This window comes from Carica papaya, chromosome 8 (assembly GCF_054855325.1).
Source record: "Carica papaya isolate Zhongbai chromosome 8, ASM5485532v1, whole genome shotgun sequence".
In the NCBI taxonomy this organism is placed as follows: domain Eukaryota; kingdom Viridiplantae; phylum Streptophyta; class Magnoliopsida; order Brassicales; family Caricaceae; genus Carica; species Carica papaya.
In genome coordinates, this window is record NC_142316.1 from 12,092,374 (window position 1) to 12,164,462 (window position 72,089).

Genomic DNA, 72,089 nt, shown 5'->3' on the forward strand with positions numbered 1-72,089 from the left:
GCTAGAATAAAAAAAAGGCAAACTCTGGAACAGTTGCTCAAGGCTTGTGTCAGGCCCATAAGACATGATTGTGTGCCTAGGAGACATAGCTGTGTGATATGCCTAGTACATACGACACAGTTGTGTGTTATTTGACATCCTAAATATTAATTAAGGTATAAGGGTGCCAGATATAGAAACATATTACGAGTGCATGATAAATAATTATATGCAGCGGAGCAAATTATTGCAAATCCCTTGCCAAAATATATATGAATTTTAATTACACATATATAACTGAGACCAAAAGTGGTAACAAAATACAAAATATTAAAATATAAAAAGGGCCACTTCTTTCACTATGTGAATGGACTCATCACAATGTGGGACAGTTCATGCACTCAAGGTTTGTGGATCCACAGGATCCTCATAGACTTCAAGGGTTAAGTCAGCGATCGATTCCTCACTATCTTCCTTATCTTGTGGGGGGGGGGGGAGGGGACATGGAAAGGGGTGAGTTCTATATATTTAGTATTCAAATAACATCATAAAATTTTAAAAATGAATAATTATGTCATCAACTTACCATCGGGGTCACATTAGGGTCTTTTCTTACTTACGATGGGACGCTGCGCAGACCAACCTCGTGCCCCGCACAGACAGGATGTCCACAAAGTGCGCACATCCCGTGTTGGCCGTGCATAGCGTGCGATGCCCACGCAGGTGAGCCTTTCCCACGGAATTCTACTCATTTTTTCTTTATCTTTTCTCTTGAAAGTTATTTTAATAAAAATAAAATAAACTAAAATAAAATAAAAATCACGAATTTAAATCACGAAATACGATATAAAACTGCGAAATAAATTTAAATAAGTTCAAATGGCCTTAAGACCTGAATAAATAGGGGATTTCCATATACAAATTTAGTGCGATGGTGAATGGGGTGTTATATTCCCCCCACATTAAAATTTTGGTTCTCTAAATTTGTTTCAAATAGGTTTGGGAACTTTTCTCTCATCTCGCTCTCCAACTCCCACATCGCCTCTTCTAGAATGTGGTGCTGCCATTGTACCTTCACCATGGAGATCTTCTTGTTACGTAAAATTATTTCAGTCCAACTAAGAATTTTTGCAAGGAGTTCTTTGTATGTCATATCGACTTGTACGTGCATCTCATCGTGAGGAATAATATGAAAAGAGTCAGGGTGGTACTTTTTGAGCATAGAGACGTGGAAAAGATCATGTAGACCCGCAAACTCTTGAGACAGAGTATGGAGATATGTCACAGGTCCAATACGCTCCACAATCCAAAAAGATAACAGGGACTCAACTTTCTTTTTTTCTCGAACCACATTTTTTCCTTGTAGGAGAAAATCTTGAGGAAGACTTGATCTCCAACGGTGAATTCTAGAGGTCTTCTACTATTATCAGCGTAACTCTTCTAACAACTCTAGGCGGTAGCCAAGTTCCTACGAATGATCGTAACCTTCTCAATAGTCTCCTGGATGAAGTCTGGTCCTAAACGATGCTGATTTTTTATCTCGCTCCAACAAGTGGGAGAACAATAGGGCCTACCATACAGGGCTTCATACGAAGTCATGCCAATATTGGGATGATAATTGTTATTATAAACAAATTAACACAAAAGAAGATACTCATACCAGTTATCGCCAAAGTCGAGGACGAAAGCACGCAACATGTCTTCCAACATCTGGATAGTGTGTTTAGATTGACCATCAGTTTGGGGATGATAAGCAATGTTGAAATACAATCCAGACCCAATTGCTTCTTGAAAGTTGTTCTAAATGTGGGAGATGAATCGAGGATCTTGATTGGATACAACGGATGAGGGAACGCCATGAAGTCGAATAATTTTATTGACATACAGGTGGGCTAATCTGCTGGTGGAGTCAGTGGTCCTGATGAACAAGAAATGGGCGGTCTTGCTTAGTTTGTCAATGACGATCTAAATAGCATTATGACCAGAACAGGTCCTGGGTAGACTAGTGATAAAATCTATAGTTACATGCTCCTACTTCCATTCTGGAATTGGGAGACCCCATAACAAACCATCGGGTCTCTAGTGTTTTGTCTTAACTCGTTGGCAAGTAAGGCATCAGGAGATGAACTCAATAATTTTTTTTTTTTATTTTTGGCCATCAATATTGGTGCTTTAGGTCCCGGTACATCTTAATATTCTTGAGGTGGATGGACAGTTTAGAGGCATGGGCAGTCTTGAGAACATCTATTCTGACAGCAACAAGAACCTAAACTCGGTCCTAAAATCTACATAACCCATCATCTAAAAGTTTGAAATCAGGAAACTTGTCAAAAATGAACTTAACTTTTTTTTGTAATTTCTTAGTCTGTAGACTAAGCTTCTCAAATCTTCATAAAAAAATCAGGCAAAGTTCAGATCTGAGCGAGATAGGCACTATTGCCATAGTGGTTGAGGCAGAGTGTCTGCATAGCATCTACTAACTTCTAACTAGAGGCCATGGTTTAGGCCAACACAGCAGACATCTTTTGGCTCAGCGCATCAGTGACTACATTCTCTCTATCGGGAAGGTAGATGATCTTATGGTTGTAATCCTTTGGGAAGTCCATCCAACATCTCCGTCTCATATTCAATTTCCTCTGAGAGAAGATGTACTTTAAACTTTTGTGGTCAGTATAAATTTTAAAGCTCTTACCAAACAGGTAATGATGCCATATCTTCAAAGTAAAGATAATAGTCATCAACTTGACTAGGGTAATTCCGTTCATGGGGTTTCAACTGTCTGGATCCATAAGTGATCACTCTACAATGCTGCATCAAAATGTGCCCCAAACTAATATGAGATGCATCGTAGTAGACCTTAAATCTTTAAGTATTATCGGAGAGGTTAACATTAGATTAGAGGTAAGACAATGCTTTAATTCTATAAAATGTTTACCACATTCGTAATCCCAGACAAAAGATATTCCCTTTCGAGTGAGTCGAGTCAACAGAATAGCAATCTTAAAAAATCCATCGATGAATCATCAGTAGTAACCTGACAAGCCAAGGAAACTACGCACCTCGGCTACATTTGTGGGCGGGTTCCAGTTGATCACCATTTCAACCTTGGCTGGACTAATGAAAACTCATTCACTTGAAATCACGTGACTAAGAAAGGAGACTCGATCTAACTAGAAGGAGCATTTGCTAAGTTTAGCAAATAGTTGGCTCTGACAAAATGTCCCCATTACTTCATATAGTTGGATTGCATGTTCCTCCAGGCTCTTGGAGCATACTAGGATGTCATTAATGAATACAATGACGTACTAATCTAATGCATACTGGAAAACCTTGTTCACGAGACCTATGAGGGCAGCAGGGGCATTAGTTAACTTGAACGACATCACCTTGAACTCGTACAGGCTGTATCTACACAGAAAAGTGGTCTTCAGAATATCTTTTTCCTTAACTCTCAGCTGGTAGTATCCCGATCTGAGGTCGATCTTGGAGAAGACCTTGCCTCCTTGTAACTGGTCAAAAAGATCGTCGATACGAGGTAGAGGATACTTATTCTTTATTATTACTTGGTTGGGTTCTCGATAGTTTATGTATAGTCTGAGGGAGTCGTCCTTCTTTTTCATAAATAACACAGGAGCACCCCAAGGGGAATGATTAGGGTAGATAAACTTCTAGCCAAGAAGCTCGGAAAACTATTTTTCCAGTTCTACGAATTTAGCATGGCTCATGCAATAGGCAGGTTTCGAAATCGGTTGAGTTCTATGAAGGAAGTTGATAGAAAACTCTATCTTCTACGGGGAGGTAGATTAGGTAATTTGACTAGAAAAACTCTCAAAAAGTTGCAAACAATGGAATGGAATACACAGTAGAATCAACATCCATATTCCTATTTATTCAATTGTTAGAGAGTAAAAATATATTTTATGTCTTTTTCGGAGTTCGCAAGGTTATAACTTTACTTTCACAATTAATAATTGCCCTATATTTTTCTAACCAATCCATTCCTAAAATAACGTCAAATTCTAATAAATCTAATAGCACTAAGTCTATATATAATTCTATTTTTAAAAGTTTTATCGTACAATTTTTATACACACAGCGAGCTTCTAATAATCCCCTAGAGGGAGTCTTTACAGCTAACATTTCTTTTAAAGGTTCAGGCCTAATATCTAGTTTACAAGTAAATGTACAAAAAATAAAAGAGTTGGTATCACCTATATCGGTCAAAGCTCTAGCATAAATATCATGAATAGAAAACATACCCTGAATAAGGATACAAGTGGGAAGGGCACCGGGTTCATCTAGGTGGTACAAACGACCCTGGACTATAAGTTTGGCCACATCCTTCAGCTGCTGAGGGCACTCCTTTATAAGATATTGGGTGCTTCCGCACCGACAACATGTGTGATTGATACGTCGATAGGGTAATTCACCATATGAACGACAACAATATTGACATGGTTGAGAAGACCGAATAGGTTATACAGTAGGTAGAGGTAGAGTAGGGGAGGGGCAAGTCGGGTTCGTTTATTAGGGTGGCTACTTACTGGGTCGGGCAATCTTCTTCTAGGTTATTGGGGTTATTGTTGTTGGTAAAAACTCGGACAATACATTGGTGTCTGGCTGAGATAAAGTTTTCGGTCAACTAGGTATGTTCTAGCACCTCGGTATATGAGTTGGGTCTTAAATCGCAATCCAACTATAAGTATCGACACGAAGGCCTTTCAGAAACTTTCTAGCTTATGACTTTCAAATGTGACCATTAAAGGAGCAAACCTAGACAGTTGGACAAATCAAACTGCATATTGGGCAACCGTCATATTTCTCTGGCGGAGGTCCTAAAATTCTTCTTTATTCTCTCAGACATAAGCGAGGAAAAAGTTATCAAATAATGCGTCCGTAAAAACTTTCCAGGTGATAAGGGTAATCAAGACTTCCTTCTTAAGTTGCTACCAGTTTTTTGCTTCACCAGTCAGCACAAAGGCGGACTTTATGTTCCTCGGTTAGGTTTATGACAAAGAAAAGTTTCTCTATCTGCAGGATCCAGGTTTTGGCTACTAAGGGGTCAGGCCACCTTCAAAGTGTGGTGGGCTAAGCTTTCTAAACTCTGCTATGTTGTGAGAGATAGACCTTTCAGCTATTCGGTATTCTGAGGTAAGGTACTAACAAAGGTTGGCTTGGTTTTGTCCTACAACTATGGTCAATCTTTGGATAACTCGAAAGAGTTCAGTAAACTCGATCCTGGTTAGATGATCTTAGACCTCGGGTCTTTTGATACATTCTATAGGAGGTATCCCTCGCGTCATTCCTCCAAAAGAAAATGAAGACACAAGTTGGTGGTCTAGTTTTTTTGGAAAAAATGACTTATCTTTTTAAGTATCCTAAGGTTTTTCTACCTATAGCCTCAGTTGTATTGGATTTAGTCTGTGTAAACGCTCGGATACCATCTGTGACATCCCAAATGCTAATTAAGGCATAAGGGTACCAGATACAGAAACATATTACGAATGCATGATAAATAATTATATGCAGTGAAGGAAATTATTATAAATCCCTTATTAAAATATATATGAGTTCCAATTATACATATATAACTTAGGCAAGAAGTTGCAGCAAAATACAAAATATCAAAATATAAAAAAAATCACTTCTTTCATTATGTGAATGGACTCATCAGAGTCCGGGACAGTTCATGCACTCAAAATTCTTGGATCCACAAGATCCTCATGGACATTAAGGGATAAGTTAGCGATCGGTTCCTCACTATCTTTCTCATTTGGGGAGGGGGGGGGGGGGGAGGGAGGTATGGAAAGGGGTAAGTTTCATATACTCAGTAAGGAAAACAGTATTTAAATAAAATTTTAAAAATGAATAATTATGTCATTAACACTTACCATCGGGGTCACGTCAGGGTGTTTTTTTACTTTATGAAAATAATTTATTTATTAAAAAAATATCAAATTCATCATATCATAGTCACAACAATCAAATCAATCATGTTGATAATAGAGAAAATTAAATAAATCATGAAATACTCAGATTTTTATGTCATGCTTCATGAAATCGTTCTAACTTCTATCTACCGATAGACGGTACAGATTTTTGACTACCCATGTGGAATGATCATATTAGATATATAATGGCAATTTGCTCACAGCATATTTTTAGATTGTCAAACCATGATACGATCTATGATCATGGTCGTACCAATCACAGTGGTCCTATCAAATATTATATAGTCACGATAGTACTTAGCCAAAGGTGATCCCTAACAGATATTCGCATCACTGCTCTCGCTAGAGGATACGCCATCATCCATAGGGAATGGTCCTCATACATCTTTTCAGACCAAATTGGAGAGGGAGAAATAGAAACTCCTTAGAGATAAAAAGTCTAACGAGGCAGTTGATGCATTAAGTATGTCAATATAGATACATATCTTTTTTCAAACTATTTCAGACTCATTTTCCTTTTTATATTTCATAAAATTATCACCAAAATCATGTTATTTAAATCACATGCAATCATGAAGTGTCTATAAAGTTTCATAACATGATTAATTAAGAACAATTTACTTTATTAAAATAATTAAACATATATCATGCAAAAACATGAATCTCAAATTTCATAATTTTGATTTCTAGAAATGCTCCTTAAGATGTTTTAGAAAATACTAAATTTCTTACCGAAATCTTGAAGTTTTCATACACTTTTTTTTCTTTTCTCCTCTCCTTCTCTCTCTAAATCACTCCCTCTCTCTTTAAACTCTTGGAGGATAGAAGAATGAAATAGAAGTGATGAGGAAAATGGAAGAAATAAATCCTTATTTATAAAAAATAGGGATGGTTGAATTTGTGCCAAGTGATGAAATCTGGTGAAGAGATAGAAAGTTGAGTGAAAAAAGAGTGATGTAACGCGATGCGACGGTGGTACAAAAAATGAAGGAAGAATCCTCCATCCGATGACAGTTCTCCACCCAAGGCAGTAACGATACACTACCAAAGGCAGCGCACGGTGCCCAAAGGACGCCGACACACTGCCCGAGGCAGCAGTGCACCTCCCCAAGCTGGTTGCACTGTAGGCCTAGCCTGTAGGAGCCAACCTATCTTGCCGCGCGTAGGCCTATCCATCCAGGGTTATTGCGCAGACGGCCCGCGTATTGCGTGCACGGTGCCTAACCCTATTTACGCGCAATGGGATGCGCGCGTGGACTAACCTCGCACCCTGTGCAGATAGGACATATGCACAGTGCGTACGTCCTATGATGGCCGCACTCGCACGCGCACGCACGCACACGGCGTGCGATGCCCGTGCAGGCAGGTCTTTTCTGCAGACATTTTCCCGCGGGATTTCGCCTTTTTTTTCCTGTCTTTTCTCTTAAATTTATTTTAATAAAAATATAAAAAAAATATAATAAACTAAAATAAAATAAAATAAGAAAATCATAATAAAAGAAAAATCACAAATTTAAATCACAAAATACGATATAAACTACGGGATAAATTTAAATAAGTTTAAGTGGCCTTAAGGCCCAAATAAATAGGGGTTTTCATATACAAATTTAGTGCGATGGTGAGCGAGGTGTTACAGTTGCCATAAAATATTTCTATGAGGGAAACACGACCGTGTGTTTTCCAAACATGGTCGTGTGTTAATCTACATATAAGCTTTGCCTAAGGCTTGTGTCAGACCCTTAAGACACGGCCATGTGTTACAACAAAAGCATTTATATGAGAGAAACACAGCCGTGTGCATGCCCAACATAATTGTTTCGTGTATACAACAAGGAAATCAACATATTCCAAAGAAAAACACGATCATATGCATGCTAGGCACGATCGTGTGTCATTCCTCATATAAGCCTTGCTCAAGGCTTATATCACCTCGCAACACATTTAATGGTTCTCGAAATGTGATGTTTCCTAATGCATCCCACCTTTAAGTCAAGTAACTACGGGAGTTAATCTATAATTTCATTTTTATTTTTCATTATTTACATCACATTAGGGACAATGTGTAGTTTAAGTGTAGGGGAGAGGCACTCTGCATTCTGTATTATGCATCTTAGATAACTAGTTTTTTTTTTAGCATATCATTTTAGGTACTTAAATCTTCCATAAATTTTGCCACACAACACATACACCTCTAACAATTTTTTTCTTTAATCTTCATAACTATCTCTATTGTTTTTAAATAACTCAAATGGGGCATTTCAAAAATTGATTTGCACTTATAACGATCTCATAGGAACTATAGCTTGTTTTTCATTTTTTCACATTATTAATGGTTGTCTTTGATTATATATTGAACATGACTTGTTTGAGGGTTGCCTATTAAAAAAATTAAATTTTCTTATTTATGGGTGAATATCAATACTTAGAAAGAACTCTTTTATAACTTGTTCAGAATTATGTGCTTTGAATGAATAAATCAAATTAACTATCATGTGATGAATGAGATGGAGCATAAACATTATCACTTTCAAAAATAGTTGGAGTAAAAGTGCGAGATGGAACGTAAAACACACTCGCAATAAAAAAAAGAGCATGAATAATCTACTCCTCTAGGTAAATGACCATAAGTAGTGCTAGTAGCCACTTGAAACTGTGACCAATTGAGTAACCAAGTACATTCATCACAAATGTTTGCCATTGCGTCAAAAGGTTGGTGACATTTTAAGCAAGTAAAGGTGCTCAAGCTTTTCTATTTTTGACATGAACCAATTGCATGAATCTTTATATATGGACAAGTTTGGTGGCTATTCTACTAGGTATTAGTTATTCCCCTTAATGAAATTTTTACTTGCTAAATTTATAAAACTCTCTCATACCGTGTTTAGATGTTATCAAAGTGGTTATTCATTAGTGAGGTTTCATGAAACTCAAGCCTACAAATTACTAGTTGATGGTTATTCTTACAACTTGAGGGCTAAAATATAACATGTGCATTATCATGAAATGATTGGGAGTAAGTGAATTGAATGTGAAGATATGTGGATTGATGGAGTGTATTATGTAGTGCTTGAGGGCAAACACAAGATAAGTGTGGGGGAGTCTGATAGTGCCGAAAAATGATATCATTATCACCCACTTTTGAGTTGTTAACCTTGATGGTATGTTATCTAATCCGAGCTATTTTTTATGTTTTGTTGTAGGACATGATATAAGGATGTAAAGAGAAAAACAACATGAAAAGAAGAAGAGTTTGTGAAAAGAGTCATCAGCCCAGAAACAAGACTTAGGTAAGGCTTGAGTCCTGCTCCAAACAACTTAGCCTTGGAAAAGGCTAAGAGTCGCATACATCAGCATATTTAAATTGAAATGTGCACTTTTTAAATTTGGAAAAAGAAAATCAAGGGAAAAATATTCTAGAAGGCTCAGGATGATCCAGAAATTAAGGACAATGATCCTAATTAACAAAATAAGAAAACTTCAGCTCTTTTTCTATAAAGAAGGCGGCTATCAAGCAGATCCATGACCTCTCTTCTGCCCGACGTTGTTCAAGTTCAAATTTCCCTACTGCTACACTTCTTTTTCTTCATACCTCTTCTCTCTTTTAATTCCCAAAAACTCTTTTGTATTAAAATGCCCATCATGAGTGGCTAATTCGCTTCTTTTTCCTAGTTGATAGATCTAGCAAACTCTAGCAATGTATTTGTAAGATTTAATCAAATTAATTTGAGTTTTATTTCAGAGCTAATATTTATTTATTTCCTGCACCTATATATATTTGTTATTTTGAATCTGTTTGAACAGGGCCCATCGAATGTTGGAAAAATAGCAAACAGCTAGCCGAACCCCTCAAATCCGTAATTATTTGAGTGGTTCCACCACCTAGTGGTAATTAGAGTTGCACTGAGCAAATAAGTAATCTGGTTGACTGGTTCATACGGATGAATATGGCAAATTAAATAAGGTCTTTCTAACTCTCAAGGTCATTGACAAGTTAAATCCTATGACCTATGACTGTTTAACAATGAATATCATCTACTCTTGTTTGCGAATTTAGAAAATGTGCATAATTAATTACGGATTGCTAATGGAGCCAGAACCATAAACTATCTACTGTTGTTTGTTGATTGTTTTACAATTTATATGAATGATGGTATCTTATTAATTTATTTTATGGCTTTGAATGCATTTATGGTTTATTCTATATGTTTATGGCTTTGAATGCATTTATGGTTTATTCTATATGTTTATGGCTGAATTAGAAAAAAAGAAGGTTTAACGGTAAAAATTGTGTGATCAAGTGGATGGATGAAAAGATAGCCTTACTGAATATTCTGGAAGATGGTGGACAGACCGGGTACATAAGGTAACCTACCATGAACGTTGTCTCATGTCGAACGGGGTATCGAGACTTGATAATTTGACACTCATATCGGACGGGGTATGGGGTCGACCCATTTCACCAACATACCGGACGGAGTATTGAGATTTTATAATTTGGTGCTCATACCGGAGGGGGTATTGGGACAGCCTGTAATGGAGAATGTTAAAGGAAAGAATTCACATGTAGCGAAAACATCCTTATGAACTCCTATGGATACCAGTAGGCTGGTAAAAAGAGTGACAGTTATTGTTTGATTTATTGATGATGGATATAGAATTGTAATATGTGCTATATTGCTGATTATACATGAAATCATGATCTGTATAATATTATCGTCTGTATAGGTTGTTTTTATAAATTCTACTACGGTAAGTGGACGGTAAATGGTTTTATGATTGATAAATAAATTCACTAAATTTAATGCTCCATTGGTGGTTTTTGATTTTCTACCAACCTTTATTTTTTTATCGGTAATATAGTGTAATCTCCTTACTAGACTAGTGTAGCTCATCCCTTAATTAACCATTTCAAATCAAGAGGATCAAGTTCCAAAGCCTGAACCGCAAGAGGATTACGAGTAGATGCTAGTTTTCTTTATTTTCCGTTTAATTCCTTATTTCTTGTTTTTTTTTGACTGAATTCCATAGACTTGTTTGTTTCTTTAAATTATTGTGTAGGAAATGTAAACCTTGAACATTTATTACGCTTCCGCACTTAATCTATAACTTATTTCCTTTGGATATTTGCGGGGTTGTTACAAATTAGTTGCTAGAATGTTTTCAACAACTATAACTTATTTTTCATATTTTAGATAAAATGAATCCTTGTATCTATGATCAATTGCATCACTGAAGCTACCTATTTCATCAAATAGGAATTCTTCTTATAATTGCTTTACTTTCTAACTTACAACCAAGAGTTTGTTTAATATTATTTTACTTATTGTTTATTTTATATTTCGCATATTAGATTCAATAAAACCCCCCCTTTTGTTTGCTTTTTATTCATTAGTCAATGAAGAAAATTATTTTTTAATTTTCTGTGGATTCGACCTTTTTTACCACTATAAAATATTATTTTATTAGTTAATTAGGATTTTATTTTTGGTGGATTCGACAGCCATCATTTATGCGTTTTTTCCAGTAGGCATACATAACATAACTTAGAGTCTTTGCTTGCTCACATATCAAAATCAAAACTAGTGTTGAATTAAGGGTGCCTAAGTCTATAATGCCATACATCAAAGTCTCTCTCCTATTTACTAGAACTTTGTAGTGTCATTCCTGCAAAGATTTATTAACTTGTGTTTTCTAAATTCTTGGGTTGTCTAAGTTGGTATAATCCATCCTTAATCTATATGTGATCTGAGGCACCAGTATCAATTATCCAAGTTGTATGTGTGTTTTTATTTCTATATATTGTGCAAACATTAAAACAAGAAAACATGCTAGAGAATGTAATGAGTTTCTAATCCTAAGGTTGCTCTCAAGTTGGTTGTACCATATTGACATTAGCTTGACTTTGTTGAATGAAAGCCATAAGTTGATGGAGTTGATCATTTGTCAACAAATTGTGCTCTTCTCCTTTAAGTTTAGTTTGTGCATCAATAAAAGACACTTGATTGATGGTGGGTTGTCTGATCTTGTTTTAGGTCTTTTGTCCCTTTGATTGGTTCTTATCTCTATAGTATATCTTAGTCATACATCATGACAAATTACAATTGGTGCATACAAGTTTATTTGGATTGGCCTTAAAGCATCTTTCCAAAGAGTGTCCAGCCTTTATCCAATAAGTACAATAATACTTCTCCTTGTTCCCGCTGACTTTTTTTTGTGGTTTGTTGGCCTCTTTTATATTGAAAGCCATGGGCTGGTTAGTAACAGATTTCAAAGAATTTTATCTCCTTTTCTCCTTTTGTTGGATGATAGAAAATATCTCATTCAAACTAAGAAAAGGCCTCATTTCCAAGATTTGGGATGTCAAGTTGCTATATGACTCATTAAGTCCCATAAAGAACCTCATTGTGTGATCCCTCTCCTAGTACCCAATAATGGGTACATAATTTATGAGTTCATCAATTAGAAATTTGACCTTTGAAAAGCAAGCCCTTACTAGCTCTTGATTTTGCATGAGTGCATATATAAACTACTTAATTTGATAGACCCTAGTTGCATTTTGTTCAACATGTCTTTGTTCTAGTTCATGCCATAGTTGATTTGTCATTTGAATATAAAATGTGCCGGTCTTAATGTCAGGTGAAAGTGCATTTTATATGCAAATAATCGTCATATCATTACACCATTTCCAGTTTGTTCTTAATGAATTCGCTGGATTCGTAGATTGCGTTTGGATTCTATTTATAAACTCTATTTTGTTCTATATACTCAATGTCCGTTTCATGAAAATTGCTCATATATAATAGTTGTTGTCATTAAGCAATTCTGAAACAAGAACTGTGATATAATTAAGTGATTTATCAAGATAATATAGATTGTTAACATTTATAAGATCCAAATTTGTTATGGCAAAATCCTTAAGGTTTGGATTCAGGATTACAGTAGTTTGGTTAGAATTTGACTCTTCATTCTTAATATATTCTGATGCCATTTAAGTGCATGCATTCACAATCTCCACTTAAAATCCAAAAGATAGATAAGGGGTATGGTTAAGCATCATTACGATGACCAATTAGATTGCAATTAAACGACAACAATAAATTAATCCACTATGCTATTACATTAAAATTTATATTTTTTTAAAAAATGATGAACATGATAATTAATCAAGCCTATCTTTATAACAAATTCTCACAGTTATTAAGAATTTATTTTCAAAGTCATTTTTAATTATGAGAAATATACATTCTATTACGAAAAATAATTAAATTTTTATTAAAATTAAATATGAGATTAGAATAATTTGATCTAAATTGTATCAAGACAGATAGATAGAGTTTAGAATGTATTATTCTAATTTTATGTAGAGTTTTACATAAATTTAATTTATTTTATATTTAAAAATATTTATTTATAAATAAATTATATACAAATTCTAAATTTATTTCAAGCATAATACTAATTTTGTAAATATTTTTTCTATAACTTGAGTTCCACTGCTATCAATATTAATTATCAGTATAAATTAATTAAGAAAGAATATTGCTATACTAAGATTTTCAAGAGCTAGGCCTTCAAATGCATATATTAACTTTAAAAGAATATATATATATATATATTAAAGAAACATAATGGAATTAGAAAGACGATGCTTTTGTCACATTCCAATATACAAGTTGGAATAAGTTGCATGTTACATGTATAGTTGAAATTGATTTACAACCATCAACAATATTGACTTTGTAAGTACAAAAATCCATTCCAACTACTTTTCTACATTTTCTTTTTGTCTTCTTTATTCTTTCTAATTAACTTCCAACTATGATATTCATAATTAAGGTAGGGTCAAACACTCCTCAAACACCAAACACACTTACAATGAAATTTCATTAACACTCTATATATATATATATCGATTTAAATATTCATCCACGGAATGATGTATATTTTTATTTTTAAATGTATAAATTTTAATAATTGATTGTATATATTTCATTATTTTCGTTCGTATGTTTTTTTATATTATCGTTAATAAATTATATTATTATTAAGGTATATATACTATATAATTAATAAGATACATAAATTTTTAATTAAAAATATTAAATAATCAATAAGCAACTAAAAATTCAATTAGCTAAACTTGTTTTATCAATTATAGTAAATACTTAGTACTATAACTTTTTTGAAAACTAAATTATTGTGTATCATTATTTAGATGTACTTGAAATATCATATTACCAAATTCTTAAAAGAAAGGTCAATTTTTGTAATAGTTTATATACTTTACCCTCTAGTATTTATGTTTATAGAAAAATATGTTTAAAATATTATTATTATCTAACTAGTGCATAAAATAATAAACAAAAGAATTATTTTTTTCTATGAACATTTCAGTAAGTATTTTTAAATTTTCTAATAGAACTTAAGCTTTTTAGTTTCAATTAAATATTTAATTATCTCTCAATAACATGCTTAATTCTATATAAAGTTAGTATACCTATTGTATATGTACAATGTCAATTTAACTACAATCCTTCACATGCTTACTACATTATTATAACCAACATAATTATATTTTTTAAAAATATTCTTGATATACTAAGACTGATTAAAGAAAATTCACCATAATTGTAACTTTCATACCCATCTCATCAAATCTTTCTATGTTAAAACAAATTTCAAACATATTTTTTTTATAATACCTATAAGATATGTATTTGGTCAAAAATTGACAAATCATTCATAAAAAAAATGAATTTTCAAAAGACTTATACTTGTTTTTTTATCGTACTTTTTAAAATTATTTTAAATTATAGTGAATTTGTAATTATGATGAAGAGCTTGTTTTAAGTCTCATAAGGATGTAATGAGATTGCACACTTCAATTTCTTGACAAAGCTCTATAAATCCCTGGAGTTGCTTTACATATATTTTTTCATCTTAATTCCCATTTGAAAAAATTGTTTTGACATTCATTTTTAAACAATTATGTTATTAATTTAATGGATATAACATTAAATTTCAAAAACATTTCAAAAAAGTATGAATGTTTTGTTTACAATTTTTTGCTACCGATTTAGGTTTAAACTTACTAAAATTTACATTAGGTTTAAATTTTTTCTTAAATATTCATTTATACCTAATTATTTTTTAACATAGAACTTTTACGGTTAATTTAAAATTAGTCATTTGATCACAATTTTAGAACCAGAAAGCTTTAAAGAAGCATCAAAGCAAGAAGTTTAGGTAGAAGCAATGGAAAAAGAGACAGGAATACCAATCTCTTTTTCAAGACAAAACTGGAATACCAGTCAAAGTACTTATTATCTAAAAAAGAATCTTTCTAGTAATATTAGTTATCTATCCTATTTTTTTCTATATTTTATCAAGTAATCATGCTAAAAATATAAACAGTCATAAATAATTATGAGATATGATCTTTTTAAATGGAATAATAAAATTCCAACTATTAGTTAGTTTATTAATCTACTACTCTCTTTTCTTCTCTTTTATCATTTACAACGTGTTTCTATATTAAGTAAAAATATAACTTTTTTAAAAATAAAGTGGAACCAGAATCGTTTCCAAAACTAACTCCTTTACTTAATAGCATTAGTTCTCTTTATTTTATTGTACAAATTTTTAAAAAATTTATAACAAAATAATAATAATAATAATAATAATGCAAACCAATTCATTTATAATATCGTTCCATAATAATAATAATAATAATTTTTACATTATCATACCCAAAAAAACTAAAAATAACCCATCAATATATTAGGAAATTTAAAAATGTTATTTTATTTATTTATTTATTTTCGGTTCCTTCTGCTTAATTGGCTCAATAATTAAATAATCATCAATTCCAAACGGTGAATAAGTACAAAGTTAATTTCTTTACTGTTGACTTTTAATTTTTTTGATCGAATTTAAATAATTTATTTTCCTTTAGAAGTTATCCAAGCATTTAATTAAAGATAAACATAATCATTAGCAGCCTTTAGCTTTTATTTTATTAATAGAAAACATTTTAATGATGTTTTATATTTGTTTAAATAAGATTAAAACTGGTATTTTTCTGTCTCTGGATATTATAGTTCAATAAGTAATATTTTAAACTAAAGTTTTAAATACATATATTTATATCTTAACCACCTTTATAAAGGAATATTATCTTTTAAATTGTTGAGAAAAAAATTAATTTATAACATATATATCCTAACCACCTTCATTAGTTGAATGGGTTTATATCATTATTAAAAGATTATAGCATGATTACTTGTATAAAAATATTATTTGATTATTAAATAAATTAATTAATGAATTATAATTTTAAAAAATAAAAATAAAAAGCATTGTAAATCTCAGAAGAAAAATAATAACAGAAAAATACCAGTAACACAACACTTATATCATATTTGACATGTAAATTAAAAAAAAAAATTAAATTGAAATTTTTTTTAAAATAAAAAAATTAATTAAACAAAATGGAAACAATGATTAATTTAACCAAAATTAATAATACAAAATTAAATTATTTCATTAAAAATTAATAATAATTTTTGTAAAATTTGTATTTCCTTAAAGTTTTAAAATTTTAATAAAAATTGAATAAATTATTTCTAAATAAATTAGCTTAAAATAATTCACCAAACCCTTCCTTCCTTCTTTATTTGTTTTCCTCAAAAGTCAACACGTATAGAAGAACAGCAGAACAGAGGTGAACTGAACCTCTCTCTCTCTCTCTCTCTCTCTCTCTCTCTCTCCCCCTCCTCGTTGTTATTGTATGAGCTGGCGCCTTCTTCGTTCTTGTTCATCTGCTTTTCCTCTTCTGGTTTCCTGTTCTGTACCAACCACGTCCGAGCTTCTTCAATACAAGGTTCACTGTGGTTTTGCTTATCAAATTGTTGAATTCTGGGTCTGAAAGAATTCAACTGATGAAATATGGGAAATGAAGAAGACGACGTTGTTAAGGAATGCTCTCTCGACCATGATGATCATCCACTTCAACGGGTACTTGTTTTTTTCCTCTTGATTTTCCCTTTTTCTGCTGCTTCTTTTCTTTTCAGGGTTCAATGATTACTTGAATCTTTGCATTTCTTTATCATGATTATACTGGGTTTGGTTATGATAGATAAATTTTGAAAATTTCACTTGTTATTGCTTGATATTCTTAATGAGTATTGATTTTTCATTGAGGTTTTCCTTCCCATTTTACCTTTTTAAGTTCTGCTTTGTTTTTTTTTTTTGTTTTACTTACTCTTTTGATTGTCGTACCTTCCATTAGGGAATCGGAAATGCTTGTTGGTCACTTTGTCTTTGTTTCTTAGCAAACTGGTTTTCTGAAATTAGTTCAAAAAATCACATTACCATGTCTACCTAAATAGAAAACGAAGTCTACATTTAGCGACTTCACAGATTTCTCTCCAGACCCTTGAGGAATATTAAATTTGACATGAAATAAGACCAGAGGATGGCCTTTGATTGAATGAATATATTAAATAAATAATCTTTTATATACTTCATGGTCGTGTCCTGAATTTTTGTTTGATTTGGGCAGGCCTGCCTAAGTATAGCGTAGTGCATTATGAAACCTAAATTTGAAATATCTGAAGACAAGACCAGTTTCTTGAGAACCATTGATGTTGAGGCCTATTATGCTGCCTGAAAATCTATGGTTTCAGGCAAAACTGCAAGTAGCCATTTGTTATGCATATAACCCATCTCCCTCAGTGAATTCGAGATTAAATTTTAAGAGTTTTATGACAATATGATACTACCTGAGCTACCTTTAGGACTGACCTATCTGGTCTTCTCCTTGTTTTGCAAAACCTAATACCAACTCATGATTCAATGGAATCCAGTATTTGATAAACTGATGCTTCTTTGTTTGCTTTTCATCGTTTAAAACTACTAAGGATTTCAAGTATGTCTGATAATTGATAGTTGTTCTTTCTTACTATTTCCATTTTGTAGGGTGGAGATCAGACTGAAATAACTGAAGAAATCCCATCCCGTCAAGACCATATGCGGGAAGACCTAGTCTTAGAAATATCACCAAAATCTCTTGACGATACAACTGAAGATTTTGTGAGAATAAACATGCCTGTGACACCAAGTCATACCCCGAAAAAAGTTAACTTTTCTCCCATCCCAAGCCCTAGCTTTGCCAAAACCAATGAATCTCCTGGTCCGTCAACGACAAAAAATAGAACAAATTTTAGAAATCTCCTCCCAAAGCTAAGTTTTAAGCATCGGAATACTACTTCAGAGATTGAGAAGGCTGCCATCTTAGCATTAGGCTGTTCATCTGCAGAGATCCAGGCAAAGCCTCGAATTCCAAGGACTGCATCACTTACAAAGCTTTTTACACCAAGATCGAAGAAAACATCATCCTTGCCTGCAACTCCAATTACTCACTCAAATCCTGAGTCAATGCATGGCGGGGGTTCTTCTGTGAGTTTTAGCTACTATTGTGCTAATCATAGTTATATCATATTATTTATGTTGGCCAAATTATAAAAGCTTGGTGTTCGTTTTGATATCTTAACGTATGGAAATTGATTCTAAGCTGCAAACAACAAATAGTAAGGTCAAGAAAATCAAGATATACTTTCTTTTTATCCGGAGAAGTGAAAAAGTGTAATACGCTTTCTACCTTATGTTTGTTTGATTGTTATAAACATCCATATCCACTATCATTCAAATTGAACTGTTATGCCACTATTCTTATTCCTAGTAAACTCTCATTCTATTCAGGTGATACCAGAATTATTATTTATTTTTAAATCAATTAAATTTTCTTTTTTGAATTTGTCAGACAGATTTAGAGTACCAATTTGATAGTTTTCTAACCCTTCCCTTAGTTCCATTTCTTGTATTAGATACTTTTGAGTATCTATCAGTAAAATAATCTCCAAGAGACTTCTTGTATTTTCTAGGCACTACCCTTATGATTTCAGTTCTGCTTCATCAACTTGAGCTTCGTTATTATCTCATGTGAATTGATTAGTGAAAAATTAGAATGAATATGATTTCTTCCTCTTAACTTTTTTGTGGCTATTTATTTATACTACAACTTGGCATTTGCAGATTATCCCCCACAGTGTGAATATCCACTTCTTTTCTTAATTCTTACAGATTTCTCACTTTACAGAAAGAAGGGGCTCAACTACCTATTCATCGTTCACGCTCAGTTCCTGTGCTAATCAAAAATGGAATTGTGAGACAGTGGGATTCTTCAGGTGGTGTTTACCATGTACTTCCCACTACCCCACGTGTGTCCAAGGGAACTCCTGTAACCACGTCAAATGTTTCTCCTATAGATGACTCAGGTAAGTTCCACACATAATTGCATTTAGTTGCTCTTGTTGCTCCCCCACCTGAAAGGAAACTGGAAGAGGCAGAGAAATAACTTGAGAGTCAGACATACAAATTTGAGAGCCAACATGTTGTGTAATCTTAAGAAAATTATCTAGGAATTGCTAAAAATATCTTTTAGGTTTATCCAACCAACTTAATCAAGGTTTATTTTGTTTGCCATTACGCATTTGATTTGTATTCTGTTGGAAAAAAAAAAGTAAAAAAAAAAAGTTATGCTTATTAATTTGTGACTTGCAATAACCAACCTACACCTTATATTAGTTCTTTGTTTCAGATGGCAATAATGATGAACATATTCCTGAAGAAGAAGCTGTTTGTAGGATCTGCTTGGTCGAATTGGGCGAAGGTGGTGGTACCCTTAAGATGGAATGTAGCTGCAAAGGTGAACTTGCACTCGCCCACAAAGAATGTGCTATAAAATGGTTTAACATAAAAGGCAATAAAACATGTGATGTATGTAACGAAGATGTTAAAAATCTTCCCGTTACCCTTTTACGAGTCCCAAATGCTCAGACCATTAACCGGCTAGGAAGAGGCCAACAAAGTGAGATTGTTCAATACAGGCAAGTAAATAATTTCAACTGCTGACCTTCAAAATTAATTTCATTCTTTATTTGAACTTCTTTGAGATGGGGAAGATATCAGAAAGTTAAGCAGAATGCTTCTTTTTGTTTTTTTTTTTTCTTTTTTCAGGGTATGGCAGGATGTTCCTGTACTTGTCATTGTCAGCATGCTAGCTTACTTCTGTTTTCTTGAACAGCTTCTGGTAAAGTTAAAAACAATTTCCATGGTGCTGCATTCTTTCAGCTTGCTATGGTTGGTAATACTTTTGGTAGCAGGTGTCAAGAATGAAATCTGGTGCAGTTGCCATCTCTCTTCCATTTTCCTGTATATTGGGTCTTGTTGCATCCATGACCTCGACGACAATGGGTAGGTTTTGGTTTTTAACCCCGAATAAATTCTTTCTTCTGTGAATTGAGTAAAAAATTTTTGGTGCAGTCAGGAAAAAATACATTTGGGTTTATGCAACCATTCAGTTTGGGCTGGTGGTTCTGTCTGCTCATCTTTTCTACACGCTGGTAAGAGTTGAATTGGTAGAAATTAACCAAACCAGTAATTGAAACTTTAGTAGAATACTTAGTAATTTGAGATGGTTGGTTCTGTTTCTTTCGGATCATACAGATTCACATACAGGCTGTTCTAGCTGTACTGCTTGCCACACTGGTGGGTTTTGGAGTGACAATGTGTGGAGCTTCTGTTCTCGTTGAAATTTTGAAATTGAGGAGAATCTGGCACAGTCAATCAAATGAACAAGTAACAAGACAACCTGATCAACCCCCTATAACTGCAGATGGAACCCAGATAGATCCACAATCAACTGCAACAGAAAATAGAGATCCAGAACCCAGGCAGGGCAGCTGACATGCCACCAAGAAATTATTAGCAGTACAGAGACCACTCCAAGCGTACAGATATAAGATACTATAACAATGTAATGTATGTATAGATTCCATGTTATATAGGTATATATTATAAGACCGTTGGTATAATTCATGGGGTCAATGTCTTAGGGAAATCATTTCCTTGGTATTTTTAGCAGAGTACATGCGCATGGTCATTTCAGCTGACTGAATTTATTTGTTGGTGATTGTTATTTGGAAGTTTTAATTTAGAGATGATGTAAATAATGATATTAATAAAGTAAATTAATAGTTTATTCGGTATACATAATTCATGCGCATGAAGTAAATTACAGTTTCTGAAAAACAAAAGACATCCATTTCTTGGAATCAGCAAATTACAATCACCTTCAGGAATGGGCAAACGAGCTTTGATAAAATCTATTAACAAAGATGTAACATACAGAATCAGAAGCATTTACAAGACCTAATTTTAAAGAAAGGCTGAAAAGCAATCCATGGCGTGAGTTTCAAATGTACTGAACTTCACTTGACAAAATTCATTCAAATATATATTAAATATATCAATATTAACTAATTTTTCCCATTAAATAACTAAAATCTAAAAATTAAACAAGAATATAACATCTTCCTGGGACATGAAAAACATATCAGTCACATAAAATATAATACCAATGAAACTTGAATCCAAAGGGTTCATTATTGATCATTCTTACCCTTTGGATCTCCGAAAAAGCTGTTCACATTTCTTGTGACAGAAAAATTTGCATCCTAACAAAACGTAGATCTCTATGTTCAAACCAATTAACACATCAAAAATCCACCGCAAAACTTGTCCATCTCCCCAGAAAACAAAATATTCATCTTCCCACCTGCATGAATCTGTAAATTTTTAACATGATCCAACAAAAATGATATGCTAATATTCTAACAATGCATAACAAACAGCCAAACCTCCAAGAAACATCATCTTAAAGGATCAACTTCATGTTATTCTGGTCACTATCATTTCATATATTCCAGTAACAGAGCCGTTTTCTAATTACAAAAGAGATTCTCCCCTCCTTCTGTGCCTCTTTACTGCCGTCAACACTATGCTCTCATCCCTCCATTTACAATGCATCCACTTGGTTAAAACCCAATGAACTCCGATCATTCTCACGCTTTGTTTCCGAGGAAACCAACAGAATAGTAATGAGATAGAATTGCCACACTGGTAAATAGAAATCCAATTCCAGGACAAGCAGAGCTTTGTTTCACCAAGCACCTGATGTGATGACAATTTTTTCATTGCTTGTAACTTGAACTCCCAACCTTGCTTGACAGCAATGATTTATCCTTTGAACTTGTACTCAAGACTGACTCAGAGCTGCCTGATTGACTGTCTGCAACCCCAGGTCTCATCCAGATTTTTATATGCCCCTCCCGACAAACAGTAAGAACAGATTCCTGCGTAAATATCAAGCCAGAGAGGGGTTCAGTGTGAACTCGGTGAGCAACAACCGGAGATAACTTTGGAACATCTCGCATGCTTGGGGCAGGCTGCAGAGTACCCACAGGGATTATGTTATCCCAGTGAGATGACTGACTTCCTGCACTGTACGTAGGAGATCCACCCAGGGGGTATCGACGCAATGGCACTACAATCTCATCCATCTCGAGGTCCCATAGTAGTAACTGAGTATCCTGCTCATATGCATTTAAGTAGCAATAAAGATGTTAGCAAGCACATTGAAGCACGCAAGGGGTTAACAGAAAAGAACTTCATAAAGATACAGAAATTGATAGTTTGGCTTTGTAATGAGAATCATACAACTTAAATATCACAATGAAATTTGATCAAGCTTTGTTTTCTAATCAAAGAAGTGTTTGTCAATTCAAGTTTACTGATGTCAAAGACAACCACCCTGACCAACCTTTTTTCTGTCAATTTCTTTTGACGATTAAATTACTATTTTCAAACCTTAAGAGAAAGAACTTTACTTTTCTTGTTCTGATTTTCTTCAAGTTTTGTTGGACAAAACTTCAATTTTCATACCTGTAGTATCCAAAATCTCTGCTGGGAATTGCCCTAAATTTAGTAAAATCTATTATTTTCCAATAAATTCTTAACAATTGACACCATTGCTTTTCACTCCAAACCCCTATCATTTTTCCTTAATCATAAGCCTTTCTGCATTCTTTTTCTTTTTCTTATAGGAGGACTAGAAAAAATCTGTAATAAGTATTAATTCCTATTTCACACCTTAAAAAAGTAATAATTGCTGAAAGAAAAAATAAGTAGTTATGTTATTTTTTACAATTAACGCAATAGACACAAATGTCATATTTACAGTGCAACTGCATAAGAATATAGAATAGCATTAGTAATATTAAGTATGCAAATGTTATAACAATCATGAGATCCTCTAGTACAGAACAAAAATATATACATCATTACACATTAGAAGACAGTGAAAATGCATCAATAGAACTGTTCTTTTTTTTCAGTAGTTTCAGCCAATTGTCCATGGGAACTTGGATATTGGAGAGGTCTACCAAAATCTAGTAGCACAAACCATGAACAGAGGGAGCTGCTGGTTTCATGAAAATTAAAGAAAATTCGAAAAAAATCAAACAACAAATAAGTTTTTCAGGAAAAAACACTTGCCAACCTAAATAGTTCAGGTATCTTTATACTTAAGACTTCTTTAAATATAAAGCAGTGCTCCTGCATTCTCCCCATTACAAAATCTCATCGACATATTGAGCTTTAGTAACTTAATGTGGTTCTGTAGTTTCGATCCAGTTAGATCCAAATTATTCATCACAAAGTATACTAATTTCCCTATATTACTTTGACCAGAAGCCAGCATATGGCATGCAAACATATATAAACAATAATACCCTAAACACTAAAAGGATAGATCTTTGCATGACAAAGATCCAAAAAGACGTGCCTTGCAAGGGATCTAAATTTAGATTAGAGTTGAAACTATATTTGCACAATCGATAATAATTGGCATTCACAAGAAGTGAAGCATCATGTAATAAGTACATCTTAAACTGATAAATTTACAATACAGAGCAATCAAATCTCAAAGGAAATTTATCTGCATAAACCAAGTCAAATTTTCTGAAAGGATAAAATAAAATCCTGAGTGCGTTGAGATAGATCTAAATACCTGACCAACGGAACCAAACCGGTACATGACAGTCTCTTCTGTGCCATCTGAATTTGGTGAAGACCAATATGAATCGAAAGCCACCCCACTAACCTGCCAGCCGAACTCCACATGAACTAAGTAACAAGGTTATAATCATGTGCCATGGACTAAAGTAGAGCCTTCCATCAGTTAACAAGAATCTTACCCATGAATTGTGGCCCTCACCCCACGCTACAACTTTTCGATCTTCCATACTCCAAACTTGAACCAAGTCATCTTCACCTCCAGTAAGAATGTATTTTCCATCAGAACTGTCAAGCAGATCTTGTTGTCAATTGCTGTAATATCTTATGAGCAACAAAAGAAGATGCAGAAGACAAAATTGAGGCAATTGGATGCGAGTATTCAACATAAACAACCAGGTAAGATCTGAGAAACAAAAATCTCACCTCCATGCACAACACAGTAGAGCACCATAATAGCTTTTGCCACCACAAGTAAGTTGTTCTTTTGAATAGTCAAATACTCTTAGATAACCTGTGTAGTAAGAGACTTTAGTTTATTTCTTATAAAAAAGTCAAAGAGCAGATATAAAATGTAAGTTTCAAATTTGACTTATACCATCTCTTCCAACGGTGGCCAAGTACGCCCCATCAGTTGAGAAAGCAATGCTATTAATTGAACCTTGGCAAATGTGCCATCTGGAAATTGGATTACTCTGCATGTAAATTGTGGGGAGTGAAAAATAAATGATACACGGAGCAAAAGTCAAAATTAGTCAATGCTTTGGACCTCAACAACACAAAAGACAGTCAGTTTAATCGGCTTGTGCACCACATTATGGCAATAATAGTCATTATAATATAGTAAATATATTCCCCCATGCATGACGGCCAAAGCCCTCGTACAATGAATGGTGCATGTATAAATATACCCGTATGCATATATATCTAAACGCAACTGAACATGCATGTTTGTCTGCTGGTGATGATTTTGACTTAGGAGCAGTCCATAAAATTATGAATATGGACCAGAAATTACCTAATAACTGAAGCATGTTACGGTATCTAAAGAAGTATAAAGATGAGATGAAAAAAGTTGTCTACAAAACAAATATAGCATCCTAACAAGTGCAGCAATAAGAATGCCCAAATTCTTCAACATTAATTTCTCCATAACTATATAAACTAGGTTACCTAAAGCTTCTCTAAGAATCTCTATTGAAAAAAAAAAAGCTTCAATTTGTTATCTCTAAACTATTTTGAAATTTAGTCATGTTGACTTTGGAATAAAGAAGTGACAGTTATTTTCTTCTAAATTCGAATTCAAAATTTTCATTCCAAGGGCTAAGGGGCCCAATGATGATACCTGCTGCCTATCAAAGAATATTACACACTTTCCAGTTCAGGAAAAGTAGACAAAGGAAAGCACGGATCATAAAAAGACAAGCTCCAAATAGTTCTAAAAGTAAATAGACAATGCCTCAAGTACCTTACTGTAACGTGCATGAGCAACAGAAAACTGAGTTGGATCCTTTATTACAGGGAAGGAAGAATCACCAGCACCATCCTTGTTCTAGATATAAGCATGAAATTAATCAGCATGCATACAAAAACCATAACTTATTGAAAAAAAGGCGTTTCTTTAAATACTAAAACTTGCCTTCTCATAAACATACAAATTTCCATCGGCATGAGCAACAACAAAAGCACCATCCCCTCCAGGTACCCATGCAACACCAGTACAACGACTGTCAGAAACAAAAGCTTCAGCTAAACTGGATTCTGAGGACATAAAACTCAAACTTATCCGATGACTACCATGCATATTTGGAAATAACCAACATAATTTAAGTTATTCTAAGAAATAATACATGTGTCTATACTTGCACATGATAATAATTATATTTACCACTACTATAAACAGAAAAGTGAAATAAAAATTTCTCAGTGAAGAGCTATAAATGAAAAGAAAATATATAACTCCTAGGTACTTTCTCCCTGTGCCTAAAATTATAGAAACTACTAACCTAACAGTTTTCGCAGGCCGCTTTTTCAATTTTCCTACAAACATCATTAGCCCTATAGACAAGATAGTGAGTGTATCAGTAGCACCGCAACAGACCCAGAACAAAATTTTTTTGTACTTTAACATGATATAATTTTTGCTGTCCTCTTCCAAATATTAAAATCTTTATTGTGATAACAAACCCAAAATAAGGGTGCAATTCACTTATAACTCCAGATTACCCCAAATTGTGTTAATGTATTGATAATTTATTTCTAACTTCAACCTTATGCAAATAGTGTTCTTTCCTGAAATGAATGCACATGGGATATAGAAAGTATCTTTGTGATTATAATTTTTCTTACCGAGAGCTCATAAGCTTGCCACTTAATGGTATTTTATATGCATTACAACATATTGAAAAATAATTAATTCAGCTAACTCTTGCCTGTTACTAACAGAACCATCTTTGTTATAATGTTGTGCCCCAACGAGCTTCTTTCCAACGTCCTGTAATTGCTGTCTCAATGACACGGAGTAGACTACAATAATACAGAAAACAGATAAATTTGCACAAAATTCCCACGAAATATAAGGTTGAAATCCAAGATAGATACATTACCATCACCAGAGTTCAGTCCAATAAGCAAATCATGCCCATCCTTCGCATCCTGATCAAATGCATGGCACACTGGGTTTGCATTACTGAAATGGATAGACTTTATTGGATCCTACATCCAACAAAAGACCTCTTATTGTCTATAGTCAAAAAACTCCATAACTCAGGAAACCATAACCAAGAAGTTCAGAATTTACCTTATCTTGTGATTTCAAATCGCTTATAAAGATAGCATCACCCACATTAAAGATTATGTAAGTCCCTTTCCCATCAAAATTTGTGTTAGTAATTGAATTACTTGAGCTGGAAGCACCCAATGAACCAATCCTACTAGCACTACTACTGATACTTTTACTTCCACCATTTCCTCCAACAAAGCTAAGTGCACGACTCCCATTACCAGCACCCAACAACCTCGCTGTGGCGGATCGTAATCCACTGCTTGTACTGAAGCTTGAAGGTGGGGCTGGCGGGGTTGGTGGTGCTGGCTTGTCCTTGAGATGAGCTAGAGTAACCTAATTAACAAATATGTTATAAAAAAACAACCATCCAAGCATGTATATACTAGAAAATTTAAGTGACAAGACGGACCAAGTAGATTGACTTTATGTGAATAAACCACAAAATCAAATTTAATGGAATAATATTGATACCACAAAATGGGCGCTAAAGAAAAACTCTACCAGATAAGAATCAACTTAAAATGCACAAGATATAGATTCTCTAGAGCGGGTGTTAGGGAAAACTATATAGCAGAAACAAATTCCAAAGCTTTCCCTATGATTCTCTTTAACCGAGTTAAGGAAAACCATCTGGACTGGCAAAAATTTTAAGGCACAGAAAACTGAGCAAAGCAAAGCAATAGAACAACCAAAACTATGGTGCCAACAAATTCGTGTAGATCAAAACCCAACACAATTTGAAAATTAACCACAGCAATCGACCATGCAAAAATAAAATTTTCAAAATAAGAACTTAAATGGAGCCCGAAAAAGGTCCATGTACCTGTGTAACGGTTTTTCCATGGGCATAGTGAAGGAGACCAGAAGGATGGGTCTTCTCGTAGTGAAGCTTGTATCTCCCTTCTGGAGTCTTGAAATAGGTCTTAAGACCCGGTGATTGCGCGTTCGCCGATGACGATGATGCCGAAATCATACCGTTGGCTGTGTTGATCATTGTATCTCCTACCATAGACGCGAGAACATGTGATCATGACACTAGGGTTTTTCAATTTCGTTTTCCTGTTCTTTTTTGGTTTTCGCTTTCTTCCCTTTCCAAGTGAGAAAGAAAGAAGCAGTGGGTATTGGTCCTCGTAACCTTCTGTTTTTTGTTTCGCTCTGTCTGCTAGGTCATCAATGGCTACCGGATCAAAGAGGTTCCGATCCTCTGGTTCATGGTTTAACAATTAGTCCGCGATTCGTGAGAGCATTGACTTTGAGGTTGCTAAAGTCAACGAAGTGGACGGCGAAGATTTGAAGGAGATGATGGGTCTCAATCTCTTATGTGAGCTTTGAAGCTATAAACCAGCAAATGATGGAAGGAGATGGAGTCTCACCGTTGAGATTTGCTTCAACAGGGAAAGTTTGTTTCTTTTCTTTACTTTACGGGTCTGTTTGGGAGATGATACTATGCATTCGACGACACCGTGTACCGCAACGAGATGATCATCATGATTTCCCATCCTCGACTATATACACCGTGATTTGCCAGGTATCCTGTCTCCTGGACCCTAACGTATGATCTGGGCCAATGGAAAATCAAATAATTATGATGGGCCTGATCAAATACGCTTATTTGGGCCTTCCAAATCTTAAAAGTGTTTGTCCAAATATACAATTACGACCAAATATTTTGGTTTAGTTACGATTTTCTGTTTACTGGTTATTAAATATTACTAACTCACTTTTTACGTGACATGTTATTTATCGTACAATTTAAGTTAGATTCATCTTTTAAGAGATTGAAATAAAAATAATAATTTTTTATAATTTACACATGAAAAATTAAAGTCTTTCAAAGATATAAAAAGAAAAAAAATATATATCTTTCTTTCTCATTCTAACCGTCTTCAATGTCCTCCATCTTCTTCAAGTCCTTTAGCTTGTAAAAATCTCGTTCTTCAATATCCTTAGTGCAAGACTTTCTCATTGTTTAGAGCACTGATTTAAGAAACTTAGATCCCCTAATTTCTTCAAGCTTTAAGAAACTTCAAGTTATTATTTAAACCACATTTCAACTATTTTTTCATGAACTCAAGTTATTAGTATTGAATATTCTACTTAATGACTTTATATATATATATATATGTATATATTTTTTTTTCTTCTTAAAATACGTATGTAGATATATTTAAATTCACATTAATGATCGATCTATTTTAGTTGAAATTTCATATAAAAATATTTAGAATGTGATTTAAATTACAAGATTTATGTTTAAAAATTAAAGATGAGAGTAGATACAATTTTGACAAGTCATTGCCTTAATAATGAGAAAAGTTTTCGCCCCATGAAAGTTAGAGATGGAAAAATATCTTTTTTAGCATGGAGAACATTGAAGCTTGAAGAAGATAATGCTGAATCACATGAAAGATAAGGTTTTAAGGTAGCTGAGCTTGAGAGAAGAACATGATATGATAACTCTTTTACATTTCAAAATGTTTTTATAATAGCCATGCCCAAGAAAAACAAAACTCAGTTCAAAACTGGGTATCAGAAATATAAAATGTAAAAAAAAAACGTTGTTTTCGGAAACCTCAAAATGATGTTGTTTTAATATAAAAAAAAAAACAGAAGCGTGTTTGCCTCTGGTAGAGGAAAAAGAAGAGGCGCATACGACTCTAAGATTGCTAGAGAAGAAGGAGGATAGGCATGTGGCATTCTTTGCATGTCTACCTACAAAAAGAAGATTCATGAGGAAGAAAAAGAGAGAGAGATCCCCAACATGAAAAGAGATAGATCCCGAGTGCGAAGAGAGAAAGAGAGAGATGAGAAAGGGAGGGAGAGAGAGAGAGAGAGGAGATCAGACTGGTAACATATGGTGAATGATGACCAGATTTGTGTTGACAGTGTGCGGTTGGTCACGATAGGCAAGCAAATTTGTCCAGCAAATAGGGTTCCGATGACCAGACCCTATGAAAGAAGGGATGCTTGTGGCAGTGTGTTTTCAGAGAAGAAGACTCGCAGTGGTGGCCAATGCATGATTTCATAAATTTAAGAATTTCTCGGCGCAATCTCACCAAATCAATGTTGAATTTGAGCACGTGACTCATCTTCTGGTGGTTTTCAGTTAGTTTTGGCGACAAACGATAGTTCTAATAGCGCTATGTGGAGGCGTGTATGGAGATGCGCAGTCTTCCGATAATTGTGCACAGTGAGTCCAAAAACCCGGTTCGAGTAGGTTGATCTTATACATTAGGGATAGTTTCGTGAAAGAGATCTAGACAAAAATTAGGTTAGTGCATTCATACTTTCGAGTGTGGATTGATTCTATTTAAGGGATTAAATAACGATGTCCAATATATATATATATATATATGTTTTATCTTAATTAACAATTTGGCGCAGGAAGGACCTTCCACTTGGTTTTATGAATTCTCTTAATATTTCGTTAAAATTATTCTATGTTTTTAATGTTTTATTATGTACTCTTTTAATGTCTTATTACATTTAGATTTTAATTTAGGAAGGAATGGTAAGAGGAGATGTGTTTTAGAAGAAAACAGATTGAAGATTTATTTAAAGTTATATGTAAATAATCATAATTAAAATTAAGTACGAAGTATGGGATTAAATAGGGTAGTGAACATAGTTAGAAATATTTGAATAAAATAATGGATTTAAATTAATTTAGAGATACCAAAAATAAAGAAGATCAAATTTGGGTAAAGCAAGATAATAAATTTAGTAGTGAACCTTAGGAGTAATTTAATCATAAAGTAGAAAGTTTAATAGGAGTGGAAAGAATTTAAAAAAACTGAAAAAAAAAATTTTTACTGGTTTCAAAGAGTGCATGCATAGCCAATTTGCCAAGTAAAGTGCAGTGAACCCTACCCGTGGATAACCTCAGTCATATTTGGTTGGAAAGTCCTATATATAATCGTTCTGTGTTTAGGTGTATGTAGAAAATAATAAGTGATGCCCGATGTATTTCATGTTCAGGTGCACTGGGAAAGTGAAAGTGATAAGTGATGTGATATATCCACATGATAGAGGAGATCTTTAGTGTCTTTATTGATATTGATAGAAATGGCATCGTGTGATAACAATAATAATTAGTAAAATGCAAAAATAAATAAAAGGGAATATAGAATCATGCATAAAGAATGTGGTATCGAAATTAATTAATATATAATGTTTAGTGAGGTGTTTATGCTCTTGAAGGGTGAATGATAGAAATAATTATAATTTTATATTTAGTGAAGTGTTGTATCGTAATGAATGAATGATTGAAAGTGATATGTGAATAACGCAAATAATGTAGTGAAAAGTTGATGTGGAAAAGTCGATGTAAATTGTAATTATTTTCATTATGGGAAAAGTTTTAGAATGGATTTTAAATGATTTTATAAATAAGATGACGAAATGGGTTTAACAAATAAATTAGATCTTAGGCATCACGTGTTTTAAAAGAAAAGAGAAAATATATTTTTAAATCTTTTCTATTGGTAGATTTATATTTTCTACAAACTTAGATGGATTGCTCTGTCATTTGCTAGTACTTATTCACTTACTGAGTATGTTAGCTCACTTTATTTATTATTTATCTTTTTCATATCAGAATACTCAGGATCGTGCTCCTGAGTAGTGAGAGAATTATTAAGAAATATTATTTATTTCTTTTATTGCAAGTTTGTTTTTAGACATCAGGTAAACCTCATGAAGGTGAAATAATTAGATCAAACACTGTAAGGGATGTAATTTTTGTTTTAGACTACCGCGTAAGATTCTATTTTCTAGATTATTTTACTATTTCATAGCATACATATGGTAAGGACTCTGGATGAGAGTTTTGGTCCTTATAGTTTTAACAACAATGTGGCTTTGTTATTAATGTTTAAAGTTTAATAAGCTAAAAAAGAATATTATATAACAATGCTCAATTATGTAAGAATATATTATTAACATATTCATCCTTCAATTTCAATGGAAGATGTAAAAAAATGATTCCCCAACTCCTTAATGTAATAACCTTGGCTTAAGCTTTTAAAATCATGCTCTTAATCCCTTAACATAGAGAAAAAGAGTGAAGAAAATACTTGTATTTTTATTAATAGATGCTAAATTTTCCAATCGTACTTGACTCTATATATATGGGCCAAGTAAACCAAAGTTATTGTAGAAAAAACAACAAGTCTGTTGCAAGAATAAAGGAAAGGATCTTTAAAAATAAATTCCAAGAAATTAGTATAATAACCTTCCATGATTTAGTCAACTGAATAATCATTTTTTATTACAATAATCTTCCATGATTTAGTTAACTGAATAATTTTTTTTATTAGAGTACCATCTTGTGCTTAAGTTGTTACACTTTGACATCTGTTATCTCCTAATATATCTCTACTAAAAAGTTGTTGTTATGAGTAAATTCATCCTTATAACTCCATAATTTATGGGACACCTTATCACTCTATTTACTCACATTTTGGTTGCTAGTACATGTCAATACTGTGTTAATATCCCCCCTGTAAACTGAGTCGGGGTTGGAGGCAAAGTTTGTTGTAAAAGGAATGAAGGACAACCTTTGACAGAGGTTTAGTAAAGATGTCAGCAACTTTTTTATCAGTGGAAACATGTCGGGTGACTAGAAGTCCAAGTGCAATGTGTTCACACATAAAACGATAGTCTAACTCGACATGTTTACTCCGAGCATGAAACATAGGGTTAACTAGCATGTACAGAGTACTAAGATTGTCCTAGTAGAGTGTAGGTGGAGAAGGGAGTGCAATACGAAGATCCTTAAGAATGTAAGTCAACTAAGGAACCTCTGCAACGGTGTTAGTCATGGCACGATACTCGGCTTCGGTGCTTGAGCGTGAGATCGTATACTGGTTGTTGATGCACCATGAAATCATATTAGTTCCAAGAAAAGTGCAGTAGCCAGTGGTGGAATGCCTCGTGGTGGGACACCCAGCCCAATCAACATCTGAAAAGGTAGAATATTAAGAGTAGTATGTGAAGAAATATATAAATAAATATCAATTGTACCTTTCATATATCGAAGCATATGTCGGACCATCTTTAAATGAGCAAGTGTAGGGGCATGCATGAATTATAAAGCATAATTAACACTATAAGAGAGGTCTGGTCAAGTGAGTGTAAGATATTGAAGTGCACCAACAATGCCTCGATAATGGCAGGGATCATCAACAAGAATGTCATTTGATGGTTGTTTAAATTTTATTTCTAGTGGTGTACTCATAGGCTTACAATCAACCATGTTTGATCGTTTAAGGATAGTGAGAGCATAATGAGATTGAGATAAATGAAGTCTAGTTGATGTTTGTGCAATTTTAATGCCAAAAAAAATGATGAATTACTCCTAAATCTTTCATAGAAAACTTATTGCTTAAGAGTTAAATAAGCGTGGTAACAAGCTCAGGGGTTGATCTTGTAAGAAATATGTCATTTACATAAAGAAGCAAAATAAGTGAGCTATGATCAGAATGAAAAATAAATAAAAGATGGATCAGCTAGGCTACAGAAAAAACCATACTTAAGGAGAAAAATATTGAATATATCGAGCTAAACATGAGGTAATCTACGCCATCAATATGATGATACTCTTTGGCCATGAGTCGGACCTTTAGAAGGTCTAAAGTGCCATTTGATTTAAGTTTGGACTTAAAGACCCATTTGGAACCAATAATATGCATTGCACTTGTGTGCGAGGAACTAATCTCCATGTCTGATTTTGATGTAAGGCGGCTAGTTCTTCTTCTATTTCTATTTTTCAACCTAGATGTGATAAGGCTGATTTAATGGTTTACGGTTCACGAGGAACGATGGTTGAAAAAGTGACAGCTAATGCATATTTAGAATTTGGTTTAACAATCCCAAGTTTGAGGCCAGTAACCCTAGGATATGATATTGATTCTTGTTGGGGTTGTGATGATTGACATGTTTGGGACGACTCAGGTACAGGCATGGATTGAGTGGGTAGTAACAATTCTGATTGCAACATGGGAAGTGACTCTGATGTAAGAGTTGGTGTGGATGACACATATTGAACATGAGAATTTGTGGTTGTGCTAGTAGGTAGGATTGGAGAAGTAGCATTTATTGGACACATAACTGGTATTGAGGATGAAGTATACATAGTAACCAACAGTAGAGGAATTAAGTACAGTGGTTTATTTAGTTGTGATGAAGGACCTATATTAAGAGTGGTTCAGTATGTGGTAACCATGAGTTAAAAATACTAACAACATGTGAAGTAGTCGGAGAAACATAAGCTGGTTTAAATGGAAAAGAATTCTCATCGAAAACAACATGACGAGAAATAAGAAATTTTTTATTAGGAGGATGAAAACATTTGTATCCTTTATATTTTTCACTATAACCTATAAAAACACATAAGGCTAATTTAGGAGTAAATTTGTGACTTTGTGTCCCCCATGTGTAAGGAAAGCATTTAGAGCCAAAAGTACAAAGTGATGAATAATCAGGGTGACTACCATATAGAATAAAATATGGAGTGTCAAATTTAAGAGACGACGATGGCAACTGGTTGATGAGAAAAACTACTGTAGTAAAGGCTTCTACCCATAAAAAAAGTGGAGCATAGCTATGAAACAATAGTCATACCCAGTTCATGAATAATTCGATGATGTCTTTCAACCATACCTATTTGTTTTAGAGTATATAGACAAGAGATCTTATGAATAATACCTTTTGAGAGAAAGTGAGATAATAGTTTTGAGTTAATAAACTCACCTCCACCATCTAAGTGAAAAAATTTGATCTTTTTAGTAGACTGCCTAGCGACATACTGTTCAAACATTAAGTAAGCTGCAAAAAAATATGATCTATGTTTCAATGGAATGATCAAAGTATATTTCGAAAAATCATCTACCAAACAAGCATAAAATCTGAACTTTTTAATAGATAAAATAAGAGTTGGTCCCCATAAATCACAATGAATTTTTTCAAAAATGCTAAAACTAGAATGTTTAAAACAAGAAAAAGGTAATTTACTAACCTTCCCTAATTGACAACTATCACACAAATGTTCAGTTCTTGTAGGGCCTAAAACTTCAATCAATCCTTTATTTTTCTAATAATTATAGGGCTAAATATTGAGGATGTCCTAAGCGTTGATGTAAAGTGTCTGTTGTGCCAAATTTGAATCGATTAGAAAAGTGAACTTCTGGTGTGTTAGATAGAACATACAAGTCACCTTTCTGTTTCCCTATTATGACTGATTTTCCTGTGTTCTGATCCATAACACAAAAGCCAACATTAGAAAATTCACAAAAAATAGGAAATTCAGTGGTTAGTTGACTTACAGAGAGCATATATTTTTTTTAAATCAAGAACTAAAAGAACATTCTTGAGAGGTAAAGTTGTATTTTTTTGCTTGACAAATGAATCACCAATACCAGTTATAAGTAAAGAAGAGCCATCTCCAATTATAATAGAGTCAGGTCCAAAATAATTACGAATATTAGTTAACATACCTTATTTACATGTCATATGATTGGAGGCTCCAGTGTTTGAAGTCCACTCAGTTTCAACAATAGAACTATCCAAAGTGAGAGCTATAAGGACTTGTGCAATATCATCATTCTGAGTTGTTCGTTTTGGCACCCACCAACAAATTTTTGCAATATGACTTGCTTTCCCACAGTATTGACATGTTTCATCTCGATATAAGTTTCATTCAGCTGAGATCATATGCCTCTCACCTGGTGGTGGAGGACGTCACTGCTGTGCAGCAGATGTACACTTGTTTGAGTGTCCTTGGTTTTGGTCTTTAGATTGTTGTGCTTGAAACCCACAGCCTAAAGATGTGAAAGTGTTGCTATGATTTCTTAAAGATGTAGTATGAGATTGTTTTTATTGCTGACCATAGAACAATAGATGAGAAGTGAGTTGAGAAATCACCACGTCTGATCGATTAGAAAACCAATTGCATCGTTGATCAAAATTTTGAAGTTGTGAGACTAGTTTACAGTATGAAGATCTTGGGAATTTTAGCATTGTAGTTGTAAAAGTTTCATACTGTGATCCAAGACTGATGAGAAGATAAAATACCTTTTCTTTATCATAAATAGATTTTCCAGTGGCTGCTAGATTATCACATAAACCTTTAAAAATACAAAGGTGGTCTCCAATAGTTTTGTCATCTTCTTTGTGGAGATACGTTAGCTGTTAACGTAGTGTGAACTCACGTTCTTATAACTCTTGTGAGAAAGCATTTTTTAACATCTCTCAAACAGCATGAGCTATTTCTAGACCAATAACAATCCTAAGAGCCTCTTTAGAGAGTGTTCTAATGATCCACCCTCAAAGAAGACAATCAGATTTTTGCTAGGCAATGTATTCTTCTGTCAGTTTTGATGTGGTGTTTTTAGTATCTGTAACATTTGAATTTGGTGTAATATATTTGGTTGGAATTGGATCTTCATTGGTAAGATGGCCTACAAGTTCTTGACTCTCTGCTAGGCCTAAAGCATGTTCTCTCCATGGTGGGTAATTTGATTGCGTGAGTTTAAGTGTAATGAAATTTCCAACATTTAGGGATAGTGAGGTCATGATTACCGGAGCTGTTGTGCATGGTGAACACAACCCACTCTAATACCAAGAGAAAAAGAGTGAAGGAAATACTTGTATTTTTATTAACGAATGCTGCATTTTATAATGGTACTTAATTCTGTATATATGGGCCAAGTAAACCAAAGTTATTGTAGAAAAAACAACAACAAGACTGTTATAGGAATAAAGGAAAGGATCTTCAAAAAATAAATTCCAAAAAATCAACAAAATAACCTTCCATGATTTAGTCAATTGAATAATCATTTTTTATTAGAATAATCTTCCATGATTTAGTCAACTGAATAATCTTTTTTGATTAGATTATCATCTTGGGCTGAAGTTGTTACACTTTGACATCTGTCATCTCCTAATATATCTCTACTAATAAAGTTGTTGTTGTGAGTAAATTTATGCTTATCACTCCACAATTTATGGGACATCTTATCACTCAATTTACTCACATTTTGGTTGCTGGTACTTGTCTTTACTGTGTTAATAAAGATTATTGTTAAATCCTCTACAAAGTATAACATATGTTGCTCATTAGGACTCCATGTTATTCTTATAATGATTTAAGTGTTTTATAGAGTTCTCCATCTTATAATATGATCTAACTATGGAACTTAATAGAAATAATATTTTTCATCATATTTTGGTAGATGGAGACTCATAGTTATATTTGATATCGTAAAGATTAACCTTGAAAAGTTTGGTAGCTATAAAACTTAATAAAAATAATATTTTTCATCATGTTTTGGTAGAATGGAGACTCATAGCTATATTGGAGATCATAGAGATTACTACTTAAAAAAGGAAGTTTGTGAAGATATTAGAAAAGTCTTTCCAAGGTGTGGAAAAAGTGAAGGAAGTGAAACTTCAATCACTAAGGGACGAATATGAAGCTTTGATGATGAAAAATTTCAAATCAATCTCGGATTATTGTTCAAGTTCAAAGGCAATTATCAATCAATTAAAAAATATGGAGGCAAGATAGAGATGTACATGTGGTGAAGAAGATTATTCGTTCTTTAATTTCCAAGTTTGATGATGTGTTATAAGTCACTGAAGAGTCAAAAGATCTAGACTCAATCATCATTGAAAAACTAAAAAGTTTCTACAAGCTCATAAAGAAAAGATTAAAATTAGACAAAAATATTCATTAGAGCAACTTCTTAAATAAAAAGCTACTTTAAAGAATGATAGATGAGAAAAGAGTTAATTTAGAGAATGTAAACAAGGAAGAGGAAGTGGTTGTGGCCATAGTAGAAGAGCTAAAGTCAACGGAGATTATTCAACAATGAGAAATAAAACCAACCATCACTAGGAGGACGTGGAAAAGCAAGAGGAAAAGGATGAGGCTGAAAAATTATAATGTGTTCACAACACAGGAAATGAAAAATATAAAACAATTTAATTTGATTTATTTGTGTTTCAAAATTATATTATAAATTAAAAATCAAATATAAAACAGATCTGATAGTGAATTCTTAAATTAAAATTATTCAAGAATACGAAGACTCTATGCATATCAATACTGAAATTAACATTTGCTAATAAACTTTTTGGTCAATGGAATACGCTAACAAATTGAATAATATTTATACTAAAGCTTTCTCACAAAATTTTAACAAATTGAAAGAACAAAATTCCCTCAATTTTTTCTTATTTTTTAGTGTGCGGCTCACTTTCTAATTTTTTCCAGCATCCCAATTATATATATATCTCATATATATATCCATATATGTCGGCAGCACAATTAGATTTATAACCTTATTGTCCGACTATCTTTCTATTTATTATTTTTAGCCCCCAATTTGATATATATATATATCTCATATATATATATATATATATTGTGAGGTTGCCTTTTTTATTTTTTTCAGTCCCCAATTTGATATATATATATATATATGCCTTGTTAAGTCATTTTTTCCAATAAAATATTTTATAAATCTATCAAATTTCAAATTTAATTTTACAATAATCTCCATTATTATAATAGTCACATATATTATATTATTACACTAATAATACAATAACTAAGAAAAATAAATATTAATTTTTTATTTTTAAAATAGAAAAATTCAATTTATTTTCAATATTAATTATATTATCTTTGTTAGCAAAGAATATGACAATATTCTATCTAGATAAAAAAAAATTATTTATTTGACTAAATTAAATTCTAATTAATTATCAAATAATTAAAATAATTAATTTATTTAGCAAAAGTCAGAACATTCGTTAGTATACAACCCCATAGGTTCAATACTAAATCAGAAGCAAATTGACCGAACTAATCTATTAATCAAAGTTGGTGTCTAGCAACACTCTTTAACGATTGGATATCATTAGGTGTACAATTACTCTTAAGAACTTATTAAAGAATAATGCAATACTTTTTTCCATCATTATTACTATAGGTTAATCTTAAGATATAGTTTAATTGTCAAATTCTAATAGATAATTAATTATATTTAATGTTAATCATAATTGATTAATGAATGACATAAGAAACTCTTTTATTCTTTTATTCAATTGTCATGATTAAGTTCTTAATATAATTGTTATAATAAATAGTAATATAGAGTTTAAATTTATTATTAAAGTTGACAGATTTTATCTTCATCAATCACTAATTCTACAAGTATTTAATAACACATAATATATTTTTAACTATGCTTCTATGATTATAAGTATCCAGAATCAAAGTATGATAAATGATTTGTTAATTAATATGATGATATATATATTAATTATATATATCTATCATTACAAGTATTAATTAATTATTTTTTTCAGCCCCCAATTTGATAAAAATATATATACATATGCCTTGTTAAGTCATTTTTTTCAATAAAAGATTTTATAAATCAATCCAATTTTAAATTTAATTTTACAATAATCTCTATTATTATAATAGTTACACATATTATATTATTACACTAATAATACAATAACTAAGAAATATAAATATTAATAATAACAAAGAAATATAAATATTAATTTCTATTTCTAAAATAGAAAAAATCAATTTATCTCCAATATTAATTATATCATCTTTGCTAGCAAAAAATATAACAGTATTCCATTTAGATAAAAAAATTTATTTATTTGACTAAATTAAATTCTCATTAATTATTAAATAATTAAAATAATTAATTTATTTAGCAAAAGTCAGAACACTTGTTAGTGTGCAATCTCATAGGTTCAATACTAAATCAGTAGTAAATTGATCAAACCAATCTATTAACTAAGGTTGGTATCTAGCAACACTTCTTAATGATCGGATATCATGAGGTGTACAATTACTCTTAAGAACTTGCTAAAGAATAATGCAATATTTTTTTTCGTCATTATTGCTTTGGATTAACCCTAAAATATGGTTTAATTATCAAATTCTAATAGATAATCAACTATGTTTAATGTTAATCATAAATGATTAATGAATGACATAAGAAACTCATTTATTCTTTCATCCAATTATCATGACCAAGGTCTTAACATAGTCGTTTTAATAAATGACAACATAGAGTTTAAACTTATTATTAAAGTTAACAGATTCCATCTTAATCAATCACTAATTCTACAAATATTTAATCACACTCAATATCTTTTCAATTATGGTTCTATGATTATAAGTGTTCAGAATTAAAGTATAATAAATAATTTGTTAATTAATATAATGATCTCATATTAAAAAAAATTCTTACATCTCATCCTTTTAAGATAATACTCTATTAACAATTTAAGGTAATATTAACCATTAGGAATTCTCAATTTGGTCGATTCAATGATCATATATCTATATGCATAATCTATAGAGAGACTGCATAGAGTCCATCAATTTCTAACTGGAGGCCATGGTTTGAGCCAACACAACAGACTCCTTTCGGCTCAGTGCATCAACGACCATATTTTCTCTCTCGGGGTGATAGATGATCTTACAATCTTAGTCATTCAAAAGATCCATCCAATGTCCCTGTCTCATGTTTAACTCCTTCTGTGAAAAATGTACTTTAAACTCTTATGGTCAGTATAAATCTTAAAGGTTTGACCATACAGGTAATGACGTCATATCTTCAGGGCAAAGATAATGGCTGCAAGCTCCAAGTCATGGGTAAAGTAGTTCTACTCATGAGTTTTCAATTGTCGGGACCCATAGGTGACTACTCTACCATGCTACATCAAGATACACCCCCAAGCCAATATGAGATGCATCGCAGTAGACCTGAAATCTTCTCATATTGTCGGGGAGGATCAACACAGGAGTAGAGGTGAGACGATGCTTCAATTCCATGAAGCTTTCACTACACTTATAATTTCATATAAATGGTACCCCTTTTTGGGTAAGTCGAGTAAGGAGAATCCATTAATGAACTGTCAGTAATAACCTGCCAAGCCAAGAAAACTACGTACCTTGACCACGTTGGTAGTCGAATTCCAGTTGACTACCGTTTCCACCTTAGACGGGTCAACGAAAACTCCTTTACTCAAAATTAAATGTCCGAGAAAAAAAACTCGATCCAACTAGAAAGAGTATTTGCTCAATTTAGCATATAGTTTGTTCTGACGAAGTGTCAATTTAGCATTTAGTCAAGTGCAGTGTATGTTCTTCAAAGCTCTTAGAATACACTAGGATGTCATCAATAAAAATGATAATGTATTGATTTAGTGCATGCTGAAAAACTCTATTCATTAGGTTCATAAAGGCTGCAGGGGCATTGGTTAATCTCAATGGCATTACTCTGAACTTGTATAAATTATACCTACACCGGAAGGTGGTCTTTGGAATATCTTCTTATTTGACTCTTAACTGGTTGTATCCGCTCTTGAGATCAATCTTAGAGAAGAGCGTGGCTCCTTGCAGTTGATCGAATAGGTCATCAATTTGAGGTAAGGGGTACTTACTTTTAACGGTCACTCGGTTGAGTTCTCGGTAGTCCACGTAGAGTATGAGGAAACCATCTTTTTTCTTCACGAATAACACCAAAGCGCCCCAAAGAAAATGGCTAGGACAAATAAACTTCCAGGTAATAAGGTAAAAAAGTTAATGTTTCAACTCTGTTAGCTTAGCATGACTCATACGATAGGTAGGCTTCGAGAATAGCTAGGTTTCGGGCAGTAATTCAATTAAGAACTCTACTTCTCATGGAGGAGGTAGACTAGGAAATTTGATAGGAAAGACATTCGAAAAATTACAAATAATTGGTATAGTACACATAACAAGATCAACAATCATATTCTTGTTCATTCATTAGTTAAGAAAATAACAATAAAATTTTATTCCTTTTTCAAAGACCATAAAGTTATAATTTTACTTTCACAATCGATTATAGCTCTATAACTTTTCAACTAGTCCATTCTTAATATCACATCAAATCCTATAAAATCTAACAGTATCGTATTTATAAATACCTCTATTCCTGAAGCTTTTATCCTACAGTCTTTATATACACAAAGAGCCTCTAGCAGTCTCCTTGAGGGAGTTTCTACAATTAATGTTTTTGTCAAAGATTCTGGTCTAAAATAAAGATTATAAGCAAATGTATGGAAAATAAAAGAGTGAGTAGCACCTGTATTGATTAGAGCCTTGAGAAGTGTCATGAATAGAAAGCATAACTTGGATAAGAACAGGAATAGGAAGAGCACCAAGTTCATCCAAGTGGTACATGCGACCTTATGCTATAGGTCAGGCAATGTCCTTTGGTTGCTGGGGGCAGTCCTTTATAAGGTGTTGGGTGCTTCTGCACCGATAACAGACATTATTGATACGTCGACAGGGTAGGCCACCATGCGAGTGACCATAATGCTGACAGCGTTGGTTAGGTTTGGTAGGTTGAATTGTAGTTGGAGGCAAAGTAGGGGGAAGGGCAACTCTAGTTCATTTGTAGGGTGGTTACTTACTGAGTCAGGTAATCTCCTCCTAAGTTGCTAAGGTTGTTGTTGGGCACGAACTCGGGCAATGCATTGGTGCTTGGCCGAGATGAGATCTTCTGTAACACTCCGCCCATCACTGTACTAAAATGATTTGAAAACTCTATTTTTTCGAGCCTTTAGTGCCTTAAACTTAATTAATTTACGCTGTTTAACATTTTTCATGATTCGTTATTTTGAATTATTTTTATTTATTTTATTTTTAAATTAAAAGAAAAATTTAGAAAAAAATCAGACAACGATGAAATGGGAAAAAACTACTTGCGGAAAAAATCCCCTAAGAGGGAAGTTTGCCCACACGAGTGCTTGACATTGTGCCCGACCAGACGCGCGCACAGTAGCTACGGGGCATGCACAGTGCTCATGTCCCATCCATACGTCAGCACGCACGAGACGTGCAAATAGCGCGTACGTCCCCTCCACACACACGCGCACACATCCCATCCACAAGGAAAATATAAAGTCACGACCTGCGCGAACGTCCTGTGATGTGCAAATGGCCCGTCTGCGCGTCACCTCGTGCACGGACTGGCACCGCACATTGTGCGAGCGCCCTCCATGCAGCATGCTAGCCCGGATAAGCCCTGTGCACCTGCGTACGCGAAGGCTAGCCCCTATGCGCATGGCAGTAGGGTTGTGTGCTTGTAGACTAGCCTTTAGTGTGTTGGCCAGTGCACTACCACCGCAGGCTGTGCGCTGCCGCTGCCTTAGGCGGCACGCCACCCTCGCCGGTGGAGGAGGCCCTCCTCCCCCGTTTTTTCATGCCAATAATCGTTTTCTCCTCTCTTTTAACCGGATTTCACCACTTCGCATGAATCCAATGGTTCTAAAATTTTTTAAATTCCCTTCCCCTTCATTTCCTCTCCACACTTCCATTTCTTCTATTTTTTAAAGGTTTAGAGAGAGAGAGAGATAGTAATTTTGTGAGAGAAGAAGATTTATTACTTTCGACGTCTTAAGAAGTATTTTTAGATAAACAACTTTAATATGATTGTTATTTTGCCTATTTTGTATGCCTCTGTTCAAATAAGTTAAATTGTTCTTATTTTCAAGCATGCTATGTGAAATGTAGACACTTAATGAAATTGCGTGTAATAAATATAATATGTGATCCGTGCTAGTAAAAGTAAAAAGAAAAGAAAAATAAAAAAGTGAAATAAAACCTGTATGATCTGAAGTGTATCTGTATTGACATGCAATTGTATCAAGTGTTTTGTTAGACTTTTTATCTCTGAGGGGTATTTGTTCCCCTCGCCCTTCGGGGTATCTGTTTCTCCCTCACCTATCTTGTCTAGAAAGATGTAAGAAGACCACTCCCAGTGGATGAAGGCGTGTCCTCTAACGAGAGTGGTATTGCACTATCTGTAGGAGTCACCCATGGCTAAGTAATATCATGACTTTAGATATTTATTAGGGCCACTATGGTTGGTACAGCCGTGGTCATAGATCGTACCATGGTTTGGCCAGCTGGAAGTGGGCCTGAGCAAATTATCATATCTATATCTGATCTGGTTATTCCATTTAGGTAGTTGGAAATCTGTATTTACCCTTAGAGATAGAAGTTTGTAATGACTTCATAAAGCATGACATGAAAAATCTGTGCATTTCATGATTTATATTTGATCTTCTGTGCTAATGTACAATTTTCGTATTCAAATAAATGATTTTTATAATGGTGAGATAGGTAAACGAGGAAGCTAAACGGTAAGATAAAATAATAAACTTTTGAAATCTTACGATGTTAATTTAATACTGCTTTCCTTACTGAGCATATGGAACTCACTCTTTCCATGCTTCCCCCTAGATGAGAAGAAAATGAGGAATAGTAGGCAGACCTACCATTGGCTATGAAGATCCCGTGGATCTATAAGTCTGAGTGCATGATTGTTCCCGCACTCTAATGAATCCAGTAGCATAGTGAAAGAAATGACCCTTATGTTTTGTATTTTATAGCCACTTCTGACCTTAGTTTATGTATTTGAGACATTATATATATTTGTAGGGAATTTATTATAGTTTGATTCTGTTGCATAAATTTTATCATGCACTCGTTATTTTGAATCAGTGTCTAATACTCATTTGCCTTAATTAGCACTTGGAATGTCACCGATGGTATTGGAGCAAAATTTCGCAGAAGAAATCCTTTGCACTAAGGCATAGAGTAGATAAACCTTTTAGAGTACCTAGGGAAGAAATGTGTCCTCTTTTCAAAGATTAAACCTCCAACTCGTGTTTTTTTATGTAGGAATGATGCGGGGAAGACAATCCGTAGAGCATACTGAACAACCTGAAGGCTCGAATCACCCGACCAGGGTTGAATTTACAGAAATTTTCCAAGCCATTCAAGGATTAACTGCAACCGTAGGATATAATCAAGCTAAACCTTACCCACCCCTGCCCCTAAATTCTGAAACACAGATCAGTCTATCTCCCAAAATATAGTTGAGTTTAGGAAACTTAACCCCCCACACTTTGAAGGTAGTTCTGATCCTTTAGTAGCCGAAGCCTATATCCTACAAATGAAAAAGCTCTTCTCTATACTAAACCTGACCAAAGAACAAAAAGTCCCTATTAAAGCTTTCATGTTAAACGGTGAAGCCGAACACTGGTGGTGACTTAAGAAGGAAGTCCTACCTAACCCTACTGCTTGGGAAATTTTAATGGACGCTTTCTTTGATAACTTCTTCCCTACTTATGTTCAGAAAAAAAAGGAGAAATTTTAGGACCTCCACTAAGGAAGCTTGTCTGTAGCCTAATATATAGCTCGATTTGTTCAATTGTCTAGTTTTACCCCTTTGATGGTCACCCCCGAAAGTCAAAAAGTTAAAAAGCTTCTCAAAGGCCTTCATGCCAACATTTATGATCAGGTCGTGATGCTGAGACCAACTCATATGCAGAGGTGCTTGAACATGCCCAGTTGGTTGAAGATCTTATCTTGGCTAAGCAACAATATTTTGCCCGAGTTCGTGCCCAACAGCAACCCTAACAGCTTAAAAAAAGACTGTCTGACCCAGTAAGTAACCATCCATATCAACGAACCAGAAATGCCCTTTCCTACCCTACCCCCACCTATAGCTCCACCTACTCGAGTTAACCAGCCTTGTCAACATTGTGGTCACTCGCATGGTGACCCGCCTTGTCGGCGTATCAATAACGCCTACTATCGGTGCAGTAGCTCTTAGTACCTTATAAAAGACTGCCCTCAGTGACAAAGGATGTAACCCAACCTATAACATAGGGTCAAGTGTGCCATTTAGATGAATCTAATGTCTTTCCTGCTCCTGTTCGCATCCTATGCTTTCTTTTCTCGATCATGTAATCTCAAGTGAAGGAGTTTCTGTAGACTCGTTCAAGGTGGAATCAGTAATCAGTTAGAGCCTGCCCACCAATGTTGCCGAGGTATGTAGTTTTCTTAGCTTAGAAAGCTACTATCGATGATTCATTGACGGATTCACCAAGATTGCTGCCTTTATGACTTGACTCACTAAGAAAAGGGTACCCTTCATTTGGAATTATGGGTGCAATGAAAGCTTCATAGAACTAAAGTATCGTCTCACCTCTGCCCCTGTATTAATCCTCCCTGAAAAGAAGGGGAGATTCCAAGTCTATTGTGATGCATCTCATATTAGTTTGGGGTGTGTCTTGATGCAGCATGGCAGATTGGTCCCCTTTGGATCCCGACAGCTTAAAGTTCATGAGCAGAATTACCCTACCCACAACCTAAAGCTGACAGCCATTTTCTTTTCCTGAAGATATGGCGGCATTACCTGTATGGTCAGACTTTTGAAATCTACATTGATCATAAGATTCTCATATACATCTTTTCTCAACGGGAGTTAAACATAAGACAAAGACGCTGGATGGATCGTCTGAAGGATTATGATTACTAGATCATTTATTACCCCAAGATAGGAAATGTAATCGTCGATGCTCTAAGTTGAAGGGAGCCTGTTGTGCTGGCCCAAACCATGGCCTCTTGTTGCAAGATGATGGACACTATACAATCACTCCACCTTAGCTATTATGGCAAAGGTACCTATCTCGCCCAGATCCGAGCCCTACTAAATCTCTTTATGAAGATTTGATAAGCACATGCCACAGACCCAGAACTCATCAAGAATTTGGGTAAGTTCACTTCTGACAAATCTCCTAATTTTAGGATCTCTAATGATGGATTGTTCAGATTCTAGAACCAAAATTGGGTCCCTGTTGCTATACGTACAAATGTACTCAAGATCACTCATGCTTCTAAGTTATCCATTCATTCTGAAAGTACCAAAATGTACTGAGACTTGAAACGAAAATATCAGAGACCTAGTGGCTTGCTACAGGGTCTTTCAATTCTCGAATAGAAATGGGAGCACGTGTTTATGGACTTTGTCACTGGATTGCCTAGGACCTGTTCTGGTCGAAGTGCCATTTGGGTCATTATGGATAGGCTCACCAAGACTGCCCATTTCTTGCCTATTAGAACCATGGACTCCACTAGTAAGTTATCCCACCTATATGTTGATGAGATTATTCAACTTCATGAAGTTCCTTGATCCATTGTATCTGACCGCAACCCCCGGTTCACTTCTCACTTTTGGAACAGCTTCTAAGAAGCTCTGGGGTCTAGGTTGTACTTCAGCACCGGTTATCATCCCTAGACGGATGGTCAATTAGAGCGTACGAACTAGACATTGAAAGACATGCTACATGCTTGCATTCTTGACTTTGGTGATAACTGGTATGAGTATCTTCCTCTTTATGAATTCACTTATAATAACAGTTACTATTCCAGCATCGATATGCCCCATATGAAGCTTTGTATGAAAGACCTTGTCATTCCCCTACTTACTGGAGGGAAGTTAAGAACCAACGCCACTTAGGACTAGACTTCATTGAGGAGACCATAGATAAGCTCGCAATAACCTGTAAGAATTTGGCAACTGCCCAAAACCACTAAAAGAGCTATGCCGATTATCATAGGTGACCCTTAGAGCTTTCCATGGGAGATCAAATTTTCCTAAAAGTCTACCGCTACAAAGGCAAGATGCGGTTTAGAAAGAGAGGGATGTTGAGCCCTCTTTATGTGGGACCTTTTCTGATCATCGAGCACATTGGACCTACGGCATACTGCCTCACTCTATCATGAGAGTTTGTGATCTGCATGATGTCTTTCATGTCTCGATGCTCAAGAGGTACCTCTCTAATCCTTCTCATGTTATTCCTCGTGATGAGGTACATGTATAGGCCGATATGACCTATGAGGAGGTTCTTGTGGAATTTTTTGGGTGGACTAATAAGGTCTTACGTAACAAGATGATTCCTATGGTCAAGGTACGTTAGCAACATCACATCCTGGAAGAAGTGATGTGGGAATTGGAGGATCTAGACTTATTCGAGACAAATTTTGGGACAAAAATTTTTTAGGTGAGAGGGATCTAACACTCCGCCCATCACTGTGCTAAACTGATATGGAAACTCTATTTATTTGGGCCTTTGGCCACCCTAAACTTAATTAATTTACGTTGTTTAATATTTTTCATTATTCGTAATTTTGATTTATTTTTATTTTTAATTAATTTTTATTTTATTTTATTATTTTACGTATTTTAAATTATTTTATTTTATTTTTTAATAAAAAGAAAAATTTAGAAAAAAAATCAAAAAATGGCACGAGGTCAAGACTTGTGTGTGCGTCCTGTCGCAGATAGGCTGTGCATTTGGGCCCTACGAGCAGGCTAACCCCTTCGCACGCAGCAGTAGGCTTGTGTGTTTGTAGGTTAGCCCTCAGTGCGCTAGCTGGAGCACTACCACCTCGGGCAGTGCACTACTGCTGCCTTGGGCGGCGCACCACCGCTGTCAATAGAGGAGGCCCTCCTCCCTTATTTTTTGTGCCAAGAATCTTTTTCTCTTCTCTCTTCACTGGATTTTGCCACTTGGCACAAATCCAATGGTTCTGAAATTCTATAAATTGCCCTTCCCCTTCCCTTCCTCTCTACACTTCCATTTTTTTCTATTTTTCAAAGGTTTAGAGAGAGATAGATAGTAAAATAGTGATAGAAGAAGAGAGAGAAAGAAAAACGGTGAAGAAGAAAACATCAAGGTTTTGGTAAGAAATCTAGTATTACTTTTGACGTTTTAAGGAGTATTTTTAGATAAGTAAATTTAATATAATTATTATTTTAGACATAAGAGGATCGCTCTCTCTTATTTAAGTGAGTCGAATTATTTTGGTTTTCAAGCATGCTATGTGAATTATAGATATGTGATGAATTTGCATGTAATAAATATAATATTTAATTCGTGATAGTAAAAGTAAAAAAGAAAAGAAAAAGAGAAAATTTGAATGAAGCCTGTATGGTCCAAAGTGTATCTGTATTGACATGCATATTGCATCAAGTGTCTCATTAGACCTTTTATCTCTGAGGGATATCTGTTCCCCTTAAACCTTCGAGGTATCTATTTTTTCCTCCTCTATTTGGTCTGGAAAGATGTAAGAGGACCGCTCCCAGTGGATGACTGCGTGCCCTTTGACGAGAGAGGTATCGCACTATCTGCAGTTATCACTCGTAGCTAAGTAATGTCGTGACTATAGATATATGTTGGGGCCATTATGGTTAGTATGACCGTGGTCATAGATCATACCATAGTTTGGCCAGTCGAAAATAGACTTAAACAAATTTTCGTATCTGTATCTGATCTGATCATTCCATTTGGGTAGTTAAAAATTTGTATATGCTCTCAGAGATGGAAGTTTGTAACGACTTCACGAACATGACACAAAAAATCTGTACATTTCATGATTTATTTGATTTTCTCTATTATCTGGCATGATGTATATTTGATCTTCTGGGCTAAAGTACAATTTTCATATTCAAATAAATGGTTTTCATAATGGTGAGATAGGTAAACGAGGAAGCTATACGGTAAGATAAAATAATAAACTTTTAAAATCTTACGATGTTAATTTAATACTGAGTATATAGAACTCACTCTTTCCATTCCCCTCCCCTGATGAGGAAAAAAATGAGGAACCATAGGCATACTTACCCTTGAAAGTCTATAAGGATCCCGTGGATCCACAAGTCTGAAGGCATGACTGTTCCCGCACTTTAATGAATCCAGTAGCATAATGAAAGAAGTGGCCCTTATGTTTTGTATTTTGTAGCCACTTTTGGCCTCAGTTTATGTATTTAGAACATTATATATATTTGTAAGGGATTTGTTATCGTTTGATTCCGCTGCATAAATTTTATTATGTACTCGTTATTCTGAATCTGTATCTGACACTCATTTGTCTTAATTAGCACTTGGGATGTCACATTTCAGCCAACTGGGCATGTTCGAGCATCTCTGCATACGAGCTGGGTCTTAGCATCACGACTCGGTCATAGATGTTGGCACGAAGGCCCTTAAGAAACTTTTTAGCTTTTTGGCTCTCAGGGGTGACCATTAGAGGGACAAACCTAGATAGTTAAACAAAACGAGCTACATACTGGGTAACTGTAAGACTCTTTTGGTAGAGGTCCTGAAATTCCTCCTCATTTTCCTGGACATAGCTAGGGAAGAAGTTATCAAATAATGCATCCACAAAACCTTTTTAGGTGGTAAGGGTAGGCAGGACTTCCTTTTTAAGTCACTGACAGTGTTCTACTTCACTATTTAGCATAAAGGCTCCAATGAGAACTTTCCATTCCTCAGTCAGTTCTAGGACAGAAAAAAGCTTCTCTATCTGCAGGATGCAGGCTTCGACTACTAAGGGATCAGGGTCATCTTCAAAGTGTGGGGGGTCAAGTTTCCTAAACTCTGCTATGTTGTAGGAAATGGGTCTTTCAGTGTTTCAGAATTCGGAGGCAGGAGGTGGACAAGGGTTAGCTTGATTTTGTTATATGGCTATAGTTAATCCTTTATAGCACGAAAGAGTTCGACAAATTCAACCCTGGTCGGGTGATCCGGGGCTTCAGGTCACTCAGTACGCTCTACGGATGGTCTTCCTCACATCATTCCTACAAAAGAAAGGAAGACACGAGTTGGTGGTCTAGTTTGAAAAGAGGACTTATTTTTCTTAGGTCCTCTAAAGGGCTTTTTCTACCTAAGGCCTCAGTGTAATAGATTTAATCTGCAATTATTCTGCTCTGATACCATATGTGACAAATGGATGTCAAATACAGATTCAGAATAAGGAGTGCATAATAAAATTTTATGCAGTGGAACAATTAATACAAATCCCTTATAAATATATATACGAGTTCCAATTACATACATATAACTCAGGCCTGAAGTGGCAACAAAATATAAAAAACAAAACACAAATGAATGCCACTTCTTTCACTATACTATTGGACTCATCAGAGTGCGGGAATAATCATGAATTCTGTGCATCCACGGGATCCTCGTAGACTTCTAAAGGTAGGTCAGCCTGTGGTTCCTCATTTTATTCCTTATCTGAGGGGGGGATGGAAAGAGTGAGTTCCATATGCTTAATAAGGAAAACCGTATTAAATTAACATCGTAAGGTTTTAAAGGTGAATTATTTTACTTAAAAGCTTACCATTTGGCCATCTCGTAGATCGATCTAATAACCCGCCCATCATTGTGCTTAAATGATTTGGAAACTCTATTTATTCGGCTTTTGGCCACGTTAAACTTAATTAATTTACTCTACTTATTATTTATTGTATTTTGTAATTTTGGTTTATTTTTATTTATTTTGCTTTTATTTAATTTTAATTAATTTTATTTAATTTATTTTATTATTATTTAATTTTAAGCCTAACTCATTCAATTAATTATAGAAAAATTGAAAGAAATAGGAAAAATGGTGAATCAGGAAGAAAATCTCGCGGGGAGACAGGTTTCCGGTGGATTGACAAGATGACCTACTCCCTTGTTTCTTGTGCCGAGCATCTTTTTCTCCTCTCTCTTCACCGAATTTTGCCACTTTGCAGGAATCCGACGGTTCTAAAACTCTATAAATTGCCCTTCCCCTTCCCTTCCTCTCCACACTTCTATTTTTTCATTTTTCAAGATTTAGAGAGAGAGAGATAATAATCTAGTGAGAGAAGAAGAGAAAGAAATGAGAACGGTGAAGGTGAAGACATCAAGGTTTCAATAACAAATCTAGTATTTCTTTCGACATCTTAATGAGTATTTTTAGATAAACTAATTTAATATGATTGTGATTTTGCCTGTTTTGTATGCCTCTATGTTATGTGAGTTGCAGACATTTGATGAATTTGTATGTAATAAATATAATATGTAATCGATAGAAGTAAAAAAGTATAAAAGAAAAGAAAAAGAGAAATTTGGAATAAAGATTGTATGGTCCGAAGTGTATCTGTATTGATATTTATATTGCATCAAGTGTCTTGTTAGCCTTTTTATCTCTAAGGGGTATTTGTTTCCCCCTTTCCTATCTGGTCTGGAAAGATATAAGAGGACCATTCCTACTGGATGACGATGTACTATCTGATGAGAGTGGTATCGCACTATCTATAGAGGTCACTCATGGTTAAGTAATGTTGTGACTATAGATATCTATTAGGACCACTATGGTTGGTACGACCGTAGTCATAGATCATACCATAGTTTGGCTAGCCAGAAATGGGCTTGAGCAAATTTTTGTATCTGTATCTGATCTGGTCATTCCACTTGGGTAGTTGGAAATCTGTATCTGCCCTCAGAGAAAAAAGTTGTAACGATTTCGCGAAGCATAACATGAAAATCTTAGCATTTCATGATTTATTTGATTTTCTTTATTAACTAGGAAGATGTATGTTTAGTTGTCTGTATTAACATGTCGTTTTTCTAACAAATAAATAGTTTTTCATAATGTGAGATTGGTACACGAGGAGGTTAAATGATAAGCTCTTAAGTCAAAATAATTATCTTTTGAAGTCTTACGATGTTAATTTAATACTGTTTTTCTTACTGAGCATATAGACCTCACTCTTTCCATAGCTCCTGCCAATGAGGAAGAAAGTGAGGAACCGTAGGCTGACCTGCCCTTAGAAGTCTATGAGGATCCCATGGATCTACAAGTCTGAGTGCATGATTGTTCTCGCACTCTAATGAGTCCAATAACATAGTAAAAGAAGTGGCTCTTATATTTTGTTTTGTATTTTGCAGCCACTTCGGTCCTAAGTATATGTATGTATTGGAACTCATATGTATTTGTAAGGGATTTGTAATAATTTTATTCTACTGCATAAATTTTATCATGCACTCATTATTCTGAATTTGTATCTGACACTCATTTGCCTTAATTAGCACTTGGAATGTCACAGATCTTGCATTATGAAAACAATTAATTTATTAAGTAAATAGTACATTAATATGAACAAACCAAACATACATCATGCCGATAATAGAAAAAATTAAATAAATCATTAAATGCTCAGATTTTCATGTCATGCTTAGCAAAGTCGTTACAACTTCCATCTCTGAAGGCAGATACAGATTTTTAACTACCCAAGTGGAATGACTAGATCAAATATAGATACGACAATTTATTCAGACCGATTTTTGGTAGGTCAAACTATTGTACGATCTACGACCACAGTCGTACCAACTATAGTGGTCCTATAAGATATCTATAGTTACGATAGTATTTAGCCAAGGGTGACCCCTAACAGATATTTACGATACCACTCTCGTCAGAGGGTATGTCGTCATCCATTGGGAGTGATCCTTTAATGTCTTTCTGGACCAGATAGAGGAGGAGAAAATAGATATCCCGAAGGGCAAGGGGAACAGATACCCCTAAGAGATAAAAAGTCTAACGAGACACTTGATGCAATATGCATGTCAATACAGATATACTTCGAACCAACCATGCTTCATTCCACTTTTCTCTTTTCTCTTTTTTTGTACTCTTTATTTTTACCAATTACATATTATATTTATTACATTCAATTCATCAAGTGTTCATAATTCACATAGCATGCTTGAAAACAAGAACAATTAGACTTATTTGAACTATAAACAGAAAGACATACAAAACAAGCAAAATCATAATCATCATATTTAATAATATTAGTTTATTTAAAAATATTCCGTAAGACATCAAAAGAAATATTAGATTCTTTACCGAAATCTTGATATTTTCTCCTACACTGTTCTCCTTTCTTTCCCTCATTCTCTCACTAGTCTACTATCTCTCTCTCTCTAAATCTTAAAAAAATGAAAGAGTGAAAGAGTGGGGAGGGATGGAAGGGGAAAGGTCAATTTATAAAATTTTAGAACCATTGGATTCGTACCAAGTGGCGAAATCCGATGAAAAGAGAAGAGAAAAAGATGTTTAGCATAACAACGGAGGGAGAAGGGTCTCCGCAACTGGCGATGATAGCACGTCGCTTGAGGCGATGGTGGGATACATCACGAGGTAGCAATTCCCCGATCGGCGCACTGCAGGCGCACAACCCTCCTGCCACGCATAAGATGATGCATGGATGGCCCACTTGCGTGCAACAAGACTCGCGCAGAACCTATCCCCGTGTGTGCGCGTAGATGGGACGTGTGCGCTGTGTGCATGTCCAATGCGTGCATGCGTGCGGATGGGATATGCGCGCTGTGCGCACGTCTCGTTGTTGCTATGCGCGCATGCACGTGTGTACAATGCCCAACATCCACGCGGGCAGTTTTGCTTCCCCGCAGGATTTTTTCCTGTTTTGCCATTTTTCTGATTTCGATCAATTTTTTAAAATTAATTTAAATAAGTTAAAGGCAATAATTAAATAATAAAAATAAAAATTAAATTAAATAAAAATAAAATAATTAAAAATCAACCAAATTTTATGAATTACGATAAATATTATGCAGAGAAAATTAAATAAGTTCTTTACAGCTAAAGGCTCGAATAAATAGGTTTTCCAAGTCTATTAAGCATAGCGATGGGCGGGGTGTTATAACTTATGACTTGAGATAGGTGGACAACATGTTCTTGATAGTCCTTGGAGTACACTAGGATGTCATCAATGAAAAATATGACGTACTGATCTAGTGCAAGCTTGAAAATATGGTTCGTAAAGTCCATAAACACCGCAGGAACATTGGTTAACCCAAAGGGCATGAGTCTGAATTCAAAATAGTCATACCTATAGCAGAATGCTATTTTGAGAATGTTTTTAGCTTTAACCCTCAACTGGTGATAGCTTGACCTGAGATCAATCTTGAAAAAGACTGATGCACCATGTAGTTAGTCAAACAGATCATTAATACAGCGTAAAAGATACTTATTCTTGATTGTCATCTGATTAAGTTCCTTATAGTCAATACATAACCTGAGGGTTCCATCCTTCTTTTTAACAAACAAAACTAGAACACCCCACGGAGAATGACTTAGCTTGATAAGCTTCTTTTCCCTCAGTGTTGTAATCTAGTGTCCTAACTGTAGAAGTTCCATTCGGCCCATCCAATAGGCACCCTTGGAGATGGGTTGTCCCTGAAACTAGGTCAATGGAGAACTCGATCTACCACCTGGGTGTTAGACCTGGCAGCTCTGTAACAAAAATATGTAGGAAGTCACAGATGTAGGAAAAGACAAGCAATCTTAATCTTAAAAATCTTTTTTATATATATAATGCTAAATGCATTAAAATTTTAATTATTCAAAAAAATTCATTCACAAAATAAAACCTCCCATTGTCCTAGAATTGTTTCTTTTTAGGAGAACGGAGTGTTACAGTTTTGTCACAACAATTAATAATGGCACATAGGTCCCTAACTAGTCTACACCCAGGATCATATCAAACCTTAAAAAATCTAAGAGTGTAAGATTTAAAGTCAATTCTTGACCTAAAACTTTCACCTTACAGTCTTTATATACAACATGGGTTTCTAGGAATCCCCTAGAGGGTGTTTCTACAACTAAAGTTTGTCTTAAGGGTTTAGGTCTAATTATTACTTTTTTAGTAAACTCACATGACAAAAAAGAGTGGGTGGCACCAGTATTAATCAAAGCACATGCAGTGGAATTATGAACATAAAGTGTACCTTGGATGATAGCTGGTGTCGCCATAACACCAGGCTTGTCAAGGTGGAAGACTCTTCCTTGGGCGATAGGTCAAGCAACATCCTTAAGCTTTTGGGGACAGTCTTTCATGAAATATTGTGTACTCTCCCACTTGTAATAAGCATTATTTAGTCAATAGCAGAGGGGATTACCATGGTTTTGCCCACAATATTGGCATGTCTGGGTAGGCTAAATAGGATTATCAAGAGGTGGAGGTGGGACAGTAACTACAGTAGGAGCTGTTCTGGGTTTCTTGTTAATAGGATCCTGGCTTATCAGCTTCCTTTTCTGTTATTGTTGTGCTCAGACATTATTGATGTGCTGGTAACAGGCGGTAAGGAATTCTTCGGCCAACTAACATGTTCAAATACCTCTACATAAATGTTTGGCTTTATCATAGCCACTCGATTAAAAATGTTCGCGCTAAGACCCTTAAGAAATTTCCAGGCCTTCCTCTTTTCTATGGCTATGATCTTTGGGGTAAACCAGGATAGCTAGATAAAATTGGCGATATATTGGCTTATGGTCATGTTTGCCTAACGCAGGTCTTGAAATTCTTCTATTTTTTTCTCTCGAACATAAATTGGGAAGGAGCTTTTGAGAAAGGCATCCATGAACTAATCCCAAGTAGTCGGAGTAGGCATGGCATCCTTCTTGAGATGCCACCAATGTTCGGCCTCTCTAGTGAACATGAAGGCTGCAAAGGGAACCTTCTGCTCTTTAGTGAGCTCAAGGACAAAGAAGAGTTTCTCTATCTGTATTATCCATTCCTCAACGATCATGGGGTTAGGTCTACCATCAAAGTGAGGAGGGTTTAGTCTCTTAAATTTTGAGATATTATGTGGGATAGTATGATCAACGGGATGATAGTCATTTGTAGGATGCATGTGACATTCCAAGTACTAATTAAGGAAAATGGGTGTCAAATACAGATATAGAATAACGAGTGCATAAATAAGAATTATATAGCAGAACAAATTATTACAAATCCCATACAAAATACGTATGAGTTCCAATACATACATATATTGAGGCCTGAAGTGGCTACAAAATTCAAAATCAAAACATAAAGGCCACTCCTTTCATCATGCTATTAGACTCATCAGAGTGTGAAAACAGACATGTACTTAAACTTATGGATTCACGGGATCCTCATAGACTTCAAAGGGTAGGTTAGCCTATGGTTCCTCACTTTCTTCCTCATCTAGAGGGAACATGAAAAGAGTGAGTTCCATATACTCAGTAAGAAAAACAATATTAAATTAACATTGTAAGGGTTTAAAAGTTAATTATAAGAGCTTAACATTTAACCGCCTCGTATACCTATCTCATATTATGAAAACAATTTGTTTATTAAGAAAATAGTACGTTAATACAACCAATCAAACATACATCATGCTAAATAATAGAAAAAATCAAATAAATCATGAAATGCTCAGATATTTGTGTCACACTTTACGAAGTCTTTACAACTTCCATCTCTGAAGGAAGATACAAATTTCCAACTACCCAAGTGGAATAACTAGATCATATATAGATACGACAATTTTTTCAGACCCATTTATGCCTGGCCAAACCATGGTATAATCTACAATGACAGTCGTACCAGCCATAATGGTCTTAATAGATATCTATAGTTATGATATTACTTAGCCATGGGTGATCCTAACAGATAGTGCTATACTGCTCTCGATAGAGGGTACGTCGTCATCCACTAAGAGTAGTCCTCTTACATCTTTCCAGATTAGATAAGGGAGGGAAAAACAGATACTCCGAAGGGCAAAAGCAACAGATACCCTGCAAATATTAAAAGCTTAACGAGACACTTGATGTAATATGCATGTCAATACGGATACACTTCAAACCAATCAGGCTTCATTCCACTTTTCTCCTTTTTTTGTACTTTTTATTTCTACCAAGTAATTATACTTGTTATATTTTATATTTATTACATGTAATTCATCAAGTATCTTTAATTTACAAAACATGCTTGAAAACAAGAACAATTAGACTTATCTGAACACAAAGGTATACAAAACAGGCAAAATCACTATCATTTTAAAATTAATTTATCTAAAGATACTCTTTAAGACGTCGAAAGAAATACTAGATTTCTTACTGAAACCTTGATGTTTTCTCCTTCACCATTCTCTTTTCTTTCGCTTCTTCTCTCACTAGATTACTATATCTCTCTCTCTCTAAATCTTAAAAAAATGGAAGAATGGAAGTGTAGGAAGAAATGGAAGGGGAATTGCAATTTATAAACTTTTGAAACCATCGAATTTATAACAAGTGGCAAAATCTGGTGAAAATAGAGGAGAAAAAGATACTCGACACGAAAAATGAGGAGGAGAGCCTTCCTCCACCGGCAGCGGCGGTACGTCGCCCGAGGCAGTGGTGACGCACTGCCCAAGATGGTAGTGCCCCGACCAGCACGCTGAGCACTGCGCACAGGCCAACTGTGTACAGGCCTCAAGTGCACAAGGCCTTTTTGTGCAAGCCTGCTACGCAGACAGTGCCCGCACAGTGTGCGGTGCCTCTCCACGTGCGAGGTAACTCATGGATTGCCCACCTATGTGCGACGAGGCGCGTGTAAGTCCTGACCACGCGTCATGCACGCAGAAGGGACGTGCACGTTGAAGGGATGTGCGCACGTCCCATACGTGCATGCATGCGGAAGGGACGTGCATGTTGTGTGCACATCTCATGGTTGTTGCGCTCACAGTGCCCAGCACCGCGTGGGTAACTTATTTCCTGGGATTTTTTTCACGGGATTTTCTTCCTATTTCGCTGTTTTTTCTGATTTCTCTCAAATTTCTATAATTAATTGAATGAGTTAGACTTAAAATTAAATAATAATATAATAAAATTAAATAAAAGCAAAACAAATAAAATTCAATCAAAATTATGAAATATGATAAATATTAAGCAGCGTATATTAATTAAGTTTAATGTGGCCAAAGGCCTGAATAAATAGAGTTTTCCAAATCGATTAAGTACAGTGATGGGTGGGGTGTTATAATGCGGCTAGCCGACATTATGGGTAAATTTGTGGCCCACAGCAGTGGTCAAATCCTGAATTGCTCGAAATACTTCGGTAAACTTTACCCAAGTTGGAGCATGCTGAGCATCGTATCTCTCTACGGAAGGCCTTCCACGAGTCATACTTGCCTTCAAAAAGGAGATAAAGGCTTAGAAATAAAGTTTTTTACTAGGGTGCAAAGATTATTTTTAGTTCTAAGACATTTCATAGTTTGCTAAATACAAACCCTAGACCTTAGTGTAAAGGGTGTTCGAGAATCATGCTTTGATACCAACTATGACATCCTGATACCCAATGGAGTAAAGGTGTTTGATAACAATACAGGTATGAGTGCATGAAAAATATATATTTACAGTGGAAGAAAAATCATCCCTTACAAAATATTTGATGTTCTAATTACACCTAAGCTAAGAAGATGGTTGATAAAATACATATATACAACATGGTATCGAGATTTTCTTTCATTACAAAATCACAATTCATTAGAGTGCGGACCTATAAATGCACTCAAAATCACGATTCATTATAGTGTGAACATATAAATGCTCTCAAATTCTCCTATAGGTTTGTGAATGGATCCAAACAAACTTCGAAGGGCACCGCGATAAGTGAATCATCACTTTCCACTTCATCTAAAAAGGACATGGAATAGAGTGAGTTTCAATAAATTCAATAATGGAAATAGTACTTAAACTACACTTACCAAGGTTTCAAAAGTTAATTAATTTCAAAACATAACATCATGAACTTATCCTTGGAATGGACTACAATAGAATCGATTAAAATATTTTCGAAAACATTAGTTTTTAAGAAAACAGTGTACCCGTTCAAAAATTATTTTTCAAATTATAAGCCTCTAAACGAAACAGTGAGAAATATATGTGAAAAGAAAATAAACCAATACCAGAAGGAAAAATAAAAAGAAACAATATGAAATATATATAGTCCAACAAACTAACCTTATATAGCATGATAGAATGGTGAGAATCATATAGAAGACATTCATCAATAATACATAGATAAACAACAATTTTCAAATAGATAGTTAAATAGTGACAATCATGCATGGATCACAGTCATCAATCCCAAATAGATAATTAGATAGTTTTGATTAATTTACAAATTTTAAAAATCTTAACGCGAAACCATTCTAACTTATATCAACTGAGGGCAGAAGGGATCCACGACTACCATTGTGAATGGACAAACAATTCAGTTTTGATATTAGATAAATCTGAGGGACAACTAATGACCACGATCATACTTTGTCATTGCGGCCCCTACAATCAATCGCAATCCACTCTCATCAAAGGGAACACTAGTGCCATTCACAAGGAGTGGTTCACCAATAGTCGATTTTAGTCATATTAAGATAGTCATAAATGATAATGGTCAAATAGATTTTCAATACTTTTCTTTTTTCTTTACTATTCCAAAATCAAAGATAATTTTAACAATCAAAACCCGATTGGGGTAGCAACCTATCCCAGCCTATTGAGGCCTTCACACCCAGATTTCACCATCAGGTTACCTTCTCAAGCTGAGGCCAAATAAGATAACCCTTTTCGCCATGATCCCAAGGAAAGGCAGAGGGCAAAATCCGCACATACATATGTACTATTAAGTTATTCATTTTCATAACTCAATTTAAGCATGCATTTTTACTTTAGAGAAGATCAAAGAAATGTATCCAAAACTCATCAAATGTTCGATAATTTATAATTGCGAGCAATATTCATTTACATGCATTCAAAATAAATCAATAATCATTAATTAAATTTTTCATAAATTTTACTTAGGAGAGTAAGAGAAAATACTGAGAAATCCCTTATCGAAACCTTTAAACTTTGAAGTTCCAACGAGGTTGTTGGTGGTTTTGAGGAAAATGGAAAGTTCCTTGGTGATCCCTAAATTATAGATAGATTCCATACAAAGAAAATCAAGTTTTCAGTCTCTCTCAACCCTCCCTCAAATTTTCCTCTAATTTTTCTTAGGAAGTGAAGAAGAAGAAATTTATGAAGAGGAAGGAGGGGAAGTAACTTTAAATAGCCTTCCCGAATTCATGTTGTAACACTCTGCCCATCGTTGTGCTTAATTGATTTGGAAAACCCTATTTATTCAGGCGTTTGGCCATATTGAACTTATTTAATTTTCTCTACATGATATTTATTGTAATTTGTAAAAATTTGGTTAATTTTTAATCATTTTATTTTTATTTAATTTTATTTAATTTTTGCATTTAACTTATTTAAATTAATTTTAGAAAGTTGAGAGAATTCGAAGAAATGGCAAAAGGAAAAGAAATCCCACGGGAAAAATCCCACGGGGAAGCAGAACTGCCCATGGGGATGCTGGGTACTATGTGCGCGTGCACGCACGAAAAGTAGCCGCAGGACGTGCCCACATTGAGCACGTCCCATTCGCACGCACGCACACATAAGACATGCACACAGCGCGCACTCCTTTTTGCCCACACAACGCGGAGACAGGTCTTGCGCGCATCTTGTCACGCGTAGGTGAGCTGTTCACGTGTCACCTCGGTGTAAACATTGCGTGCACCGTCCGCACAGTAGGTCTGCACGAATAGGCCCTGCATGCACGGTAGGAGGCCTACGCACCTGCAAGCTTACCGGGGCAGTGCACTGCTATCACCTCGGGCGGCGCGTTGCCCCTATTGGTGGAGGAGACACTCCTCTTTCGTTTTTTGTGCCAAACATCTTTTTCTCCTCTATCTTCACTGGATTTCACCACTTGGCATGAATTCGACGTTTCTAAAATTTTATAAATTAACCTTTCCCCTTCCATTCATCCCCACACTTTTATTTTTTAAGATTTAGAGAGAGAGAGACAGATAGTAGTCTAGTGAGAGAAGAAGGGAAAGAAAAGAGAACGGTGAAGGAGAAAACATCAAGGTTTCGGTAAGAAATCTAGTATTTCTTTCAATATTTTTAAGGAATATTTTTAGATAAATTAGTATAATTAAATATGACAATTGTGTTTTGCCTGTTTCGTATGCCTTAGTATTCGTAGTTCAGATAAATCTATTTGTTGTTGTTTTCAAGTATGCTATGTGAGTTATAGATACTTGATGAATTGAATGTAATAAATATAATATGTAATTGGTAAAAATAAAGAGTACAAAAAGAAAAAGAAAAGAGAAATGTGGAGTGAAGTATGATTGGTCTGAAGTATATCTGTATTGACATGCATATTGCATCTAGTATCCCGTTAGTCTTTTTATCTCTGAGGGGTATCTGTTCCCCTTGCCCTTCAGGTTATCTGTTTCCCTCTCCCCTATCTGGTCTGGAAACACGTAAGAGGATCACTTCAAGTAGATGACGACATACCCTCTGACGAGAGTGGTAACATGAATATCTGTAGGGGTCACCCGTGGCTACATAATATCGTGACTATAGATATATGTTAGGGCCAGTATAGTTGGTACGGCCATGGTCATAGATCGTGTCATGGTTTGGCCAGCTGAAAATTGGTCTGAGCAAATTGTCATATCTGTATCTAATATGATTATTCCACTTAGGTAGTTGAAAATCTGTATCTGCCTTCAGAGATGGAAGTTGTAACAACTTCGCAAAGTATGACATGAAAATCTGAGTATTTAATGATTTATTTAATTTTTTATGTTATCTGACATGATGTATGTTTGATTTATTCATATTAATGCACTATATTCTTAATAAATAAATTATTTTTATAATGTAAGATCGATCTACGAAGAGGCAAAATGATAAGCTTGTAAGTTAAAATAATTCACCTTTAAAATCATACGATGTTAATTTAATACTATTTTCCTTATTGAACATATGGAACTCACTCTTTCCATCCCTCCCCAGATGAGGAAGAAAATGAGGAACCACAAGCTGACCTACCCTTGGAAGTCTATAAGGATCCCATGGATCTACAAAATTTAAGTGCATGATTATTCCCGTACTCTGATGTGTCCAATAGCATAGTGAAATAAGTGGCCTTCATTTGTGTTTTGTTTCTTTTGTAGTTATTTCAAGCCTCACTTATATGTATATATTTGGAACTCATATATATATATGTAAGAAATTTGTAATAAGTTTGTTCTACTGTATAAATTTTATCATGTACTTGTTATTCTGAATCTATATTTGACACCTATTTGCTTTAATTAGCATCTAGGATGTCACACATGTGATCCAACCAAACATGGTCGTTGATCTACCAAGTGCCCGACTAGCCAGCCCCATATGTGTGTGCCATGTTACAGCCATACACGCCCAGCAGCAGGCTGATGGGATGGACGGGACAACACGTCCGTCAAGGATCACATAAAGTTGGCCTTACGTGTGGCTACGTTCTGCAGTCGGGCAGCATGTGCGTCTAGGCCTTATGTTATAGCTTGCACAGGCGTGCAGGCATACGAAATGTGATGGTCTACGATGGAACATCCTTGCATGCGCAGCAGAAACACGGGTGTGGGCCTTTCTAATAGGTTAATGGGTCCTTTTCCTCTATTTTTTTCTTTTTTATTTTATTTGATTCTTTTTGAAAATTTTCAAATTACTTTGGGGAAAACATAATTTAAAATAACCATAAAATCATGCATAACACAATTTAAATGTTGATTAGAATTTAAACACAATAATTTACTCAAAATAGGGAAATTTTAGAATACAGTATCGAATATAAAGATTATGGGTGTTATATATGACTCAAGGGGAACCGTTCGTAGAAAGATCAGATGCCTAGGATGCTCCAACCTAGGTAGAGTTCACTAAATTATTTTGGGGAATTCAGGATTTAACCGCCACTATGGGGCACAACCTTACCCATAATGCTAGCCAACCTCCTCCTGCAAGTGACCATTGTCCCAATGATCATGCTACTTTGCACAATATCTTAGAATTTTCAATACTAAACACTCCTCACTTCAATGGTGGATAAAACCCCATGATCGCCGAAGAATGGATCATGGAAATTGAAAAGATTTTCTCCATTCTTGACCTCAGTCAAGAGAAGAAGGTTCCTTTTACAACTTTCATGTCTGTGGGAGAGGCCGAGCACTTGTGGCATCTTAAAAAGGACTGCCTACACTTACTACTTAGGATCAGTTTATTGATGCATTTCTCAATAGCTTTTTTTTCAGTCTTCATTTGGAAGAAGAAAGAAGAAGAATTTCAGGACTTGCATTAAGGAGGTATGATGGTGAGCCAATACGCCTCCAAATTCATTCAACTGTCTAGATTTACCCCAGAGATCATAGCTACGGGGAACAAGAAAGTCTAAAAATTTCTCAAGGGTTTGAGAGTTGACATCTTCAATCAAGTGGCCATGAGGAGGTCAACTACCTACACTGAAGCCCTCGAGCATGCCAAATTAGTGAAAGAACTTTTTACTGGTCGTTGCCAGCACATTCATAATTTTTGAATTTGAAACTAATAGAAGAGGAAGTAGAACGACCAGGGTCAAGTTGACAAGAGACATAGAGTGGCCCCTACTACAGTTGTTGCCCAACCTCCACCTCCTGATTATCCTTTTCAGCTTGCTTAAGCATACCAGCATTGTGGTAGAGACAATAGTAATCAGCCATGGTACAAATTGAACAATGCCTATTATAAATGTAAGAGTACTCAACACTTCGCGAAGGATTGTCCTTAGAAGCCTATGAACACTTTTAGACTCGTTGCAAGAGAAAGAGTCTTCCATCTAAATGAGTCTGGTGCTGTGGTGATGCAAGCATCATTTAGGGTATGCTTTCTATTCATAATTCCATTGCTCGTGCTTTGATTGATACTAGTGCCACCCACTCCTTTATGTCTTGTAAATTTTTTAAGAATTTAATAGTTAATCCTGAACTCTTAGGACAAACATTGATTGTGGAAACATCATCTAGAGGACTTTTAAAAGTCCACATAGTATATAAAGCTTGTAAGGTAAAGGTTTCAGGAAGAGAATTAATTATAGATCTTATGCTCCTAGATTTTCCTAATTTTGATGTTATTTTAAGCATGGATTGGCTAGAGGCCAATCATTCCATAATTGACTAATGGGATAAAATTGTAATCCACTGGTCCCCTAGAAAGAAATAACCTTAGAACCAAGGTAAATGGGAAATTTTGTTTATTTAAACATATATTTTTGTAAATGAAATTATTTATTTTAAATTAACTATGTTTAACATTTTAAATGAAATGCATGATAAAGATTTTTAAGATACAAATTACCTATATTTCTAACATCTTAGATGCATAGACATATGGATCCTAAAAACTCAATACAGACAATCCCTATCATCTATGACTTCCCAAATGTTTTTCCCGAGGAGCTTCTAGGTCTGCCACTTAGGTGGGAGATTGAATTCTCCATTAACTATTTCTAGGGACACAACCTATTTTCAAGGCCACTTACTGAATGGGCCAAATAGAAACTTTGGGAGTTGGGGTGTTAGATTGTAGCACTGAGAGAAAAGAGGTTTATTAGACTAAGTCATTCTCTATGGCATGCTCTGGTCTTATTTGCCAAGAAAAAGGATGAAACCCTCAAATTGTGTATTGATTATAGGGAGCTCAACTAGGTGACAATTAAAAACAAGTATCCTTTTCCCCATATTGATGACCTATTTGACCAGGTAGAGGGTGCATCAGTTTTCTGTAAGATCGATCTTAAATCGGGCTATCACGAATTAGGTGTTGGAGCTGAAGACATTCTTAAGACCATGTTTCACTCTAAGTATGGCCATTTTGAATTCAGGGTCATGCCCTTTGGGTTAACCAATGCTCTTGCAGTGTTCATGGACCTCATGAACCCAGCACTGGATCAATACGTCATAGTTTTTATTAATGACATCCTAGTGTATTTCAAAGACCATCAAGAGCATGTTGTCCACCTAACTCAGGTTTTAAGAACTCTTAGATGACATAGGCTTTATGCCAAATTTAGTGAGTGCCCATTTTTTTTGGACCAGATCTCTTTCTTTGGCCAAGTTATTTCTAGTGATTGCGTTTATATGGATCCCTCGAAGGTCGAGGTAGTGATTAATTTGAGTCAGCCAACTAATGTTACTAAGGTTTGTAGCTTTTTAAGTTGGGTAGGATATTATCGTTGCTTCATCGAAGGGTTTTTCTATATTGGTGATCCTTTAACCCGCCTCACTAGAAAGAATGTTGTTTTCTACTGGGACCCTAGTTTTAAAGAAAGTTTTATTAAACTCAACTGTCGACTTACCACTACCTTGGTGTTGATTCTTCATTGCAATACCAGTTGGTTTCAAGTATTTTATGATGTGTCTCATGTTGGTCTAGGATGTGTGCTGATGTAACATGGTCGGATAATCACTTATGGTTCAACGCAGTTGAAGTCGCATGAACAGAACTACCCCACTCATGATCTTGAGCTTGCCACCATATTCCTTACCCTTGAGATATGGCATCACTATTTGTACGACCAAAATTTTAAGATCTACTCCAATTATAAAAGTTTGAAGTACTTATTCTCCTAGAGCAAATTGAACATGTGACAGAGACATTGGATGGACCTCATAAAGGACTACAATTGTAAGATCTTATATTATCCAAGTAGAGGTAATGTAGTTGCAGATGCCCTTAGTAGAAAGAACTCAACCTTGTTTGCACAGACGATGATTTCTGGTTAGAGAATGCTTGAGACAATTCAAGGTCTCTGATTTAACCATTATTGCAAGGGCATGTACCTTGCCCAAATTCAGAACCAACCCACTTTTATCTAAAGAATTTAGGAAGCTCAATCTATGGATTCTTAGATTTTAAAGAAATAGACCAACATGCGTCAGAAGAACTAGTGACTTCAGAATGATCAATGATGGAATCTTCAGATTTCAAGATCGAATGCGGGTACCTAATGACCCTTAACTCAGGTTGGATATTCTGAAGGAGACCCATACATCCAAGTTGTATATCCACCAAGGAAGCACGAAAATGTATCGGGATTTGAATTGCAAATTTTAGTTACCGGGAATGAAGAAGGATATAGTTAATTTTATCTCCAGATGTCTCACTTGCCAGTAAGTCAAGGTAGAACATCAGAAACCTAGTGGTCTCCTGTAGTGTCTTCCCATTCTAGAGTGAAATGGGAGCATGTGATTATGGAGTTTATCATGGGATTACCTAGGATTGACTATATTAGCTCACTTCTTTGTAGCCAAGACAACTAATTCAACTAGTAAGTTGACTAATTTGTATCTTAAGGAGATTGTGATGTGATCCTAGATTACTCAAATTTAGTTTCAAGGATGAAATCTTCCATCAAGGAGGAGCCCCATGGAATCTAGACTCCTGTAGAATAATTACCCACGAGTCCACCGTAGCACAAGGTCATAATCATGTAGTACAACAGATGAGCACGCGCAAGTCTAGGGAAAAGGGAAAACCCTTTTCTCATAAGGATTCTGTAGGTCCCATCCCAAATAGGAAAATAAGTCCAACATCCTTTTGTTTCTTAAATAGAATCGGCTCAAATGGAAAAGTAAATCCTAGTTTCTTAAACGAGAACACCCAAAATAGTAAAGTAATTTAATCTCTAACTACTTTCTTAACTAGAGTTATTCTAAGGAATGTACCAAGTTTTCCCAAAGGAAACTAAAGGCCCAAGTGGTTGCCCATGGGCTTGGATAAATTATAAGAAAGAAGAAAGGCCTATTTTAAGCCAAACCTAAGAATGTTTCAAGGCCTTATGGGCAAGACAGGCCATGGCTCAAGATTGCCGCATTAAAAGGAAGTGGATTGGATCATGCCGCATCTACGGGCATCCCACACTTGAGGAAGAGGCATAGTGTGCACCAAACATATGTATTCGTGCATGCGCGACGCTTAGTAGGTTTGCACACGTGCATCCCAGGCCTACGCAACAGCAGTCGCATGATCAAGGCTTAACTCGAGTAGCCCGCACTCTCCAAGCCCATCCCGAGTGACCCAAAAGGCAACCCATGTGGCTTGCCTCTCTCAGATCCTTTTGGATTTAGATTTTTCTCCATTTTCCTATTTCTACAAGAGTTTCGAGCTGTAACAACTTCTATAAATTAATCCCATGTGATTATTATGTTTAATTTGAAGGAGGAATTCTACACGAAATTGAAAAACAAGATCTTTGAAGATTTAGGAGAAGGAGGCTATTATTTTATTAATATTTTAATGTTAAACCTTATCCATAAAATTAATTAATTATTCTTTTAGGATTTGGATAAAGATAGGTATTTTATTTTATGTATTTTAATTTAAATAAGGATATGATTTAATTATTTTATTATTTAAATATTTGATTTCTAGTTAGAATAGATCGTAGAGTTTGGAAAGGAATCCTGAATCCTATTTCAAGTAGAAATAGAAATTAAGAGCCTATATAAAGGCACAAGCTCAAGAATTATAATCATACATCTTGAGAATTAATAAAAATCAAAGCTTTGAGCTTTTATCTAAATTAGTCTAATGCTAATTTCTTTCTCTTCAAGTTCTTCTAAGCTAGGTGAGCTTGCTAAAGTCTTTCCTTCCTTGAGCCAAGGAGTTGGGATTGATTTATTGAGTAAGCTATGATGTCCTTCCTTTCCTTGTTTTTGTTTCTCTAGTTTTTGTTATTACATTCTTAATTTTAGGATTATAATTTCAATTAGAGGGAGGGGTTTTAACTAGGTGATTTGAGTTTTGATATTGCATGCCATTGGGTTGAGGTTCTGGGAGTCAAAATGACATGGTCGTAGGAAGGCATTCTAGCTACCTGATAAGCAATAATAGGAACTTGCATCAACCCAGAGACAAAACCTGAAAGAAGTCTGTACCAAAGAAGTGGAGTCAAGATTCGATGATAAGGCCTAATTCTATGAAGCCCAAGGATCCAGTTCATGCAAGCTTAGATCATGTAAGGTTGATCATCGATGCCATCAGGATTAGGAAACCTTATGTGTTGCCAAGACAACTGGCCCAAGGAAGCATCAAAGACAATGAGTTGTGGGCTTTCAGATTAATCCAAGAAGATGAAGATGGCACATTCGAGGCCGTGCATGAAGGAAAAGCATTCGCGTGTAGGCAATCTAAGTCACATAACCCATTCCACAATCCATAAGTCCAACCCACGGGTTAGTAGGCCGCGCGCCCAAGAAGAACGAGTGCTCCATGCTTCATGTCCCTAGAGGTGGGTCAAGGGGGCTCATCGAGGAGACCCATGGGCCAACCCTTATCCTAAGACTCGACCAAATAGGTCCACACTAGAAGAAGAAGTCATTAGGCTGATCAAACAACCCAGCAAGCCAGCTGCAACAACCGGCCCAACAGCAATCGCGAGCCTATTTGAGGAGAGAACTGGGAGAGTCACAGAGCCATAAAGCTTAACTGTCACGCATGCATAGAGGATTGTGCCAATTCGGACAAATGCGAGCAGGCTTCCCTAAACCACGCAGGTGGTGTGTATGACGTGTGTGGGGAAGGGGAAGAGATGGCATTCTTTTAGACTTCTTTTCACCACATGCTCAATGTGATTTTTAATACCAAATTCAGCAAATTCACATGGTAATTATCCTCTATCATTTAATTAATATTATTTAATGTATTTAAATTTTAAATTTATTTAGGGATTAAATTATATAATATTTTAACCTTAGGATTAACCTAGGCTATTATTTTATCATGTAATTTTAATCTTAAGACCTTATCCTATTATTATTTTAATATAAATTTTATTCTTAAGTTTATTTAATTAATTATCTTATATTTAGATGCTATAAAATAATTATTTTATTATGCAATTATCCTAGAATTATATAGAATTTTTATCTATGATATTATTTTATTAATTTCTTCAAGAGATTGTAATCATTTAGAATTATCCCCGGGAAGGCTATAAATTGGCCTTTACCCATAGGTTATAAGCACACCAATTATAATCAATTTGAGATAAAATCTTGAAAGCTTAGGTTTTTCTTCAATTAGCTTTTTGCTAATTTTTTAGCTTCTTTAAGTTCTTCAAGGTGTAAGAGCCTTCAAAAGCTTGTTGAGCCAAGGAGCATGGATCAACTTATCAGTAAGTATGTAGCATTTGCATTCCTTTTAGCATTATAGGTTCAATTATAGGGATGGATTTTCTAAGTGGTTAAGTTTTAGTATTGCATGCATCGAATGGTTAATAGGAGTTGATTCGATTCTTCTCATACCCTCTCGTGTCATCTAGTATCAGAGTTTAGACTCTTAAAACCCAAATCTATCTTTATTGCTTTCAGGATTTTTGTTCATTAATTAATAAATCAAATTAATTTTTGATTTATTAGTTCGTATTACGTCCCGCATGAATTCATATCTATCTGTCTAATTCAAGTGGTTCGTGTTTATTATTCAAAAAGAAAAAAAGTACATATATCAAAAATACCAAAAATATCCTATTTTCACCCCATAAGGAAATATGCATGTTACTTGCATTTTGCACGACAAAAGTAGACTAACCCTTTATTAGATTATCGAAAAACCATCAACAGGAAAAGTAAGTCATTTACTAGGTGCGAGTGAAAACATTATTTGTTCATTCTATTTGCATCATTAATATTGCATTCCAAAATCCACTCATGCTTGCACAATTTAGGAAACTAGAGTCTGTTAGGAACTTTTTGTAAAATTTTCTAACTTGCGGGGACTCGAATAAAGGGATCCCAACTTTAACGCTCAACTTGACCATAAGAGTGAGTGTGGCAACAGACACGAGTGTAGTAGGACAATATGAATTTTGGCACCAAGACATTAGCATAATTCCACATGTGCATGTGTTCCACCAGACCACGGTACCATTTTTATGCCTTCAACTATTTTTTAGCTTCTTTGTTAAATCCAGGATCGCCAAGCAGCAAATAGATGGATTTGAGGATGAATCCTTTTGAAGAAAGGGGAATGACATGACCGTAGGAAGGCATTCCAACTACCATGTAAGCAACAATCAGAGTTCGTGCCAACTTGAAGATAAAACTCAGAAGAAGCCTCTACTAAGGAAACGGAATCGAGATTCGACAATAAGACCCAATCCCATGAAGCCCAAGGATCCAGTTCGTGAAAACTTAGATCAGGTAAGGTGGATCATCGATCCCATCAAGACCAGAAAGACTTATGTGCTACCAAGACAACTGGCCCAAGGAAGCAACAAAGATATAGGCTACCGGATAGATCCAGGAAGATGAAGATAGTGCATTTGAGGTTGTACATGGAGAGGAAGCATCTGCAGGTGGGAAACCTGAGTCACTCGACCTGTTCTGTGGCCTGCGAGGCCCAACCCATAGGCTAGAAGGTGGTACGCCTAAGGAAAATGTGCGACCTATGCTACACATCCCCATAGGTGGGCTAGCGAAGGCCTACTAAAGTGACCCAAGGGCTGGCCCTTATCTCGAGACCCAACCCAATGAGTTCGTACCAGAAGAAAAAGTTGTTGAGCTGATTGAACAGCCCAGCAACCCAGCTACAACAACTAGTCCAACAGCAGTCATGGGCCCAACTAAGGACAAAGTTGGGCGGGTTGAGAAGCCGTAAGGCCCGAAGGCCTTGTGTGCGTTGGGGCCCAGCCCAAGCTATGCACACATGTGCAGGCATCCCTAGCCTACATAGGTGATGTGTGTGACATGTGTGGGGACCAACATCTACCTTTTGTGGAATTTGTTTATAGCAGCAGATATCACTCCACTATTGGTATGACTCCATATAAGGCCCTGCTGATCACTTGTATGTTAGAATGAAGTTGGGTACAGACACCTATAGGGAATGAATCTCATCCAAGAAATGATAGACAAAGTTATCATCATCTATAAGAATCTCATCATCGCCCAGGGTTAACATAAGAGCTATGCAGACAAGCGAAGAAAGGACTTGGAAATTATGGTAGGTGATCATGTTTTCCTCAAGGTATTTCCATATAAGGTAAATATGCATTACAGAAAGAGAGGAAAACTAATTCCTCATTTTTTAAGATCCTTTGAGATACTAGAATGTGTTGGCCTGGTAGCTTATCGCATTACTTTGCCACTCGAGCTTATGGGTTTGCACAATGTCTTCCATGTCTTTATGGCCCAAAAGTATCACCACAATTCTTCTCACATCATTCCACACCAGTGACTCTCAGTGAACTTTGGTATGACCTACGTAGAGCATCTGGCGAGATCCTTGCTTGAGAGGAGAAAGTTATGAGGAATAGAAGGATTCCATGTTCAAGGTGTTATGTCAACACCACACCCCTAATGAAGCCATGTGGGAACTCGAACAAGAAATGCAGGACAAACATCCTAAATTATTTTAAATTACAAATTTAGAGAACCAAATTTTTATAAGGGGGAGGATGTGACACCCCTAAACCCTTAAATATTAATGTTGTAATATTGCTCGATTTTATTTTACAAATTTTCTTAAAATTTGATATTTAACATTATATTATCGTATTTTATTTTTATACTCAAATTATTTTTATTCATAAATTTTTAATTCGTCGAAAAAAAAGAGAGAAAATTTTAAAGAAAATAAGAAAAATAGAAAAATAGAGGAGGAAACCTGCAGGCCAACTCGTGAGGGAGTGCCCGCAGGTCGCGCACTGCCAACACGTTGGATCACGTACACTTGCGTACCGCCCACATGTTGCATTGCGTGCACGTCACCTCACGGCAGTGTGTTGCGCCTGCTCATGCACATCGAATCATTGCTACCGCCCGGATGCCGCTTGCTACACCTACTGCACATCGCATTGCACGTCACATCACTGCTTGCTGCTCTTGTCATGTAGGACGTCAGCTGCTGGCTACCACGTGGTGCGGATGTAAGCCCCCATTTTTGCCTATCTAAGTCACTCTTTCACCTCTCCTTTCCCATTTTCATTTTC

The 72,089-nt window shown here is 35.0% G+C and overlaps 2 protein-coding genes and 1 long non-coding RNA gene across 4 annotated transcripts in view; 2 read left to right on the forward strand and 1 right to left on the reverse strand.

The window, feature by feature from the left end:
- The first annotated feature begins 16,610 nt into the window (after positions 1 to 16,610).
- On the forward strand, positions 16,611 to 21,047 carry LOC110806352 (RING/U-box superfamily protein). Its single transcript, XM_088208954.1, has 8 exons — positions 16,611 to 16,946; positions 17,910 to 18,389; positions 19,090 to 19,267; positions 19,591 to 19,879; positions 20,010 to 20,082; positions 20,156 to 20,246; positions 20,316 to 20,395; positions 20,499 to 21,047. Exons 1-8 carry the CDS (start codon positions 16,878 to 16,880, stop codon positions 20,736 to 20,738), a joined length of 1,500 nt encoding a protein of 499 aa, XP_088065080.1. The 5' UTR covers positions 16,611 to 16,877; the 3' UTR covers positions 20,739 to 21,047.
- A 645-nt stretch (positions 21,048 to 21,692) lies between these two features.
- On the reverse strand, positions 21,693 to 28,166 carry LOC110806353 (putative catabolite repression protein creC). Of its 2 annotated transcripts, none has more exons than XM_022031168.2 (11): positions 27,515 to 28,164; positions 26,707 to 27,024; positions 26,513 to 26,621; positions 26,339 to 26,432; positions 25,546 to 25,633; positions 25,375 to 25,458; positions 24,505 to 24,601; positions 24,333 to 24,420; positions 24,089 to 24,194; positions 23,902 to 23,994; positions 21,693 to 22,423 (listed from the first exon to the last, which is right to left on the reverse strand). In XM_022031168.2, the coding sequence occupies exons 1-11, from the start codon at positions 27,698 to 27,700 to the stop codon at positions 22,025 to 22,027; spliced, it is 1,662 nt and encodes a 553-aa protein (XP_021886860.1). In that variant the 5' UTR covers positions 27,701 to 28,164; the 3' UTR covers positions 21,693 to 22,024. The 2 variants fall into 2 exon arrangements, with proteins under 2 accessions (XP_021886860.1, XP_088065079.1); XM_088208953.1 differs by having other exon boundaries at positions 22,241 to 22,423; positions 23,902 to 24,017; positions 27,515 to 28,166.
- A 43,630-nt stretch (positions 28,167 to 71,796) lies between these two features.
- Positions 71,797 to 72,089, forward strand: part of LOC148241953 (uncharacterized) — a 1,397-nt gene continuing 1,104 nt past the window's right edge. The window contains exon 1 of the long non-coding RNA XR_015813949.1: positions 71,797 to 72,089. This exon is cut by the window's right edge and continues 270 nt beyond it. This is a non-coding gene — a long non-coding RNA (uncharacterized LOC148241953).

Coding starts and splice junctions, on each gene's coding strand:
- LOC110806353 (XM_022031168.2), bottom strand. CDS start 27,700: ATGGTAGGAGATACAATGATCAACACAGCCAACGGTATGATTTCGGCA. Junction 25,634..26,338: donor GATGGTTCTGTTAGTAACAG/GCAAGAGTTAGC, acceptor TGTTTCTGACAG/TCGTTGTACTGGTGTTGCAT. Junction 23,995..24,088: donor GTGAGGGCCACAATTCATGG/GTAAGATTCTTG, acceptor TTCGGCTGGCAG/GTTAGTGGGGTGGCTTTCGA.
- LOC110806352 (XM_088208954.1), top strand. CDS start 16,878: ATGGGAAATGAAGAAGACGACGTTGTTAAGGAATGCTCTCTCGACCAT. Junction 19,880..20,009: donor AGTGAGATTGTTCAATACAG/GCAAGTAAATAA, acceptor TTCTTTTTTCAG/GGTATGGCAGGATGTTCCTG. Junction 20,247..20,315: donor CATGACCTCGACGACAATGG/GTAGGTTTTGGT, acceptor TTTTTGGTGCAG/TCAGGAAAAAATACATTTGG.